Source organism: Triticum aestivum, chromosome 4A (genome assembly GCF_018294505.1).
Source record: "Triticum aestivum cultivar Chinese Spring chromosome 4A, IWGSC CS RefSeq v2.1, whole genome shotgun sequence".
Taxonomy (NCBI): domain Eukaryota; kingdom Viridiplantae; phylum Streptophyta; class Magnoliopsida; order Poales; family Poaceae; genus Triticum; species Triticum aestivum.
The window spans coordinates 230,267,268-230,339,356 of record NC_057803.1 but is presented as its reverse complement, the minus strand read 5'-3'; the positions used below and the strand labels follow the sequence as shown (position 1 = coordinate 230,339,356).

General features: G+C 48.2%; 1 pseudogene; it reads left to right on the top strand.

Annotated features, from left to right (window-relative positions):
* The first annotated feature begins 60,579 nt into the window (after positions 1-60,579).
* On the top strand, positions 60,580-60,718 carry LOC123088964 (uncharacterized; annotated as a pseudogene).
* Positions 60,719-72,089: the final 11,371 nt, after the last annotated feature.

Below are 72,089 nucleotides of genomic sequence, written 5' to 3'. Positions count from 1 at the left end.
AGTTGACTGGATCCTCGGAAGCAAACTCAATGGGCTCCTCGTTAGCGAACTCGTCTCCCGGCTCTACCCAAACAAGACAAACAAGCAACAAGGACACAATCAACCACGTGCAAGGCTCAAACAATATGATGCAAAGATGGTATGCTATGCGGGATGCAATATGTGATGCATATGCAAGATTTGACAAGGAATGAATGAACCTGGCCTCAACATAGAAATTCAAGTGTTCCACTGGAAAGGTGAGATGAAATCGCTTGAAAACGATATAAAGAACGCCGGAATCGGAGTTACGGTTTGGAAATGGCAAGCAATTCAAATATGACCACGTTCTGCGATTAACAGCAAGTAGCCAACTAAATGCAACAAGATGAACATGCTACAGCACCCAAACATGACAACAAATTACATGGCAGGGATCCATTCATGATGCTTAACAAAAGACTAGCACTGAGCTACGGCCAATTCACCCATTAAAAGGTTCAAACAAGCATGGCAAAAATGCATTTGGTAAACAGATTTCAGACTTAGTGAAATTAACACTTGTCTGGAATTTCAGATCAGATAGCACACTTTGGAGCATGAAAACAATATGCTACAGGACCTGAACATGGCAAAGTAAAGCATGGCATGGAGCTACTCAAAGAGCTTAACAAAAGTCCCTTAGTGACCTTGAGCCAAAAGGGAACATAAAATACATTTGCAAGCATGTGAACATGGCAAAAACATAATCAGTTCTCAGACTTAGTGAAAACTGGAGCATGCTGAAACAGATATCAAGTAGGCATGTTTACGAGCTCGATGCACTCACTACAGAACAAGTCATTATAATATAAGCATACACCCATCAAGAATACACAAAATACAAGCTATAAATGGCAAAAACAATAACATAGCATGCACGGATAAACTACAACATCCTCGGCAAAATTGCTAACAAGTAGACAATCTGCCCAGATTCATGAAATGACAAAAGTAGAGGTCGATTGTCTCAAGCTAGGGTGCTCCATAATTTCAAACAAAGACATGGATGGATAGAGCACTATAATATTAACAAAACATCCTTACTGATCATCCTCAAAAGAGGCACGGATCACTAGGAAACAACATGAACATATGGCATATTGAGATGAACAGTCCAAGGACTTAGTGGAAATGCTAAGTCCCTGAAATCAGCATTAACGAATGCACCACTTTGCAAGCTTGTGCTAGTCACCACACACATCACAAAAATACATGGGTTGCACCTCTGGATATATGGCAAAACATATAACAAAACTCATGAAGAACTCAGGGGCATATCATGCACACATTAATCATGGCAAAAATGACAAATATCTAATTGGAGCAGCAGATCTGACAATAATCTCAAATAGCACTCTTCTAACAGCATTTCGGGCATCAAGATGAACTCAAATGAAAATGATGCAATGAGATGAAATGATGTACTCTCTGAGATGAACATTTTGATATGCTATATGTCCAAAACGGAGCTACGGATGCGGAGATACACCATGATGAAAATAGCTAAATAAACGGAAGACTTAGAAGAAAAACAAGGGGTCAACCCTAGGGTTTCCAGATCTAGATCGGATCTCGCCGGAGCACGGACTTCGGGGTTCGCCGGAGCGGCTTGGATCTCGCCGGAGCTGTCAAGGAAGGCGCGGATGGAGGCGGCGGTGCGGTGCACGACTGCGGCAGGTGCCGCGGTGGCCGGCGAGCACCCGGCGGCGGCGGCGGGGCCGGAGCAACGGCGAAGCGGCGCGGTGACTAGTGCGCCGGCGACGAGACGGCGTGCAGCAAAGCGAGGCTGGAGCGAGCGGCTCCCTCACGCGAATGGCGCGGCCTCGCCGGGTGGAGGCGCGGGCAGTTCGGGCCCCGCGGGCCCGCGGCGGCGGAGGAGAGAGGAGCTCGCGGCGCTGACAGGTGGCGATGCAGGAGAGGTCGAGCGGGGCGGCGAAGCTGACTTGGCGCGCTGCTATTGGGCAGAGTGAGGTGGCGGCGGCACGGCGGACATGTCCGGCGCGGCGAGGATTTTTGTCCGGTGGCGCGAGGTAGGGGAAGGCTAGGGTTAGACCGCAAATTTCGGAGGGGATTACTTATTTATAGGTAGAGGGAGCTAGGAGAGTCCAAATGAGGTGCGGTTTTCGGCCACGCGATCGTGATCGAACGAACGAGATGATGGAGGAGGTTTAGGTGGGTTTTGGGCCAAAATGGAAGGGCGTTGGGCTGCAACACACACGAGGCCTTTTCGGTCCCTCGGTTAACCGTTGGAGTATCAAACGAAGTCCCAATGGTACGAAACTTGACAGGCGGTCTATCGGTAGTAAACCAAGGCCGCTTGGCAAGTCTCGGTCCAATCCGGAAATTTTTAATCCCCACACACGAAAGAAAGGTAGAAATGACCACCGGAGGAGAACGAAGCACCGGAATGCAAAACGGACAATGGGGAAAATGCTCGAATGCATGAGATGAACACGTATGCAAATGCAATGCACATGATGACATGATATGAGATGCAATACATAATAACAACACATGGACACAAAAACCCGAACCCGAGAAAATAAATTAACTTAACGCCGGAAACGGCAAGAGTTGGAGTACATATTGGGAAAATCATATCCGGGGTGTTACAAGCCGGATCACACATATTGGACTATTCATTTCGACGGATCCAGACAGTTAGAAGGCTCGGGGGCTGGTGTTGTCTTGACTTCCCCACGAATTGATAAATTTTCCTATGTTGTCCGGTTGATGTTCCTTTGTACTAACAATGCAGCTGAGTATGAGGCATTTCTCCAAGGTCTTCGGATGGCTAAGGAGATGAACTTAAGCCGGGTGAGGTGTTTCGGTGACTCAGATCTGGTAGCGCAGCAAGTTTCTGGCACTTGGGATTCTAAGGATCCACTCAACGCTGCTTATCGTCGAGAGGTTGATGCTATCGTAGGTCACTTCAAGGGTTATCAAGTTGAACATGTTGATCGCAGGAAAAATGAGGCGGATGATGCTTTAAGCCGGTTAGGGTCTCAGTGTAAGCCGGTGCCACCTAACACTTTCCTGGATATTCTGCATAACCCTTCTGTCAAATTGCCTACAAAAGAGGGTCTTGCTATTCCTGACCCAGAAGCACAATTGGTGGCGGCTCTTCATGCTATTGCTGACTGGACAGTTCCATATTTGGCTTATATGACCCGAGGCGAGTTACTTGAGGATGAAATTTGGCCAGGCAGATAACCCGGCGGTCTAAGTCAATGACTATTGTCAATGGAGAGTTGCATCATCGCAGTGTCACAGGGGCATTTCAACATTGTGTTTCTCCTGAAGAAGGCTGTGAAATTCTGCGAGAGATTCATGAAGGAGATTGTGGTTGTCATGCCGGTTCTAAGTCTCTCGTAGCCAAGGCTTTCTGTCATGGGTTTTATTGGCTGACGGCTCACACTGATACTAAGGATCTAGTCAATAAATGTGATGGTTGTCAGAAGTTTTCATGACGAGCTCATGTGCTGGCTCAAGAATTGAGGTTGATTCTGATTGCTTGGCCATTTGCAGTCTGGGGGATAGATATGGTTGGGCCTTTCAAGAGGTCCAAAGATAAAAAGACTCCCCTTTTGGTGGTGGTTGACAAGTTTACAAAATGGGTTGAAGCAGAGTCGGTTAGCGAGTGTGATGCGGCAACGGCGGTTCAATTTATCAAAAAGGTCATTTTATGTTTTGGCTTTCCCCATAGTATTATAACTGATAATGGCACTAATTTATCCAAGGGTGCTATGAAAGAATTTTTTTTCAACGTGAGTATATCCGGCTTGATGTATCATCAGTGGCTCACCCCCAGTCTAATGGTCAAGCTGAGAGAGCCAATCAAGAGATCCTAAGAGTCATCAAGCCCCGGCTTATGGTTCCTTTGCAGAGGACACCGGGTTGTTGGGTGGAGGAGTTACCAATAGTATTATGGAGTATCAATACTACCCCCAACAGATCTACGGGTTACATGCCTTTCTTCATGGTTTACGTTGCAGAGGCGGTTCTCCCTAGTGACATACGTCATGATTCGCCCCGTGTGGCGGCTTATGTTGAAGCTGACAATGAAAAAGCACGTCAAGATGCACTTCACTTGTTAGATGAGGAGCGCGACCTTGCGGCGGCTCGTTCAGCAATTTACCAACAAGATCTGTGCCATTATCACAGCCGTCGGGTTAAGACTAGAACCTTTCAAGAAGGTGACTTGGTGCTCCGGCTTATCCAGGATCAAATTGATATGCACAAACTGCCCCCACCTTGGGAAGGACCCTTTGTGGTCAGCAAGAATCTCAACAATGGATCATACTACCTTGTCGATGTTCAAGACCACAAGGACTCACGCACATCGGAGGAGGAGACCCGCCGACCGTGGAATATTGCTCATCTTCGGCCTTATTACACCTGAGCCACCGGCCCTTGTGATGTACATATCTTGACAATGTATATATTATGATGAATATAATAAAGCCGGCATCCCTGCTAAAGCAGGGCCTCTATTGTTTTCATTTTTGATAATAATGAGCCTTTATGGACACTTCATATGGTCACTTGTGGGCTTCCTGCTCAATGAGCATAGCTATACTACCCTTTGATCCGGCTTACAGGCTGGTTGTAAACATCACTTGGGGGCTTCCTGTTCAAACATAGGTGTATTCACCAAAGATAACATAGCATCACTACCCACTTGACTGGCTTGGAACACCAGGTGTATTCAACAAAGTTTCCCGGTTATCTTGTTCAAACATAGTTGTATTCACCAAAGAGGACATAACCTTTTTTGGCGTGGAATGCCAGGTGTATTCACCAAAACTTTCCAGGTTATCTTGTCCAAACATAGTTGTATTCACCAAAGAGGACATAACCCTTTTCAGGCTTAGTAGCCACATGTATTCACCTAAAACCCTGGGTTATCCTACCTTTTTAAGTCTGCCACTCCGCCCAGCTAATCCTAGAATGACCCGACATACTTTTGATAGTCAATCTTATACAAGACCCTGAACTTGTCAAAGTTAAAAAGACAATTGGTCATGTGAGGCCCGGCTTATAAGGTTTAACTCAGCGGCTGTGCGGCCCATGAAAGCACTCGAGATTTAGGCTTGGCGGCCTATGAAAGCCTTGTTTTTTCTGATTTATTATTTTTATTTCAATTTGAACATTTTTGGTTTCATCTTTGTACCATGTTGACATATGGTTTAAAACAATTCAGGCCATGTAGCCTCAATCTCTCTGGCTCATATTTGAGTGTCTTCGTAGTTTTGATAAACCCGGCATGGCTTTGGACTATAAGTCGCCAGTATATGATGATATTAAATACTGGGAGGTGTTGTTCTCTAAGTTTTGGGATATTACTCCTTGCTGCATACGGCGTTGTAAGCTGGCACTATATGATAAACAGGGCATTATGTGCTCAATTTTTTGGGTTGTCACCCTTACTGCACTGGTATGATGAGCCGGCAGTGTGATCAAATATCACATGTATGATATATTTGTTATATATGGTTATAGTTAAACCAGCCCTGGCTATGGACTTTTATAGCCACCAGCAGGTTTATGTTGGGCATTATGACCCGCCCGGCGGTAACCTGCCAGGGCAATTTTGTGATGTGTTTTTATGCACAACAAAGAAATACAATCTGCCCTACATAATGATATCATATGCATAAGTGGCATATCTTCAACTGGCGGATCAATAATGTTATGTAACACAAAACGTGCATGATGGCACGACATATTAGAGTTCAACTAAACTATTACATGGCTCAGCGAGCCCAAAATGGTTAATTGATTTTTAAAAGATCAAATATATGAACCGCCGAGTGAATCAATTTTCTTGACCTTGATGGCTTGAAGCTTCTAGATCATCCTTCGCCAGTTCTTCGTCCTCCCCCATCGTCTGGAAGTTTGGTGATGACCAATCAAGGCCACACAAGGCTTGGAATTCAGCTTCATCATCTATAAGTTCGGACGGATCAACTTCAGGGGCGAAAGTATGCTTACGGATTGGGGGAATCAGATCCATAACTTTATAAGCCGATGTGGGCATCTTCTGATTCTCCATATCACAATCCGGCTGATATTTTGAAAGATCCGTTTCATCAGCAATCAGACTGGCCAGAGGACGTATTTCCTTCACGCAGACAGCGAAGTCTTTCTTGTCAAAGGGAGTGCCATCTTCTTTCAAGCTAGGATACCCAGTAGCTAGCTCGGCTGGGTCTAGCTCTGCTTGCCATTCCTTAGTCCGGCTTAAGGCCGTCACGGCACCGGCTCTTGAAGATGACCTCTTTATCTCTTCAATCCTAGCAGGCAGAACAGAAAGTTTTTTCAAGACGTCACTCAACAGAGTGGGTCCTTGATTAGTTGGAGAAATTGTGGCCAGTGTGCGCTGGATTTCCAGTATATAGCTGTTCAACAAGCGTATATACGGCTTTGAGCTTCACAACATCTCTTGATCAAGATTGCTGCTCCTAGGACCTATGTAATAATTGCAGATTGATCAGAGACAATTTATGACATGAAAGAAAAGACTCAATTATGATGCTAGTAATGCTATTTACCAAAGATAGCAGAAATCATCTGGGATATGCGGTGTTTTAAGCCGGTAAGATCAGTGGTTATCTCTTGAAGAGAAGCTTCAGCTTTTTCAGCCTGCTGTATCAGAGCAGTCCTCTCCTCAGCCCAGGCGGTTCTTTCAGTATTAAAACTGGTCTTCAGTTTTTCTGTCTCAGCCAGACTAAAATTGAATTTTGAGTCGACCTTCCGGGTCACAGATTCTTGATGCTCCAGCCGGGTTTTCGCATTAGCCAATTGCGATTAAAGTTGAGCAGTGGCATCCTGTACATGCACAGATTTGCAATCATATTCATATTCAGGTTACAGGAATAAAAGTCCCAAGCCTTTTGCAAGCAACAACACTTGGCACTTGGGGGCTAATGCGTACAGAAAAATTCTTCATATAACGACAAATATGAATAAGTCCCAAGCACTTTGCAAGGAAGAGCACTTGGCACTTGGGGGCTAATGCATATTGCTCGCGTTTTCATTACTACTTTATGATGACCCGGTTGTGCTGCAAACGACCACATCTGGCTCATGGGGGCTACACAAGTAAGTTTTGATTTATAAACAATGATGAACAGTACCGGTTCATTCATGCTGATTAAACCGTCCCTTGGGGGCTACAGATGCAATGTTAATCGTTAAAGATCCGGTTTAACTCTGACGGTGAAAGCCGTCTTTTGAAGGATTCTATCAAAGATGCTTTTATACTCATAGCTATTCTAAGCCTACAACATATTGTATTCTATTATACACAGTAGACTTGGGGGCTGACAGGATATGCATAATTTATCAAGCTAGAGTTCTTACCTCATATTTCTGAGGCATCTATATCTTTCGGCATTTTGGGAACGGTGTCGGTGTACTAGAATAGGGGTATCCTAATACCCCGAACTTGTGCACGGGCAGCTGCAGCACCCCGCGGCAAGGCTTGCCGGGTGAACACCAAGATCCTCCGTGGTTCCCTTGGAGCCATTCAAGAACAAAGTATTTAAGCCCAGGAGACAAGGCCCCAGCAAGAGGAGCTTGCCGGGAAGGCCAACCGAGGCACTCCAAGGAACTTGCCTCGACGCGCCACGCGCTCCGGCAAGGCAACAAGGCCTCAGCAAGAGGAGCTTGCCGGGAAGACCAACCAAGGTACCTCGAGGCCCAGTGAGCGACAAGCCTCAGGACCCGACAAGATAACAACAGCGGCAAGGCGCTTGCCGCGGCAGGCGGCCACTCTGCGCCCACGCTCCAGCGCATCCACCAACGTGTCGCTCTGGGGGCCTCTCCAGGCGCGCGTGGCGGGAGGCTGTGCAGCCAGCGGTGCGCAATGGCATGCGAAGCTGACAAGATCGCCATCGTGGCGAACGGTGGCGCCCCTAACGGTCCTTTTCTGCACTGTTTGGGCGACTCAGATGGGCATTTAATGCCCTTGTCCCCTGCCGTCAGGGTTAGGTAGGGTGCACTGTACAAGTAACTGTACCAACCACCTCACTTTTTACATTTGTACCCTTCTCTGCGTTGCCACCTGTCGGTGACCCCTTTAGCGTATAAAAGGAGGCCCATGCGCAACGTAGTGGGGGTTCGGTTCGATTCATTCGTGAGCCAGAAAAACACTTAGCTCTGGTGAGCAAGAACATAATACAACCAGACAAGCAGCAGTAGGAGTGTTATCTCTCCGGAGAGCTCCGAAGGTGGGTAAACTGCTCGTGTGCTTCGCCTCGATCTGCTCTTCGTGCGATCTCCGCCCCCCGCCGAACCGAAAGGGGCCCGGTCCGCCGGCCCCATAGGTGTTCGTGGATCAGTTTCCCCCGACATCTTTGGCGCGCCAGGTAGGGGGCGTCGAGATTGTGTGAACCTGATCCGGCGTTCACACGAGCTAGATCTTCATTCCCTTCATCAACATGCCGCCGAAGAAGAAGACTTCGGCGGCAGCCGCTCCGTCCACGTCATTTCCGCCACCGTTGGAGCAAACGGGTGGTGGAATGGACGCCAGCGGAAGAATGGACGTCGACGAGGAAGCTCATGATGCTGCCAGGTCCAAGAACAAGGCTGCACAAACCTCGGCGACTGTACATGTTCCACGCCACTCTCAGGAGGCGCAAGACCAACAGCGTCATGGCACTTGCAGTGCCATACGCATGATAGGCCAAGACCAAGCTGGTGGATCTCGGGGCTCTCAAGACCAGCATGCACGCAAGCGTGCTGGCACGAGCGGGGCACGGTCGCCTGGACGGGATACTGCTCCTTCTAACATAGTCAGAAGTCCGAGCACGTCCCGCTCCTTGCGCCGTCCGCCACTGCCACCCACCACTCCAGCAGAAGCTTTGGTGCGAGCTCAACTGCTCCTAGATTACCCTCCAACGTCGGACAAGATCGACGAATGGAGGGCCACCATTCAAAGTCTCATCGGCTACGCCAACGGCGACACTCCACGGCGGCCAAGCGCGTCACCGCCGCGGCAGGGTTGCCGGGCGCGAGCCGGTGGTGACGAAACGGGTGGAGGTGCAACTACCATGCAATCACCACCCCGAAGGCCAAGATCACCGACTTGCCGGATCCACCTCGACAGCGACTCTACCGCATCTTCGGATCCACGAGCTCGTCGCGATCAGCGCCAAGTTCTTCATGATCGACAACCAGAAGACGCTCGAACTCGCATCGAGCATCCAAGAGAAGCGCGACGTCAATCCGACAAGCGCGCTGGGCCCTTTGTTGACATGCATGCGCCAGGGGAACCAGGCGATCTGCCGTACGTGGTAGGTTGCCCTGCGTTCACTCATGAGCTGCGGCAAGTCCAGTGCCCAGCACGAAGAACTTCAAGCCAGACGTACCAGAGAAGTACGATGGCAAGACGCATCCGTCGGAGTTCCTCAGCATTTACACCATTGCGGTGCAGGCTGTTGGGGGACGGGATGACAAGATCCTTGCCAACTACTTCCTGCTGGTGCTCAAGCCCAACGTCAGATCCTGGCTCATGCACTTGCCGGACAACTCCATATCCTCTTGGGCTGATCTGTGCCATCAGTTTGTCGGCGCCTTCACAGGCGGCCACAAGCCTCATGGCCAGGAGAGCGATCTTCATCTGCTCACCCAGAAGGAAGGAGAGCCCCTGCGCAAGTACATTCAGAGATTCAGCAGTGTGCAGCACAACATCCCAGACGTCCACCCTGCCGCGGTGATCAGCGCGTTCCATCAGAATGTGCGAAACCGCAGGATGTGGGAGGAAATGGCGATGTGCAAGATCAGGGACGTCAGTGAGTTATATGCACTGGCCGACAAGTGTGCACGTGCTGAAGAAGGGAGGAGACTCCCCGGAGAGAATGTAGGAGCGGGAGGATCTGACAGTGAAGATGCTGCCCCAGCAAGGAAAAACTGGCGGCGGAACAATAGGAAAAGGAAAGGCAAAGAGGTGCTAGTTGTTGAGCAGTCCGGTAACGGTGGTGGCACCAACAAAACCAAAGCTGGTGACTCCGGCAAGGAGGTTGCCGCGGAGGTGGCGGTCGCCGACAAGCAGGACGGCACCAACAAGCAGTATTGCAAGATCCATCGCACCAAGGGCCATGATCTCCAGAACTGCAAGAAAGTCGAGCAGCTTGTTGAGCAACAGAAAGCTGAATACGAGCGGCGCGACAAGGAGAAGGCCCAGGAAGGTGCTGGGGGATCCGGCAATAAACGTCCCGGCCGAGGAGGACGCCGCGGCAAGGCCAAGCAGCGGCAAGGAGACAGACCTCCTCGTGGCCGCGACAAGGATGAAGATGATGACGATGAAGACATGGATGATGAGGAGACTGATGAGCAGGAGTTCCAGAAAGCCACAGAGGTCCTGTGCGTTGACGGTGGTGCTTCTCTGCATACCTCGCACCGTCAGCTCAAGCAGTGGGTGCGGGAAGTTAATGCAGCAGAACTACCCGTCGAGTCACGCAAGCCTCTGAAATGGTCCAGCACGCCTATCATCTTTGATATTGAGGACCACCCTGATCGCATAACTGCGGTCGGGTGCTTGCTGATGTTGGTTTCACCAACAATCCGCAACCTCAAGGTCACTAAGATACTAGTTGACGGCGGGGCCGGCTTGAACCTAATCTCCTCCGCGATGCTCCAGAAACTCCAGATCCCTGATAGCGAGCTCGAAGAGACCGGTACATTTCAAGGAATCAACCCGGGAAGAAGCAAGCCGAAGGGGAAGATCGCGTTGCCGGTAACATTTGGCAGCGAGCTGAACTTCAGGACTGAGAGGGTCACATTTGATGTTGCTGACTTTCCATTACCTTACAATGGAATCCTTGGCCGTCCGGCACTCGCCAAGTTCATGGCAGCCTCTCACTATGCGTACAACATACTGAAAATGCCAAGCCCGATAAGTGTCATCTCTATCCCTGGCGACAAGAAGGATGCTCTTATCTGTGCCGACAAGATCTACCGGGAAGCAGCAGCCGCAGCAGAACGCAAGACACTTGCCGCTGAAGCTCCCGGGGGGAAGAAGAAGACCAAGTCCGGCAAGAGTTCTGATGCCCACTCCGGCAAGCGCACCTCTTCGGAGTGCTGCGCTACCGTCGAGGACGCACCATCGAGCTCCACTGGAAAGTGTAAGAAGGCAATGGCAGCTCCACCTGAGACCAAGAAGGTGTCCGCCAAGGAGGACGGCACTGGTGGTACCTTCACCATCAGTGCCACTCTTGACGCCAAATAGGAAAGCGCGCTCGTTGCTTTCCTGCGGGCGAATGTCGACGTGTTTGCGTGGCAACCGTCTGATATCCCCGGTGTTCCCAGGAAAGTAATTGAGCACCACCTTGCCGTCTGTCCTCATGCGCGGCCCGTCAAGCAGAGAGTCAGGAAATAGGCAGTGGAGCGCCAAGAATTCATCGCAGAAGAAATCAAGAAGTTGGAAGTAGCAGGCCTTGTCAGAGGGGTGCTCCATCCCACGTGGTTGGCCAATCCTGTTGTCGTGCGCAAGGCTAATGGGAAATGGAGGCTTTGTATTGACTTTACTGATGTTAATAAAGCTTGTCCTAAAGACCCATTTCCCTTGCCGCGCATTGACCAGATTGTTGACTCCACAGCCGGATGTGATTTGCTTTCGTTTCTTGATGCATACTCAGGATACCATCAGATCTTCATGGCAGAAGAGGATGAAGAGAAAACCGCATTTATCACCCCATGTGGCACGTACTGCTTCGTACGGATGCCTTTTGGTTTGAAGAATGCTGGTTCAACATTCGCAAGGGTAGTCCACCACGCTTTTGAGCCGCAGATGCACAGAAATGTGGAAGCCTACATGGATGACATAGTGGTCAAAAGTAAGAACAGGGCGACCCTGATTCAAGATTTAGATGAGACATTTGCAAATCTGCGCAGGATCAACCTCAAGCTTAACCCCGAGAAGTGCGTGCTTGGAGTGCCATCCGGCAAGCTTCTCGGGTTCTTCGTGTCTCAGCGGGGAATTGAAGCCAATCCCGACAAGATCAAGGCCATTGAGCAGATCGAAGCACCAAAGCGCGTCAAGGATGTATGAAGGCTTGCCGGTTGCGTGGCTGCTCTCAGCAGGTTTATCTCTAGATCTGCTGAGCGCGCCCTGCCATTTTTCAAAATTTTGAAAAAGGCAGGTCCAATGAAATGGACTCCAGAGGCGGAGGCTGCGCTGCAGGACTTGAAGAGATACATGTCCTCCACTCCAATACTTGTTGCACCTAAGCCGCAAGAGAAGTTGCTGCTGTATATAGCGGCAACCAATCAAGTGGTTAGTGCTGTGTTAGTGGCGGAGAGGGAGGCAGATGATGAGCCAGCAACCACGGCAGATGCATCAAGTGACGAGCAGGGGGCTTCGCTGACAAGCTCTGGTCCCGACAAAGATGGATCTGCGCAGGAGCATGATAAGATGCAGAAGAGAATGGTGCAGCGTCCAGTTTACTTTGTCAGTTCCCTGCTACAGGGGGCTAGATCAAGGTACTCTAGTGTGCAGAAGTTGCTTTTCGGCCTCCTCATGGCCTCGAGAAAGCTGCGCCATTACTTCCAAGCACTTGAGATCACAGTCGTCACTCGCTTTCCGCTGAAGAGGATACTGCAAAATCCGGAAGCGACAGGCAGGATTGTCGAGTGGGCGCTGGAACTGTCAAGCTTTGGCCTCAAGTTTGAGAGCACTTCAACTATCCAAAGCAGGGCATTGGCAGAGTTCATAGCAGAATGGACGCCGACACCAGATGAAGAAATTCCAGAGACGAGCATCCCCGTCAAAGAGGCAAGCAAAGAGTGGCTGATGTACTTTGATGGTGCCTTCTCGCTGCAAGGCGCCGGTGCGGGCGTGCTGCTTGTCGCGCCCACCGGAGAGCACCTCAAGTACGTAGTCCAGATGCACTTTCCCAAGGAGCAAGCAACCAACAATACTACAGAGTATGAAGGATTGCTTGCCGGTCTCAGAATCGCAGCAGACCTTGGGATCAAGAAGCTCATTGTCAGGGGTGACTCACAGCTTGTCGTCCACCAAGTGAACAAGAACTACCAGAGTCCACTGATGGAAGCATATGTTGATGAAGTGAGGAAGCTAGAAGAGCACTTTGACGGCCTGCAGATGGAGCATATCCCAAGAGCTCAGAATGTCATTGCTGATGGCCTGTCAAAGTGCGCCGCACTAAAGTTACCTGTGGAACCAGGGATCTTTGTGCTCAAGTTGACTCAACCATCCGTAATACCATCAACTGGACAAAGCAAGAAGAGGAAGTTGGTTTCTGGTGACTACTTTCCAGTAGAGCTCCTCGAAGCCGCCACCAAGAAAGTCCCCAAGATCAACACCAAGGATGCTGAGGGGCGGTCTGCTCCGGCAAGCCTTATGGTTTGTTCCGTTGAAGCAGACGCTCCCGACAAGTTTTGCTCCGGCAAACTTGCCGGGGAACATCAAGCTCCGGCAGGACCACAAGTCCTTGCTGCAGAAGCGGATGTTCCCGCAGCAGCAGATGTGCCTTTAGTCCTTGTTGTCGAGCCACAAGGTCCAGCATGGGCACAGCAGATTGTCCATTTCCTTCAGACAGGAGAACTTCCCGAAGAGCAAGAAGAAGCGGAAAAAGTAGCCCGGCAGTCAAGTATGTACCAGTTTGTCGATAGCATACTGTAGAGAAGAAGACTCAACGGTGTGAAATTGAAGTGTATTTGCCGGGAAGATGGACAAAAGCTGTTGGCAGAGATACATGGAGGCATATGTGGCCACCACATTGGCGCAAGAGCACTTGCCGGCAAAGCTTTCCGGCAAGGTTTCTTCTGGCCGACTGCCCTCCAGGATGCAACTGCACAAGTAACCAAGTGTGAAGCGTGCCAGTTCCACTCCAAACAGATACACCAGCCAGCTCAAGCTCTCCAGACGATCCCTTTATCCTGGCCATTTTCGGTCTGGGGGCTCGATATCCTCGGCCCTTTCCCCCGAGCTGTCGGGGGCTTTGAGTACTTGTATGTCGCAATCGACAAGTTCACAAAGTGGCCGGAAGTGCAGCCAGTGAGGAAGGTGACAGCACAGTCAACAGCCAAGTTCTTCAGGTCAATTGTTTGCCGTTTCGGGATCCCTAACAGGATCATCACCGACAACGGCACGCAATTCACGAGCCGCACCTTCATGCAGTACGTCCAAGACCTTGGCGGCAAGGTCTGCTTCGCTTCTGTTGCTCATCCAAGAAGCAACGGTCAAGCAGAGAGGACAAATGCTGAAGTGCTACGCGGGCTCAAGACAAGAACTTTCGACAGGCTGCGCAAGTGCGGAAGAAACTGGATCGAGGAGCTGCCGGTGGTTCTTTGGTCGATCACAACGACGCCAAATCGAGCCACTGGCCAGACACCTTTCGCTCTAGTCTATGGAGCAGAGGCAGTTCTCCCCACGGAACTCGTATACGGATCGCCTCGAGTGCTCGCTTATGATGAGCTTGAGCAAGAACAGCTGCGACAAGACGACGCACTGCTCCTTGAGGAAGATCGTCTTCAGGCTGCTGTACGAGCTGCTCGATACCAGCAAGCTTTGCACCGCTACCATACCCGCAAAGTTAAGGCCAGAAGCTTCGAGGAAGGCGACCTTGTTCTTCGGCGCGTTTAGTCCGCCAAGAATTCCAACAAGTTGACGCCGAAGTGGGAAGGCCCTTATCGGGTGAAACGAGTCACAAGGCCCGGCGCTGTCCGCCTTGAGACCGAAGATGGCATTCCGGTGAGCAACTCCTGGAACATAGAACATCTTCGTAAGTTTTTCCCGTAGGGCGCGGTTGCCGGAACCCGTTCCGGCAACCACCTTTTGTACAAGTCTTGCCGCTGTTGCATGTAATCCTTTGTACAAAGCCGGGCGCAGATCCCGTGCATAAGTAAAACCCCACGTGCTCCGCACAACTTGTCCATTTCATGCATTAGTTTCTTTTTTGCATGCGTTATCTGACACTTTGTGCAGCACCTACATCCGGTAAGCAATAACGAGCCGAAGGGCTCCATATCATTATTTTCTCTTCTTTCTTCTTTTTCAACAAAGGAAAAGAAGGTTCCCTCACACACAAGTTTGCCGGGGGGAAGGAGAAGATTGTGGTATGGACCAGGCGTCGTTCAAGCAAAGTTTTGCCTTGCCGAGAAGCAAACGACAGAAAAGCTAAGTTGCCAAAGTTTGAGCAGTCAGTTTTTAAATTTTTTGAGTTATCTTCCTCGAACGACCCTGCTTTGTATGGAAAACCTGTGCGTGGAGGAACCAACTCGTGGCTAGTTGCGCCCTTACTTTGTTTCGAGTCCGCTCAACAACTTAAGTGTGCTGCATCTAGTCGCGACAAGGTTTCTTGTCGGAAGCAGCGCCGCCAGCAGGCTGCTGAAGTTCCGCACTCAACGCTCGCGGCTCGGGTGCCTGCGCCGACAAGTTCCCTAAAAGCGTAGGGTAAAAACATACAAAGGAAGGAATCTAGTAAAGGAAATAACATAGCAATTGATAACAGAAATAAAGTTGTATTACAAGATAACTTGTCGCAGCTCTAACAGACTGTTTTCATAACATGATTAGCAGCGACAAGGGAAAAGAAGAAATGGGCGGCCTAGTCTACGCGTCCGCCCTCGACCCTCTTGATCTCGCTCACCTTGTCCACAATGGGTGCGACAAGGGCCTTGAGTGCGTCCCGATTGGCGTCTGGCGGCAAGGACTTGAGGACGTTGGTGAAGCTGAGGCCTAGATTGCGGAAGGCCACCTTCATCAACACCTTCTGGAGAACCCCGGTGCAGATTTTGCGCGACTCGTCGGCCAGCTGCTTTGGGATCCTCTCCCGGAGCCGCTGGAGTGCCGTCGCCACGCCCTTGAAGAACAGACTGAGCTTGGCGCTGGGTTGGAGATTCTCGTCGGAGGGATACCCAAAGTCCTCCATCCCCAGCTGCGCCAGCTCCTCATTGATGACTGCGGCAATATTCACCAGACCCTCGGTCTAGTGCTCCACAGTGTCTCTGAACGAGTTCTGGGTAACTGCAATGCTCTCCAGCAGCGCCTTGTCAGCTTTGACCTTCTCCGACAAGGTTTTCTCTCGCTCCTTGGCGGCATCCAGCATCTGCGTCAGCGTGGCCAGCTTTAGCTCCAGGTCTGCATTGGAATCCTTGGCGGCGCTGAGCTCCTTGCCCCTCTCAGCGAGAAGACCTTGCAGCTCACCGTGGGCGGCAGCATCCTTCTCACGCTCACGCTTGAGCGCGGCAAGCTCCTCGCCGCTCTTCCCAATGTTGGCCTCCAGCTGCGCCACTTTCTCGTCCAGCTCTTTCTTGGCGGCCTCTGCGATTGCGGCAGCATCCTTTGCCTCCTTGAGCACCCCGCCAAGTGCTTGCTCGCGCTCGGCGAGCTCCTCCTCGTAGCTGTCAAGGTTGGCCTTCCGCTGCACCAATTCTCCTTCTTGCGCGGACTGCTTCTCGGCGGCCAGCCTTTGTTCCTCCTCAGCTTCGGCCTTCTCAAGAAGGAAGGCCGTGCGCTCCTCGTCGAGTCGCTCCCGCTCCTGTGCCAGGGACTGGAGAGCTTCTTGATTTTGGCCCCGGAGCTCCTTCGCGTGCTTCTCCATGTCAACTCCCGCCTTCGCGACAAGCGCTTCCCGGGAAGCCAGCTTGGCTTGCCAGGCACGGTAGAGTGACAGCAGCTTCCGCAGCAGCTCCCCCTCCTCAGGCTCGCCACTTCTGCTACTGGGCGTGTTGACCAACGACAGGCCAGCAGAGGCGAGCACCTCCCCATAAAAAGTTTCCCCCTCGACCGACGCCCTGGAGCTCGACGCCCAGGGTAGCTTGATGAATATACCGTCGCCGGCCTTCAAGTAGGCGCCGGGCTGGGGCTCCTCGGAGCCCGGCTCCGCAGAAGCGGCAGAGGGATCGGCGGTCGGTGCAGCGCCTGGCGCTCCTGCGGCCTCAGGGTCATCAGTGCGATCGCCCGACCCCTCGCCAGCTTCTGCGGCGGCAGCCTTGGCGGCCTCCTCGCCGGCGGCCTCATCAGCACCGGTCCCTTCCTCGCCAGCGCCCTCTGTCTCCATTGGCTCAGCCGCAAATGGGTCTGAAGAACGAAGAAGGGAGAAAAATCAATCAAAAATCCAAGAGAAGAAAATCAGAAGAAGAAGAACCCAAGGGAAAGTTTTTGGACAAGTGAATTACCTGTGCCAAGATCTGCAGTTGCGGTCTCGGCCACCGCAGGATCGATGGTATTGCCCCTTGCCGGAGAGTTCTCCCTTGCCGGAGAGCGCTCCCTTACCGGGAACCCCTCCCTTGGCGGGGTAGTCGAAGCAGAGGGCACTTTGGGATCAGCTTCCAGGCGCTCCTGATGTGGCTGCTCTGCTCCTACACAAGTCAACAAGCAAGATATCAACAAAGGAAAAAAGCACTCATGCACGCCCGACAGCAGAAAGCTAACTATGAACTTACGCTGGGGGCTGCGCTGGGGGCTGCTTTGAGGAGTGATTGCCGGGTCCGTCAAGGTGGTCTCGGACCCACCCCCTACTGATATGGTGGGTTCATCTTCGATGACGATCACCGCGGCCTTGGCCCTCTTCGCCGCTCTCTGGGCCAGCGTCCTGAAAAGAAAGGAGTCCAGATTGAAGCAAGTCAGATACAAGATATAAACAGCAAGATTGAAGAACTACAAGAGCACCAAAGAAACTTACTCTTCTTCCTCCTCGTCGGAGCTGAGCGCGGAAAGATCAAAGTCCGGCTCCCCTCTGGTGCGGCGAGGGGGAGGAGTAGGATCCCTTGCCCGCTTGGCGGGGGCGGTGGCGGTGGCCCAGTTGCCGCTGCTGCGTGAGGCGCTCCCGCGGCAACATTGCTTGCCGCGGTAGAGCGCGTCGCACGGCTCGGCGGCTGTTGACCCGGCTGCCGCCCCGCTGCGTCCCCGGCCCTGCGAAGGCGCCTTCTTGGCGGGGCCCGGGGCTCCGCCTGCGGCAAGTTTTCTGAAGGCTCGGGCTCTTCCTCGCCGGCCTCGCTCGGCTCGGCTTCAGAACTGGCAGGCTCTTCCTCGCCAATGAACTCCGCGCGCTCGGCAAGGTTTGCCGCTTCTGCCGCCTCCGCCTCCTCTACGGTGAACCCGAACACGCCCGCGGTAGCTGCGGCCACAACCTCTTCCGCCCTTGTGGCGATGTGCTGCAGCTCCTCGTCGGTGGTGTCACGGGTGAGGCTCTTCTGCTCGTCAGCATGGACCGGCACTTCTTCCAAGTTGTCGAAGAACGCTTGCACGATGTGATCCGCAGGCTCTTGCCAAGTTGGAACGATTCCGTGTGAATCGCACAACGGCATCATGGCGCGGATCCGGTCAAGCGAAGAATTGTTGCACAATGGAACGACGCCTCTCGGCAGAGTGAATGGGTGCTGGGGGTCGTGTTTGAACAACTCCGGGAGCATTGCGTCCAGCTCCAAGACGGTGAAGTTGTAGTTGAGGCCCGGCCGCAGCGTCATGATGTCCGCCGAGTTCTTGAATTCCCAGGCAGGCCTCCCCCTCTCCTGCAGGGGGGCGATGCGGCGGCGGAGGAAATCTGCGCCTGGCAAGCCTGAGGCGAAGGATCCTAGTAATGGCGATCTTCAACCTCTCGTCTTCCGGGGCCACGTTGCTCCAGTCATTGCCGCGCACTATTGGAGCTTGGCGCATGGCGGTGAAGGGCTGCGGATTCTCCTCGACGATCCAGCACCACTCCACTCTCCACTCATCCCACTTGCTGCGGAGCTCACCCTCCAAGTACGCCTCCTTCTTGCCGACTCTCGAGATCCAGGCGATCCCTCCGGCAAGCGGCTCTCCTCTCTCTACCCGAGGTATGAAGAAGTGGCGGAAAAGGGCAACATTGGGGTGGACTCCGACAAAGTTTTCGCACAAGTGGGCGAAAACTTCCATGGTCAGAACAGCGTTGGGGGTGAAGTCAAGGAGGCGGAAGCCGTAGGTGTTCATGATATCGCAGAAGAACTCCGAGAAGGGCGGGCAGAGCTCGCAATAGAAGAACAGCGCGAAGAATGGGTACCCGTTTGGAGCCAGCTCCAAAGCAGCGGACGGGAGTACCCTCGTGCGTGGATGCGCACGCGTCTCCGTCACCCAGAAGAGGTAGAAGTACTCCCTCAGCTCCTGCACGCCGAGCTGGGGGGAGAAGATCGCCCGCTCCTTCCGCAGCGCCGCGAGCCGCTGCGCCTCGGCCGACTTCACGCCCTTTCCCTTGTCGGCTTTCGGAGCCATGGCGGAGGTGGTGGGGGAGGTCGACGGCGTTGGTGATGCTGGTGGCAATGGGGAGCGGAGCACTGCTCTCTTGGCTTCGAGAAAATGGAGTAGCAACAACCAGCGAGGGGGTAACGAACTGCCCCTGTTTCCTCTGCTTATAAAGAGGGACGGGGCGGACGTTTCGCCCTTCCGAATAGAGAACCACCCACGATCTCTCCCACGACGCCGCATTCAACGCGTGCCGTTAGGGAAGAGCGCGGTGGATACGGAGCGAGATTCGGCGTGGCCCAGTCCGCGTGTGCCCATGCCCTGTCTTGGTCCTGGCCCAACAGCGCTCGGCACCGTGTCTGGCCCAGGCCCGGGGGCTCCTGTCGGTGTACTAGAATAGGGGTATCCTAATACCCTGAACTTGTGCACGGGCAGCTGCAGCACCCCGCGGCAAGGCTTGCCGGGCGAACACCAAGATCCTCCGTGGTTCCCTTGGAGCCATTCAAGAACAAAGTATTTAAGCCCAGGAGACAAGGCCCCAGCAAGAGGAGCTTGCCGGGAAGGCCAACCGAGGCACTCCAAGGAACTTGCCACGACGCGCCACGCGCTCCGGCAAGGCAACAAGGCCTCGGCAAGAGGAGCTTGCCGGGAAGACCAACCAAGGTACCTCGAGGCCCGGTGAGCGACAAGCCTCCGGACCCGACAAGATAACAACAGCGGCAAGGCGCTTGCCGCGGCAGGCGGCCACTCTGCGCCCACGCTCCAGCGCATCCACCAACGTGTCACTCTGGGGGCCTCTCCAGGCGCGCGTGGCGGGAGGCTGTGCAGCCAGCGGTGTGCAGTGGCATGCGAAGCTGACAAGATCGCCATCGTGGCGAACGGTGGCGCCCCTAACGGTCCTTTTCTGCACTGTTTGGGCGACTCAGACGGGCATTTAATGCCCTTGTCCCCTGCCGTCAGGGTTAGGTAGGGTGCACTGTACAAGTAACTGTACCAACCACCTCACCTTTTACATTTGTACCCTTCTCTGCGTTGCCACCTGTCGGTGACCCCTTTAGCGTATAAAAGGAGGCCCATGCGCAACGTAGTGGGGGTTCAGTTCGATTCATTCGTGAGCCAGAAAAACACTTAGCTCTGGCGAGCAAGAACATAATACAACCAGACAAGCAGCAGTAGGAGTGTTATCTCTCCAGAGAGCTCCGAAGCTGGGTAAACTGCTCGTGTGCTTTGCCTCGATCTGCTCTTCGTGCGATCTCCGCCCCCCGCCGAACCGAAAGGGGCCCGGTCCGCCGGCCCCATAGGTGTTCATGGATCAATTTGCCCCGACAAACGGGGGTCCCCAGACTTGTCTACCTGTGGCCTGCGGCATGGCTCCACCAGCGGCCCTGTACGGCCCATCTTCACCAGCAAACACTCAAGACCCTTGCGAGGCGGATGAAGCAAGACCTCCTCAGGGGCGGCCTCACCAGGCTGGTTCGTGAGGGGCGGAGAGACCAAGGCAAGGGACACCTCGCAACGTTTGTGTGACGCAAGCCATAACGACTGGAGCCAGGCGGGCGCCAGCATGCAGTGTCCTTGTTTTCTCTTTGGTGCTAAGGGGCAAGCGCGGGCGAGGAGTCCCGAGGCATCAGGCAAAGGTTTCCATATCGGGGCAACAAGACCAAGACCAGCAGGACAGCAAGAAGGAGGTCACCGTGGAGCCCAAGACGGCGTCGCCACCAGAGCCTTTGGCAGGTGAAGACTACTTTTGTCAGGATAGCTTGTACTAGCTGCCCCCCTTCAAATTGGCCGTTGTGGGATCCCTTCCCGCCTAATATTTGGGAAGAGGACTAGGGTCTCTATATATAGGACTAGCCACCACAGTAGGGAGGCATTCCAATCTCATCTTGGACCGGTTTCATTCCACCAAAGCCACCACACTCACCAAGCACAAGAACACCTCTCCTTAGGAGGCTGTTCTTCCCTTGTAACTATTCATCCTCAGCACGTGAGGCAATCCACCACACCACACGAGAGTATGGTATTACACCACATGGGTGGCCCGAACCAGTATAAACTCTTGTGTCTCTTGTTCTTCGGGTTCGTCGAGCTAGGCCATGAGATCATGATGTGTGCAAGCTAGAGAGGGGGAGAGATCTTCATGTGCACTCCAGTGTTCAAACCTCAAGGGTTTTGCCGGAACCCGTAATCCGACATTTGGCATGCCAGGTAGGGGTGCGCTGAGGAGGGGCGTCTCTCTCTCCTCGAGCTCCCTACTGTGGATCCAGAGGAGAAGAAGGCCAAGGTCGAGGATGTGAAGCGCAAAGGGGTGGTCGTACTCGCTACAGAGCCTGATACCAAGCTTGGCCGAGACCTCCCTGAGTCGCCCAAGGGCAGCCATATGTTATGCGCCTACCACAATGTGCGCAGCCACAACACCAATGATTGTCAAGAGCTCAGGGCCATTCGAGATGGACGCTTCAGTCGACGCGCCAAGCGCAATGACCGGGGCTACGACCAAGGAGGTAGATGAGGTGGAGGACATTGGGATGACTGCGGCCCTCGCCAGGAGTGGCGCGACCAGCCTCGCGAGGACCACTCGCAGGACCAGCCTCGTGAGGGTGCCTAGAGGGACTAGCTTCACGAGGATCGTCCTCAGGGCAACCCTGGTCTCCCTCCGCTGCCGCCGCCACCACGGAGGAACGACGACCACTAGCAGGACGAAGGGGCTGGGGGCTTCCAGGAGCCGCCCGCCATCGCCTGCATCTTGTGTGGCACTCAGGCCCCAGCTTCCCACCGTATCTTCAAGCAGTTCTCTCGCAAGGTGAATGCAGCCCTCCCCAAGCTCGAGGATACGCGCCTGCTCAGATGGTCCAAGTACGCCATCACCTTTAGCTCGGCGGACCAGCTCAAATGCGCGGTAACCGCCGGCGTCCTCCCGATGCTCTGTTCTCCCGTCATTAGCAATGTCCAAGTCACTACGACCCTCATCGACGGCGGCGCAGGGCTTAGTGTCCTGTCCATCGATACGTTCGACAGCCTTCAAGTGCCATATGATCAGCTCCAGCCCACCAAGCCTTTCTCAGGAGTGACTGACGGATCCACCACCCCGATAGGGCAAGTTCGTCTCCCTGTCACCTTCCGCGCGCGCGACAACTACCGCACCGAGCTCATCGACTTCGACGTCGCCCACATCCGCTTGTCATACAATGCCATCCTCGGGTACCCAACGCTAGCCAAATTCATGGCAGTTAGCCACCATGGCTAGAATGTCCTCAAGATGCCGGGAAGCAGTGGAATCATCACAGTCCCCTACGAAGAAAGAGACACGGTGTGCTCCCTCGAGCGCGCCTTCCAAGCTGCAGTAGTCGAAGGCCCTGGCAGCGCATATGTGTAGTACCCTCTTGAGTCCAACCCTAAGAAGAAGAAGAAGCTACTCCGCACTGGGCCTCAGGGGAGCGGCGCCTCCAGCGGTGCCACCTCAGGATCAGTGCCCGCGCCTGGCGCACCTCCCTCCCTCGCATAGGGAGGCGCGCCCAGTGCCCTCCTCGGGTAGGGCTCAGGGGCTCTCTTCTGGAGGGCCTCAGACCTGACCAGCATCATGAGGGAGGCGCTCGGGCACCATGTGGAGGCGTGCTTCGCGGCACATTTCCCTCAGGAGGACACCGGACGAGGAACGCCCGGCCCTCAGGAGTTCATCACCAAGACCACCTAGGAGCTTCGGGAAGCAAGAGCAATACGCGGCGATCGCTGCCCACTTGTTGCTACTCCCCATCCAGGCAAGGGTGGTGAGTTGCGTGTCTGCATCTACCTCCCAGGGCTCAACAGGGTCACATCTCAGGAGCGCTTCTGGCCTTCGCGTGCTGGACGGTGTGAGGGTCCACCTCATAGCTATGTTCGCATGTCATTCGGCCTGCCGAGCATGGAGGCCGCCTTCCATGGCAACATGCGGAGCATCCTAGCAGGTCAGGAGGCCAGGCATCACGCAATCCTGGTAGAGATGGAGACGGTCCTCGGGAGGCCACCTGAGCCTCTAGAGCCTCGCGAGGCTCTGGGTCTCGACGGCTCGCGAGGAGCGACTTCTTCACCATGTGTCTTCATCTACCCCAACACTCCTTCGACAACCAAACCAGGTGACATTTTCCAAGTTTGTTTAGCTGGGAGCACCCAATGGGCTGCATCATTCCCAGGCTGCATGGGTCTCCCCCTGCGGCATGTATCCACTTGCATCTTTAGTTCACCCTGCTGGGGGCGCCCCTCGGGCTGCATGATCCCCAAGCCGCTCGGGTCTGACCCAGTGGCATGAATCGTTCTTGCATTTACCTAAGCCAGTATGCTTTTCTTGCATAATCTATCTATGGTTATCACATGCTTGATTATCACCCACCACGGGAACCACTCACACCGACACAGCACTTGCGCTCGGGTCCGTCCCTGCAACATTGACAAATCTGAGTGGTCAAGCCCTGGCTCGCGGCACACCCGCGCACGTCACCTCACCAGACCCTCAGTGCTTTCACCTCCATGCGAAGCAACCAGTGGCGAACCAGCAATCACCATGGCAATTTGTGCCCTTCCTCGCGCTAACTTGCAGGAGCCTCCTGAGGACTACAGTGAGCGGTACCACAGGCTCTCTCTCTTCTCATGTGAGATTCTATTGCGCGTTAAAAGGGGGGCTCCTGAGCATCGTGACTCAGGAGCTCTTACTGGCTCTCCAGCCCTCACCCCCTGGCCTTGACCACGGCATCACGACCTGGCATACCAGCGGCGCTGAGCTCGCTCGAGGGCCGGGACTTGAGGACGTAGAGCACACATAAGAACATGGAGAAGAGGGGGAGGAACGCACGGGCCTAACCTAGCTACCCAATAGCGACCGACGCACAAGTCTGGTGCAACACGAGGAACCAGCTCCGAAATGCCAAGATAAGTCTCGCGCCTGGATCAACCTAGCGCTACGGTATAAGACCCTCGCCTTTCGCTGCCCTGTTGCGGCAATGTCACCTCCCTTTCCCATCCTCAAGTAGCTGCTTGCGCGCTAAAGGTGTCCTCTTGAGCATCGCGCCTCTGGAGCTCTTACTGGACCTCCGGCCGCTCACCTCCTGGCCTTGACCATGGCATCGTGACTTGGCATACCAGCGACGGCTGCAGCCTGCCTGGGGACCGGGACCTGTCTGCGTAGAGCGCCAAGCTGCCGCGGGATTGGAAAGGGGAGACCGAGCCTTAGCAGGACATGCATTCACAAATTTTCATGAAAAGGATAATATCAACAAAAGACATCACATACCCTTTACATGCCCCCACGGGGTCCATTTCAATTCCTCGCAGGGAACAAGAAAGAAGGGAGTTCCTAGGAGCTCTATCTACACGCGCCGATCATCGCCGAGGCCATTATCAACAGCGGGCCTCCAAAGGCCAGCACGAACCCATCCAGATCAGTGATGGCGGCGACCGGACGCTGCAGACCTGCTACGGGCCTGGCGGGAGCTCGGGGGCACATAGCTATCGTCGCTTGTCTCCGGAGTCTCGACGAGCTCGGGAGAGTCGCTGGACCACCAGGAGTCACTACTGTCGCTGGGGGAGCTGCTGGCGAGCCCAGCGCCAGGTCCAGCGTTGACCGCAGCGCCGTCCTAACGACCCCCCTCAAGGCAGCACTCCAAGCGGCGGCCTTCATTGTTGAAGACCTTGAAGAACATCATGGAGGCGCCATCATACCTGAAGTGGATGGTGAGGGTGCCTTCCGCGCGGCAGACTCGGGCGACCTCTCCCTAGCCGTGAGTCATGAAGATCTTCCCAAAGGAGACGGCTTCAACCTCCGCTCAAGTCGGCGTGCTGCAGCAAAAGTTCAAGGGGACCCCTCGGCGGCATTTCCGTGACGAGGAACTGCGGGAAGCAGATCCAAGTGCATGGAGGCATCACCGCCCACAACATGAATTCACACGAGGAATCCACGACATGGACCCCCTGGGCGACGGTGTGCGTCACCACGGCGCGGTGACCACGGCCCTGGCACGGGCGGCGGTGCTCGTCACTCCTCCCTCTGGAGCCCTTAGCTTGGGCGTACAAGGGCAACGGATAGCCTGGAGGCGGCCGCTCATACCATGGCCGCGACACTTCCAGCCTCACGACGATGAGACAGCCTCTTCTTCGGCGGAAGTGGCTCGGGCTCATTAAGGGGAGTCTTGCCCTTCTCCGCGGCTGAGAGCCTTCGTATCGATGCCATGGTCGATGCAGCAAGCAGTGAAGTGAGGAAGAAGAAGGAGTAGGATAAGCAAAGGAAGAGATGGGTGACAGGGGCTCCGGCCCCATCTTCCCATTTATAGACAAGGGGAGGCCAACCACCGGCCTCCATGATCTAAGGTAATAATGACCATTTTTCTGCATGCAGCAAGGACTCGTCAAGTCGGGCAGTTGCCGAGGCAGCATTGGGAAGCAGAGACGCCCACATCCAATCAATCGCCACGTACCAACCGTGGCCGCAGGCTGTTGGGGACCGCAGCACTCCACACTTGCCCTTTGGCTTCGCCTCGAAGCCAAGCCCGAGCATGCCTTGGGCCCGGGGGCTACTATCGGCGTTTTGGGAACAGGGGTCCTCAGACTTGCCTGCCTACGGCCCGCGGCGTGGCTCCACTAGCGGTCCTGTACGGCCCACCTTCACCAGCAAACACTCAAGACCCTCGCGAGGGGCCAAGCCTCACGAGGCGGACGACGCAAGACCTCCTCAGGGGCGGCCTCACTAGGCTGGCTCGCGAGGGGCGGAGAGTTCAAGGCAAGGGACACCTCGCGACGTTTGTGTGACGCAAGCCATGACGACTAGAGCCAGGCAGGCGCCAGGCGGGCGCCAGCGCGCGCAATGTCCTTGTTTCCTCTTTGGTGCTAAGGGGCAAGCACGGGCGAGGAGTCCCGAGTCATCAAGCAAAGGTTTCCATATCGGTGCAACAAGACCAAGACCAGCAGGACAGCAGGACAGAGGGCACCATGGAGCCCAAGATGGCGTCACCACCAGAGCCTTTGGCAGGCGAAGACTACTTTTGTGAGGATAGCTTATACTAGTTGTCCCCCTTCAAATTGGCTGTTGTGGGATCCCTTCCCGCCTAATATTTGGGAAGAGGACCCGGGCCTCTCTATATAGGACTAGCCACCACAGTAGGGAGGCATTCTGATCTCATCTTGGACCGGCTTCATTCCACCAAAGCCACCACACTCACCAAGCACAAGAACACCTCTCCTCAGGAGGCTGTTCTTCCCTTGTACTATTCATCCTCAGCCTGAGAGGCAATCCACCACACCACACTGGAGTAGGGTATTACCCCACATCGGTGGCCCAAACCAGTATAATCTCTCGTGTCTCTTGTTCTTTGGGTTCGTCGAGCTAGGCCGTGAGATCATGATGTGTGCAAGCAAGAGAGGGGGAGAGATCTTCATGCGCACCCCAGTTTTCGAACCTCAAGGGTTTTGCCGGAACCCGAAATCCGACACTTTCACCATGTCAATTTCAAGATCGCGACTGGTATGCAGTTGGTTGAGATCACCAGAGAGTACTTCACTGACGCTTAGTTGAGAATAATTGGCAATGTCAAATCTCACTTTCTACCTTTCGGTAAACTCCTCTTTGGTCGAGTGCTTGGCCAAGACAGTAGGTTTTCCCGGCTCTTGAAAGCCGGAGTCGGTGATCATAACATCCTCAGTATGTGTTTATGACAATTTAAGTGGGCTTGATGATTCAGTGTTCAAAGGATTGACATTTGTGTGATCACTGGAGAGGTCAGGAATTTCTGGTGGAACATCATGGACGGGCTCTTTTGGTTGTGGTACGGAGGCTTCAGACGCTGGAATTTGCTGCTCCGGCTCATGGACTTTGGGGTCTTCAGCCGGCTTGGTCACCTTGGCCTTCTTGCTAGGCTTTGCCTTTCCACTTCAAAGGGTTGTGGGAGGTTAGTACAAATATAAGGATACAAAGTGGTAGAAAACAAAATTTGTTACCCAGGGGAAGTCTTGAAGGTCAGCAGCTGGGTCTGTGATGAGTCGCCGGAAGAGGAGTGAGATATCCCCTGATAATTTAAATCGGAAGAATTAAGTGGCTGAAGAATAAGACCCGCCAGAGGATAAAAAGAGTTTAAATTTGGGGGAACCTCGCTTTGATGTTTCCGCGGAGCTAGAGTATTTGGTAAACCAGAGGATAACTCTCCACCTCCGCTGGTCCGAGTCTGACGCTGGTTCTTGTGTTGTTGTTGCTTCAAAAGAAAGTGAGGATCCAAATGAGCTAAGGTGTGTGAAAAGCTTACTTTCTGGGTTACTCATCAAATTTTTTGTCCTGGCAAAGGCTCTGAGTCGGATGAAAGAATAGTTACCTCTTCTTCAACCGCTTGACTGGCCCCCGTGTCATCCTGATGATAATCAGTGTCAATAAGATAATTGAAAAAAGAGCCAAGTGAGTCAAGGGCTACCTCCGACTCAGTGTTGTCATCCAGTTCAAACATCTCGGAGGCACTTAGTTTCTTCTTATTCTTCTTGGCGGCTTTCGTTTTGTCCCTGGCTTTCTTGGCAGCTTCATGGTCATACTCCTTCCAAAAAGCGGATTTAGCCTTTGAAAGTCATCAAGGTTGACTTAATAGAGTATTTGAATGATAAGGTAAAATAAATAATTTGGAGACTCAGGAATGGTGGCAGGTTAAGTGTGCAAAAGGGTTTAGTCCCACTTTGTTGTAGCTTTCCAAGTTCTCATTAAGAAGGGTCTTTGTCATCTCATTGATTGCGTCATCAGTTAAACCCGTGGAGCTGTAGAGAAGTGTATCTTTGCCATCACCCGTATAAGTACACATTAAGCAGGAATGGTGGCTCAAGGGTATGATTCTCCAATAAAACCAGCACCGAACCATGTCAATACATGTCGGTGTAAAAAAGTAGGGTCCTTTTTGTACCCCTTTACTTGTGCGCGGGCAGTCGCAGCCTCTTGCCTGCGGCCACACTTGGCGGAGTGGAGGAAGCAAACACACAAGACTACCAGAGCAGCGCCAAGCCGAAGGCACGAGAAGCATAGGGGCGAGGTGAAAATCCCCCGGAAAGGCCCTTGCCGGGGTGGCCTTCATGGCCCTGGCAAGAGTCTTGCCAGGGCAACTTGCCCCGCACCAACAAGGCCGCCACCCTCGAGTCTAAGAGTCCTGACACCATCAACCACATCGGAACCAAGGCTCGGGAGGCGCCTCCATGGTGGCATGCAGACCTTTGTGAAGACAAAGGGCCTATGAGGCCTAGATAGGAACCGAGAAACAAGACAACAGCAAGGCACCTTGCCGAGGATGCCCACGAGGCGCCGGCAAGGCTCTTGCCAAAGATACCCGCGAGGCCCCGGCAAGATTCTTGCCTAGGGCGCTCACAAGGCCCCGGCAAGAGCCCTGCTGGGAAGATCAGCAAGACTGCGGCAAGGCCTTGCCGCCATGTCGCCACCCCAACTCAGCGGCCGACCCACAAACCAAACAGGTACCCGCGTGGCAGTACGTGGCTCCTAAGCCAACTAGTCAAGCACTTACGTGGTGGCATGCAGATCTTCATGAAGACTCAGCCACCACACCAGCTCAGCAGCCTACTAGCCTACATGGCGCTGCATGCCTCGTTGGCCTAGACACGTGTCGGAGCAAGGCGAAGCGGCGACGGACAGGATGGGTTTCGCTGCCATCCCCGATAAAGCAGGAGCACACCTAAGTTGCACATTTAATGCATTTTGTCCCGTGATGTCAGGTGATAAACTTGACTACTGTAAAACTTTCCACCTCCTGTGTGCCACTATGGCAGTCCCTTTGACTATAAAAGGACGCCCGCGGTGCACTGTGAGAGGATTTAGACTTTTTGGACCCTGCATGCTTTGTAGCTAGTCCAAGAACACCAGATAAACACAAACTAGTAGGAGTAGGGTAATACACATCACTTGCGGACCGAACCTGGATAAACTCCCCTGTGCTGATCTTCTAAACACGCTCTTTCCACAACCCCGCGCCCCCTGACCGTAGAAGGGATTTCCCGTGATCCCATATGTCACATCCCTAGTTCTGGTATGTCCTAGGCTTGCTTTGTGCATCATGTTTAATTTTCAAATAAAATTGAAATGGGGATGTTTCAAAACCTAGCACCAAAGCAAATTCAAATAGGTTCAACTTTAAAATGGATTTTCAATGAACCCAAAATGCTCTTCAAAAATGTTCATGCTCTTTGGATAATGTTGGGAACAACAACCAGAGGTGATGCACATTTTTGCTACACATTTTGGATGTTTGAATCAATGCATAAATATTTGATTTGGAGCTGTTTAAATTATATAAATATTTTAATGGCTCCAAAAATGTTGGGAATTGGTGAGGGCCTCTGGAATATTATATCTAGATGCCACAAATATTTTCAGCATTTATGGAAATGTTTTAACATTTCTTTTAGATACAAAACAAATGTCAGAAATAGAAAAAGAAAACAAGAGATAAGAAAACATTTACCTGGCGCTTACCTGGTGGCCCAACAGGACCGGCCCAGCTAGGCCCAACCCACCACCGCACCTCGCTGTCGTCTTCCTCCCCGGACAGAAGGACGAGCGCGTGCTCGCCGCGCGCTGGCCACGCGCCTCGCCAGCTCCTGCTTGCCGCTCCCCGTCGACGCCCTGGCCTTCTATGGAGACGCCATGCAAGCCTCGACCCCCTCTCACTCCCTCTCGCTCCTCCCCATCCTCTGTCTCGCTCTCCCCCCTCTGCCCCGAGCGCTGCCGTCACCGCCGACAAACACCACCGCGGCCACTGCCTTTCCCTCGCCTCTCCGACATGCCCCAGAGCTCCGCCTCGCCGCCTGCTACGTCCTCAACGAGTCAGGCGACCCGGGAAGCTCTGCATCGACGCTACCGTCTTCGTTTCCATCGCCGGCCGCCGGAGATTCGCCTCGCCGCCCCGCTCGCTTCGACACCTCCCCGGCCCCACCGTCTGCACCGGAAGAATCGCCGTGAGCCACTGAATCGCTCCCCTCCACCTTTTTCTTCACGCACGCCCCGTAGCCGCTGCCCCGCGAGCACCCGAAGCCGCCGTCCGCCATGGCCGGCGAGCTCCGTGCCCCTAAGCCCCTCCGCTCCTTCTAGCTGCTCTGGCGGGCTCCTGTTGCCCTTTAGGTGCTGTCTAGCACCTCCATTTGCTCACCCTCGAGCTGCAGCCCTGCGCCCATGGAACCCGAGCCCTGCCGCCGCTTGACCTCATCGCCGAGCCCAACTCCGGCAACCCCAGGGCCTCCCTCCACCTCCGTTGGATGCGGCTGAGTGCCAGCTTTCCAACGGGACTGCCCGCGGCCCAAGCAGCCTCCTGTAGGTGAAACCCGAGCCACTCCGGTGCACACCCGCAGCGGATTTGGTCGCCGGCGTTCACACGCCGGTGGTGATGACGTGGCACCGTCATTAGGGACTAATTACCAACTTAATTACCCCCTGACCCACTGACACATGGGCCCCACATCCTTAGTTAACCACAGTTTAAATTCATGTTAGTTTTAACTAATCACAGTGGCCCCACAAGCCAGAGTTGACCTCGTTGATGTGGCAGTTGACCGAACCCACCTGTCTGTGGCACTACGTGTCTCAGGGTCACTGACCAGTGGGTCCCACTGGTCAGGTTTGACCTGGACCGCACCCTGTTGACTTGCTGATGTCACACTGACGTCATGCTGACATAGTAAATGCTTTTCTGGTTTTTCTTATTCGGAAATGATTTAGAAATTCCAGAAAATAGTTAAAACTTCTAAAATTCATAGTAATTCAACCATAACTCCAAATCAAATAAATTATATATGAAAAATTATCAGAAAAATGCAAGGAATCCATTTATGCCAGTTCCATGCATGAAAAACCAACTTATACTTGCTGTATAAGTGAAAATGTAATAATGGCATGTTATATATTTAATTTGGGGTTTGCATATGAACCCTTGGTTCATATGGACTTCAACCAAATTGATGCTAGATGCATTAGGGCAAATCATAGCATCTTTGAAATGTCATCTTCATGCATCATATTGTTGCATATGGTTGTTTATTGATTACCGGCACCGTTCCCTCTCGATAGGTTCTACTCCGGAAGGTGTCCCGAGTACCTGTCTGAGGAGCAGTGCTTCTTCGTGGATCTATCAGGCAAGCAACCCCCCCCCTTTGAGCAATTCGATAAATCCCACCCTCTCGCTCCTGCTCCTTTTACTGCATTAGGACAACAACGATTCAAACTGCTACTTTATGTCGCGGTAGCTGAACCCATTCCTCTGCATGACCTGTCATTGCCACAGTAAATAGTTGAAACCCACTAGCATGAGTAGGAGTTGCTTGAGCCTTGATGTGCCTGCTCATCCATGCTTGTTTTTCTTTATGCCAGCTATGCTTAGAGTTGTGTCAGGTCTGATTCATCGGGAATGAATCGGAGTGGTGAACATGTCCTACCGATAAACGCTAAGTGTGTGAACACGTTTTGGTAAAGGTAGCGATGAGAGGCCATGTAGGAGTACATGGTGGGTTGTCTCATTGGAACCGTCCCTAAGCACTGAGTTCTGTGTATGTTATCCAAGTCCAGTTACTACCACACATTGGGTTCCGGTCATCCGGCCCCTCTCGGCTTATTAATCCACTTGATCTCTGTCCAGGAGTTGCAACTAGTTTCTGGCGTTTGTAGGTAGTGCTACTTGTCTACCAGGTGGTGTTCGACGGGACGGGCTTGGGACAGACTAAGCACCATGGCATGGTGTACCAAGTGGCACCCGGATGGTGGGCTTGGGAACCCTGCACACATCGTTTGGGGCTGTGAGCGACACCCCAGCCGGATCTCCTTGCGGATGGAAGCCAAATAGGCGATAAACCTGGACGAGAGACTTGTGTGGTTAGTCAGGTCGTGGCCGACTCCCTCGCCCGTCTTCCGCTTGAAGGTTGCCGAGGTACATGACATGTACAGGGCTATAAGTGGCGAGAGCGTGTGTGAAGAAGTACTCCCCTGCAGGGTCAACATTATATATTCGAATAGCCGTTTTCCTCGGATATGGGAACTTGGAGGACTTATGTAGTACATAGACAACTTGAATTGGATACTCTAAAATCCGCAAGATAAGCGTGAGTGCTATGGATGGCCTTCTCGTAGGGAGACAGAAACGGATCCATAGTGGAGTATTGATATGGTGAATATGTGGACTCGTGTGCGTCTTCTCACCTCAAAGAAGTTTCTGATACTCGTAGTATAGGTTAGCCACTGAGTCAAAGCTGGCTTGCTACTGTTAAAACTCCACCACCCCCCCCCCCCTTTTGTTGATAATGTTGCATATGTAGATAGTTCTGATGTAAGACTTGCTGAGTACCTTTGTAGTCACGTTTGCTTATTTATGTTTTGCAGTTGGTTACACTAGTGACTTCGACGAGTAGCTTGTATCCCAGCTACGATCTTGTACCCTTGGGAGGGTCGTGTTTAGTCAGGCTTCTTAGTCTTTTCCTTTGTAGTTGTCTGTACACAGACATGTAATGCTTCCGTTGCTTGTATGCTCTGAATGATGGGTCATGAGACCCCTGTTTGTATTGAATGCTATGTGGCTCTTCTGGGCCTTTATCTATATGAGTTTGAGTTATGTTGTGATGCCATGATGTACAGCACATACTTGCATGTTATGCGTACGTGTAACATGTATTGCTATGTGTGGGATCCGGCAATCTAGTTGTTTATCCTTGGCAGTCTCTCTTATGGGGAAATGTAGTCTAGTGCTTCCTTGAGCCATAGTAGTCCGCTACAGCCCAGTTCACCGGAGTCCTGCTAGCCCAGCACTACTGCTCCGGAACACTTGACTGGCCGGCATGTGATTCACTTCGTTCCTATGTCTGTCCCTTCGGGGAAATGTCACGGGGTGACATCCGAAGTCCTGTTAGCCCAGTGCTATAGCTCGGATTCATACGCTGTTGACCCACATGCTCGAGGTTGATTCATGTATGCCTGTCCCTGTAAGTTAGTGCTACTTTGGGTTCACGACTAGTCATGTCAGCCCGGGTTCTCTGTCATATGGGTGCTAGCGACACTATCATATACGTGAGCCAAAGGGCGCAAACGGTCCCGGGCCAGGTAAGGTGGCACCCGTGGGAATACCGTGCGTGAGGCCGCAAAGTGATATGAAGTGTTACATGCTACATCGGTGTGACTTAGGATCGGGGTCCCGACACCATAGGTGTCATTCGCACCGACATCTTTGGCGCGCCAGGTAGGGTGCGCAAGCTGTGAAAATCTGATTTGGAAGCTAGCGCATCGACTTCATCATCACCATGGCCCCCATGAAGAAGGGGATCACAGCAATCGGGTCATCTGGAGCCAGCCCGTTCGCGCCAGCACGAGCAGGCGAACAGGTGGCCACGAATGGTGTCGAAGACGTGGCCCGCGAGCATCCATGACATTCTGGCAATCAGAGCCAGGCAAGCAGCATTGTTCGGATCCGAAATGACGAGCCGCGCGCCGCTGGGTCCGGGAGCAGGGCCGTGCTGCCCACGGGCGATGCGGCAACCTCTACGGCGCCCCAGCTAGCACCCGCGCCGCGGCCTTCCCAAGCGCCGTGAAATGAGCAACACTGCGACATCGGAGCTCCCAGGCACCACCACAGGAAGAGCCATGTGCACCACTCTCCGAACGCACCAGGCCGGCGTACGTGCCCGGATACCGGTGAAAGTAGTGTGCGACCGTGAGACCATGACAGAGCTCCTTCTAACCTGGTTAGAAATCAGAGCGCGTCGTGGTCCACACGGCTTTCGCCACCGCCCACACCAGCAGAAGGGTTGGCGCGCATGCAACTGCTCCTCGACTTCCCCCTTGCTGCGGAGAAGCTCGACGAGTGGAGAGCCACCATCCGAAGCCTCATCAGCTTCGCCAATAATGACGAGCCGCTCCCAGCGGGACCCTCATGTCGGTGTTCTATCGAGCCAGTGCATGCCGGTGGTGGGAGGACTGGAGATGCTGTGACCACGGTGCACTCTCCTCCCCCACGGCCGCGACAGCAGCCACCGGCTCGTCGGGCCGACGCCTGTGACAACATTTCCACAGCATCGTCCGACCCATGAACCCGCTATGACAAACATCGAGTTCTTCGAGAGCGAGCTCAAGAAGACGCTCGGACTACCATTGAGCAACGGCGGGAGGAGCGCCATCAATTGGATCGGCGTGCAAGGCCTGCTATGGACCACCCAGCGCCGGGGGCTCTGGCGACTTGCCTTACAAGGTGGGTTGTCCGGCCTTTACCGGAGAACTGCGACAGTTCCAGTGGCCCTCCCACCACACTCTCAAGCCTGATGTTGGGGAAAAGCACAACGGAAAGACTCACCCATCGGAGTTCCTCAGCATCTACACCATTGCGATGCAAGCCGCCAAGGCTCGCGATGACAAGGTGCTCGCCAACAACTTTCCGTTGGCGCTTAAGCCCAACATGATGTCGTGGTTGATGCACCTGCCAGTGGATTTCATCTCTTCCTGGTCGAATTTGTGCCACGAGTTTGCTGGCGCCTTTACCGGAGGCCACCAAGCTCTTGGCCAGGCAAGTGACTTGCATGTCATCCCCCAGAAGGATGGTGAGTCCCTGTGTAAGTACATACAATGATTCAGCCGTGTGTAGTACACCATCCCAGATATTCATCCTGCCATTGTCATCAGTGCGTTCCATCAGAATGTACGCAACCGTAAGATGCCTGAAGAGCTGGCAATGAGCAAGGTCAAGGATGTAGCCGAAATTTATGTTTTGGCAGATAGATGTGCTCGGGCTGAAGAAGGAAGGAAGTACCCTGGCGAGGACGCCGGTGTGGAAACCGACTCCACGGACGAAGACGGTGCCACCCCGACGAAGAAGGGCCGGCGCCACAACAGGAAGCGTAAGGACAAGACTATGCTTGCCGTTGAGGGATCCGGCGACCCCGGCACCGCCAAGAAGGCCAAGGCTGACGACCCCAGCAAGGAGGTTGCCGGGTGCACCGCTTGCCGGGCCTTGGCGGCCACCGACAAGCCAGGAGGCTCCGACAAGCAGTACTGCAAGATCCACCTCACCAAGGGCCATGACCTCCAGAACCGCCGACAGGTTGAGCTGCTTGCAGAAAAATAGAAGGCTGAATATGGAAGGCGGGACAAGGAGAAGGGTCGAGATGGTCCTGAGGGGTCCGGCAAGAAGCGTAGCGGCCAAGGAGGTCGCCGCGGCAAGGATAATCAACAAGAGAGGCCCTCTCGGGGCCGCGATAAGAAGCATAAAGAGTAGCCCGTCGGTCCAACATGTACCAGTTTGTGGATAATACCCTATAAAGAAGGAGGCCAAACAACGTGAAGCTGAAGTGCATTCCTCAACAGGACGGACTGGAGCTGTTGGCAGAGATACATGGAGGCGTATGTGGCTCCCACATAGGGTCGAGAGCCCTTGCCGACAAGGCATTCTGACAAGGTTTCTTTTGGCGCACAGCCCTCCAGGATGCAGCTGCACTAGTAACAAAGTATGAAGCGTGCGAGTTCCATTCAAGGAAGCTTCATCAACCAGCCTAAGCCCTTCAAACAATCCCTCTCTCCTGGCAATTTTTGGTCTAGGGGCTTGACATACTGGGCCCCTTCCCCCGCGTTGTCAGGGGCTTTGAGTACTTGTATGTCGCAATCCACAAGTTCACAAAGTGGCCCAAAGTGGAAGTAGTGAGGAAGGTGACAGCACAGTCATCCGTCAAGTTCTTCAAGGGGCTAGTTTTCCATTTTGGTGTGCCAAACAGGGTCATCACCGACAACGGCACACAGTTCACAAGGCTCACCTTCATGCAGTACATCCAGTACCTCGGTAGCAAGGTCTGTTTCGCTTCAGTGGCGCACCCATGGTGCAATGGCCAGGCAGAGTGGGGAAATGCTAAAGTGCTGTGGGGCCTGAGGACAAAGACTTTTGACAGGCTACACAAGTGTGGAAGACGCTGGATTGATGAGTTGCCGGTAGTCCTTTGGTCGACCAGAAACGACGCCAAATCGAACCACCGACCAGACACCCTTTGCCCTAGTATACGGGGTAGAAGCAGTTCTCCCCATAGAACTCACGTACGGCTCACCTCGAGTGCTCGCTTATGATGAGCTCGAGCAAGAGCAGTTGTGGCAGGATGACGTGATGCTCCTTGAGGAAGATCGTCTTCGGGTGGCTGTGCGAGCTGCATGCTACCAGCAAGCCTTGCGCCGCTACCATAGCCGCAAGGTTCATGCCCGAAGTTTTGAGGAAGGCGACCTTGTTCTTTGGCGCGTTCAGTCGGCCAAGAATTCCAACAAGTTGACGCCAAAGTGGGAAGGCCCTTATCGGGTAACGCAAGTCACTAGGCCTGGCGCAGTCCACCTGGAGACCGAAGCTGGTATTCCAGTGAGCAAATCCTGGAACATCGAACATCTTTGTAAGTTTTACCCATGAAGCGCGGTTGCCGGGCCTCTCGGCAAACCACCTTTTGCACAAGCCTTGCTGGCAGGGCATGTAACCCTTTGTACAGAGCCAGGCGCAGACCCACAGCACAAATAAATGAAACGCTGGCGCCCTAAGTTTTAGCATGCATGCTTAGGTTGAGTCTCTCTCTTTGTTAGGGTTGATAATGCTCAGTGGCAACTAACCCCTAGAATAGAGGTCGAGTGTGTGTCTTTCTGTCCTTTCCAGTCTTTTCTTTGGTTCGCAGGCTGCACATGCATTTCTGCCAAACCATTTAAGAGCAGGGAGACGGACCGACATCCTTGACCCCGGCAAGCCATTACCGGGGGGCTGCAGATTCAAGTATCCGACCACGGCAAGCTAAGGTTGCCGCGGGCTGCAGATTCAGATAAGTCTTTTATCTCCCGTTAGGCATTTCTGTATGGGACTTGGATGTATGAGACTTCGTTTGTTCCCGGACCACCATTCTCCCCCTTTCCTATGCCCAAGAACTCTTCTTTGGGCCAGAACTTGGTTGTAGTTACTGTGAGAAAGAAACAAACGAAGGACCTAATCCTACTTCGCCATGCCTCCACCAAGAGCGTGAGTATGGTCGAGCTATGAAGTGGGAGGACAACAAGGTCTGCTGCCGGGCAATAGTGCTTATCTTAAGATAACAAGGACTCGTCCCTTGGTGTGAGCCTTGCCCACGCACAAAAGAACACAACAAGCCCCCTTTTTCATTAATACATTGCGAACAAGTACAACTCATACGGAATGTAAACATGAGCAAGGGGATTACAAGGTTTAAATCTGAAAATGCCCGCAAGCTTAAGAAAAAAGAAGATAAGTGCCCCATAATCTCCGTTCTTGCCCCTTTCCTCCCAGGTGCCGTAGGTGAAGGGAAAAAGGAAGGGACAGGGAATGCACCGATGGAGAGCTTGACGAGGAAGACCCTCGGCAAGACGCATGGCCGAGGGAGGGGGCGATGCGGTCAGTCGGAGTTGGAGTCGGCGTCCTCCAGCCTGACGCCCTTGTCGCCGTTGTCACTGTCCTCCTCGTCACTCCCACTCGAGGAGGAGGTTTCGTCATCAATGGAGCTCTCCACTCAGCACCTTAGGTGAGTTCCCAAGTGCCCAAAAACCTTGACGGAAAGAAAGCCATTCTCCATCAACTTGAAGTGGAGGACGAGCCCCTCCGATAGGCTATGGGCACGGGCGAAGGCTTTCCACCCGCGGCAGAGATACATGACATGAGGGGAGGGGAAGTCGACATCGACCCGCATGCCGCCATTCCCGCAGCCCCTCATATCCAGCCTCAAGGCTTGTGGCAGGTCGATCTCCATATCCCGAGCGAATGGAGTGGGGAGACGAAGACGACCATGCACTGGCTTGTGCAGCCTGATGAAGAATTCAGGAGGCTGGTCTCCGACACGGCCCTCCATTGGAGGAAGAGCCGCTGGCGGAGGCGCGGCCGGTGTGCCGCCCCGTGCTCCTCTCCCTTGAGTGCCACGACGGCCTCAGCCTCGCTCCTTCCCTCTTCCTCTTGTGGCCGGCTCCACCGTCATGAGCTCTTGGGGAGGGGAAGCACGCTGTCGAGGAGAGACTCTCGTCGCCGCAATCGGAGCACCGACGCGCCCTCTCGCCATAGCGATGGGAAGGAAGGAGTCAAGATGGAAGGAGATGGATGTTGGAGGATTAAAGGGTGTCTTATAAAGGGACAGGGCTGGGGCTCAGCCGCCCCACTTAACCAATCCAACTGCCAGGGACGCAGGGAATCGGGACCGACCCGCTCCTTCAATCAGCAGCGACCCGATTTCCCGCCTCGCCATTAAGGGTTGTGCCCTCCGCGTCCGCTGCCTACCCTCCTTGGCGCATGGGGGACATGTGGCGAGCAGGCCAGAATCGAGAAGACAAGTGAGGCAATCGGTTTCCACCCTATGATCTCGGGGTGCGGGTGCCTTGAAGGCCACGACCCGAGTCCACTTAGTAAATGAGTCGTGCCCCTGTGTTTTCCTCTTTTATGGGGAAGGCGCGGGCCGCCTCTTTACCATTTACCAGGATGTGACGCAGGCATGTAACAACCGCCCCATGCACGACCCCCATGTTATGCATTCAATGCGGGTCGTGGGGAAGCGCAACTGGCGAGGGAGTTACTACGGTAAAACTCTGCCACACACGCGCCCATGCACCGTTCTGGGCCTGGCCCAATAACACTCGGCGCTCATATGTGACCCAGGCCCGGGGGCTCCTATCGGTGTCCAAAAGTAGGGGTCCTTTTTGTATCCCTTTACTTGTGCCTGGGTAGTCGCAGCCACGCTTGGCAGAGCGGAGGAAGCAAAGACACAAGACTACCAAAGCAGTGCCAAGCCAAAGGCACGAGAAGCAGAGGGACGAGGTGAAACTCCCCCGGTAAGGCCCTTGCCGGGGTGGCCTTCATGGCCCCGGCAAGAGTCTTGCCGGTGCAACTTGCCCCTCACCAACAAGGCCGCCACCCTCGAGTCTAAGAGTCCCGACGCCATCAACCACATCGGAACCAACGATCGGGAGGTGCATCCATGGTGGCATGCAGACCTTTGTGAAGACAAAGGGCTTACAAGGCCTAGATAGGAACTAAGAAACAAGACAACATCAAGGATCCTTGCCGAGGATGCCCACAAGGCCCCGACAAGGCTCTTGCCAAAGATACCCGTGAGGCCCCGGCAAGACTCTTACTGAGGGCACTCACAAGGCCCCGGCAAGACCCTTGCCAGGAAGATTAGCAAGACCGCGGCAAGGCCTTGCCGCCTCGTCGCCACCCCAGCTCAAGGCCGACAAACCAACCAAGAAGGTACCCGCATGGCAGTACATGGCTCCTAAGACAACTAGTCAAGCACCTACGTGGTGGCATGCAGATCTTCGTGAAGACCCTGCCACCACACCAGCTCAGCAGCCTGCCATCCTACATGGCGCTGCATGCCTCATTGGCCTGGACATGTGTCGGAGCAAGGCGAAGCGGCGACGGACGTGACGGGCTTCGCTGCCATTCCCGATAAAGCAAGAGGACACCTAAGTAGCGCATTCAATGCGTTTTGTCCCGTGATGTCAGGTGATAAACTTGACTACTGTACAACTTTCCACCTCCTGTGTGCCACTGTGGCAGCCCCTTTGACTACAAAAGGAGGCCCGCGGCGCACTGTGAGAGGATTCAGACTTTTTGGACCCTGCATGCTTTGTAGCTAGTCCAAGAACACCAGATAAACATAAACCAGTAGGAGTAGGGTATTATGCATCACTTGCAGCCTGAACCTGGATAAACTCCCCCGTGTTGATCTTCTAAACCCGCTCTATCCACAGCCCCGCGCCCGCCTACCGTAGAAGGGATTCCCCGTGATCCCGTAGGTGTCATTCGCACCGACAATATTGGTTAACCCATTTCCTAGTAGGGCCTTGACCTTTGAAATGGTAAGTGCAAGATTTGACCGTTTAGCAGTAGTAATCCGCTCGGGAAGATGATGCTTGGGGTTGAGCCACTCGACACGATAACCCGGCAGTTTATTTTGATCAGCTGGAGAAGTATCTTTACAATAGAACCATGTTTGGTTCCAATCCTTGGGGTGACTCGGCAGGCGAGCATAAGGGAAGATAGCATCTCTTCTCCGTTGAATCGAGACCCTGCCAAGTTCTAAGCTGGGTCCATCTGTAAACTCATTCTGTCGGTTCAAATAAAAATATTCCCTGAAGAGTTCAACATTGGGTTCTTCTTGAAGGTATACTTCACAGAAAACTTGAAAATTGCAGATGTTTGACACGGAATTGGGTCCGGTGTCTTGAGGATGAAGTTGAAAGAAGTGCAGAACGTCTCGGAAAAATTTGGATCCAGGTGGTGACAAGCCCCGATTCATGTGATTAGTCAAAACAATGACCTCACAATCTTGTGGTTGAGGGCTTTCTTCACCTGGTGTGGGAGCACGCCAGTGCAAGATGTTTTTTGCTGGTAAAAAGCCCACTTTGACAAAGTCCTTGAGTGTGTTTTCGGTGATAGTGGAAGGAACCCAATTACACGAGGTAATTGTCTTCGGCATCGTAAGGGAAGAAGCCTAAAAGAAAGAAAAATTGCCAGTTTAAGTTGATTGGTTAAGCCGGAGATGAACGCTGCAGCATATATTCACATTAGCGTCTTAAATGGGGCCTAATGACATATGACTACTTATAAATGGTGATATAAGCCGCCATAACAGTAATGGTATTTAAGATCTATCAAGAGTGAATTCTGCTAAGTGTTGGATAAACATGTTTTACAGATGGTGCAGTTAATTTTTGATCTGCCGCTGCTCGAAAAAGAAAGTAAAATTAAAACCTAATATCACAGCAGCGGAGGAACTAGTATACTGGCAAGATTTCTATATCTAGGAAGCATATTCAGTGATTAAGAGAAGGTACAGAAACCGATTCTGCATATTTTAAAAGTTATTTTTGGATCGAAGAAAGGATCAAATAGAGGTATGATGAAGAACGACGACGAACTCCTAAGAACTTCAGAAAACCCTAATGGAGATCTACAATGGAGAAAGGAGAGGTGCTTACTGGATCCACTGAGCAATGGAGAGGCGCCACAGTTTCTCTGGTCTCTTTCAGGTCGATGCAGCGGCCGGGGTCGAGGAAGACGACGAGGCCGGCGGCGGCGGTGTTCAGATGCGCAGATGCGTTGTGAGAAAGAGAAAGGTTGAAGACGAGAAGGCGGAGGGGGAGAGTGAAAAGGGACCCCTGGTCCTATTTATAAGGCTAGAAGGATAAGTGGCATGCACGGGAATCGAGGAGACCAAAAAATGGATATGTGACGACGCAAATGCCTCGATTTTCGGGGGTTCGTTAAAAGATAAGATTTATTAAGATTTGCGCCTTGTGCAACATTAATGACAGGTGACGTCATGGCGGGTTACCACAATCCCAGGAGATGACATCATAGCAGGTTACAAGATCTCACGAAGAGTAAATGAAAAAGGATTTTTTTCTAAGTGTTCAAGATTGACATGAACAAGTTCAAATCAACCTGGGGCCAAATGTTGGGGATATGACTATTGGGTATGACCCACCCAGGAGGGGCCGGGTTATACTGATGGCGGTTCATCAAGACAAGGCCCGTGAAGATGTTGAGGATGGCGGTTCAGCTAGCAGGCTTACTAAGGACCCAAAGCCCAAAGGCGGCTTAAGGCCCATCGCTATAAACCGCCATATATGTATGACTTGTATTGTAAGGCAAGTCTAGTTAGTCACCGAGCCGGACACGTTCTGTATGAGCCGGCCGGGACTCCGTGAGCCGTGGGGCGTCAACCTGTGTATATAATGGGACGACCCGGCAGTGGCTTAGGGCAAGAAAGAAGAGAGAGATCGAAAACTAGGTCAAGCGTATTCGCTCCCTGGTAATTGAAACCCAAGAAATACCATCTCAACTGGAATAGGTTTCTACCTTCATAGCAAGGGGCCGAACCAGTATAAATTCCTGTGTCCTTGGTCCCATTTAACCCCTTTAAGCTGACATAGTTGCAATGGCTCCACGACTAAGTCATTTCACTAGGACATCTGGTGTGACAATTCCACGACATGACCCCCCCCAGGTGCAACCAAGGCCCAACATGTTCCTTCTGGTCCATAAAAAATCTCCGTAAAGTTTCGTGGCATTTGGACTCCGTTTGATATTGATTTTCCGCGATGTAAAAAACTTGGAAAAAACAGGAACTGGCACTTGGCATTATGTCAATAGGTTAGTACCAAAAATGACATAAAATGATTATAAAACATCCAAGATTGATAATAAAACAGCATGGAACAATAAAAAATTATAGATACGTTGGAGACGTATCACGAGTACAAGAATAAGATGAGAGACTACGCATAACTGTCGCAAACTAGTAATGATCAATAAGTGATCCTGAACTACTTACGAGTCAAACATAACCCCACCGTGTCCTTGCTACCTCTTGAGCATGCGTTGGTTTTCCCTTGAAGAGGAAAGGGTGATTACACACAAGTCTCCTAGTACCTGCACAAACAATCAAGAACCTTGCAACCAGCACGATAAATGGGTTGTCAATCCCTTCACGGCCACTTGCAAAAGTGAGATCTGATAAAGATAATAAGATAAATATTTTTGGTATTTTTGTTGTATAGATTGAAAAGTAAAGATTGCAAAATAAAATAAATAGCAAACTAGAATTGTAGATCGGAAACTTATACGATATAAAATAGACCCGGGGGCCATAGGTTTCACTAGTGGCTTCTCTAATGATAGCATGTATTACGGTGAGTGAACAAATTACTGTCGAGCAATTGATAGAAAAGCGCATAATTATGAGAATATCTAGACAATGATTATGAACATAGGCATCACATCTATGTTAAGTAGACCGAAACGATTATGCATCTACTACTATTACTCCACACATCGACCGCTATCTGGCATGCATCTAGAGTATTAAGTTCATAAGAACAAAGTAATGCTTTAGGCAAGATGACATGATGTAGAGGGATGAACTCAAGCAATATGATATAAACCCCATCTTTTTATCCTCGATGGCAACAATACAATACGTGCCTTGCTGCCCCTACTGTGACTGGGAAAGGACACCGCAAGATTGAACCCAAAGCTAAGCACTTCTCCCATTGTAAGAAAGTTCAATCTAGTAGGCCAAACTAAACCGATAATTCGAAGATACTTGCAAAGATTATCAAATCATGCATATAAGAATTCAGAGAAGAACCAAATACTGTTCATAGATAAACTTGATCATAAATCCACAATTCATCGGATCTCGGCAAACACACCACAAAAGAATATTACATCGAATAGATCTCCAAGAACATCGAGGAGAACTTTGTATTGAGAACCAAAGAGAGAGAAGAAGCCATCTACCTAATAACTATGGGCCCGGAGGTCTGTGGTAAACTACTCACACATCATCGGAGAGGCTATGGTGTTGATGTAGAAGCCCTCCATGATTGATTCCCCCTCCGGCAGATCACCGGAAAAGGTCCCCAGATGGGCTCTCACAGGTACAGAAGGTTGCGGCGGTGGAAAAGTGGTTTCATGGATCTCATGGATGTTTTTAGGGTATAAGAGTATATATAGGCGAAAGAAGTACGTCGGTGGAGCTATGAGGGGCCCACGTGGGTGGGGGCGCGCCCTCCTACCTCGTGGCCGCCTCGTTCCGTCTCTGAATTTCACTCCAAGTCTCCTGGATGGAGTTTGTTCCAAGAAAGATCCTCGCGAAGGTTTCATTCCGCTTGGATTCCATTTGATATTCCTTTTCTCCGAAACACTGAAATAGGCAAAAAAACAGAAACTGGCACTGGGCCTCCGGTTATTAGGTTAGTCCCAAAAATAATATAAAAGTGCATATTAAAGCCCATTAAGCAACCAAAACAGATAATATAATAGCATGGAACAATGAAAAATTATAGATATGTTGGAGACGTATCAACATCCCCAAGCTTAATTCATGCTCGTCCTCGAGTAGATAAATGATAAAAACAGAATTTTTGATGTGGAATGATTCCTAACATAATTTTCAATGTAATTTTCTTTATTGTGGCATGAATATTTAGATCCGAAAGATTCAAGATTTTTTTTTAATATTAACATAAAAATAATAATAATACTTCAAGCATCCTAACCAAGCAATTAGGTCTTCTCAAAATAACATAGCCAAAGAAAGCTCATCCCTACAAAATCATATAGTTTGGCCATGCTTCATTTTCGTCACACAAAATGCTCCCATCATGCACAACCCCGATGACAAGCCAAGAAATTGTTTCATACTTTAATATTCTCAAACCTTTTCAATTTTCACGCAATACATGAGCACGAGCCATGGACATAGCACTATAGGTGGAATAGAATATGATGATGGAGGTTGAGTGGAGAAGACAAAAAAGGGAGAAAGTCTCACATCGACGCGGCTAATGAATGGGCTATGGAGATGCCCATCAATTGATGTCAATGCGAGGAGTAGGGATTTCCGTACAACAGATGCACTAGAGCTATAAATGTATGAAAGCTCAACAAAAGAAACTAAGTGGGTGTGCATCCAACTTGCTTGCTCACGAAGACCTAGGGCATTTTGAGGAAGCCCATTTTTGGAATATACAAGCCAAGTTCTATAATGAAAATTCCCACTAGTGTATGAAAGTGACAAAATAAGAGACTCTCTATCATGAAGATCATGGTGCTACTTTGAAGCACAAGTGTGGAAAAAGGATAGTACCATTGTCCCTTCTCTCTTTTTCTCTCATTTTTTGGGCCTTCTTTTTCTATTTGGCCTTTCTCTCCCTCTTTTTTTATTTCCTCGCATGGGACAATGCTCTAATAATGATGATCATCACACTTCTATTTATTTACAACTCAAAAATTACAACTCGATACTATAACAAAATATGAATCTATATGAATGCCTCCGGTGGTGTATCGGGATGTGCAATGATTCAAGAGTGCCATGTATAAAAATTATGAGCAGTGGCTTTTCCACAAATATGATTTCCACAACATGATCATGCAAGGCAATATGACAATGATGAAGCGTGTCATAATAAATGGAACGGTGGAAAGTTGCATGGCAATGTATCTCGGAATGGCTATGGAAATGCATAATAGGTAGGTATGGTGGCTGTTTTGAGGAAGATATAACGAGGCTGATGTGTGATAGAGCGTATCATATCACGGGGTTTGGATGCACCGATGAACTTTGCATTAACTCTCGAGGTGAGAAAGGGAAATGCACGGTACCGAAGAGGCTAGCAATGATGGAAGGATGAGAGTGCGTATAATCCATGGACTCAACATTAGTCATAAAGAACTCACATACTTATTGCAAAAATCTACAAGTCATCAAAAACCGAGCACTGCGCGCATGCTCCTAGGGGATTAGATTGGTAGGAAACCACCATCGCTCGTCCCCAACCGCCACTCATAAGGAGGACAATCAAAGAAACACCTCATGCTTCAAATTTGTTACACAGCGGTTACCATACGTACATGCTACGGGACTTGCAAACCTCAACACAAGTATTTCTCAAATTCACAAATACTCAACTAGCATGACTCTAATATCACTATCTTCATATCTCAAAACAATCATCAAGTATCAAACTTCTCATAGTATTCAATGCACTCTATATGAAAGTTTCTACTATACCCATCTTGGATGCCTATCATATTAGGACTAATTTCATAACAAAAGCAAATTACCATGTTGTTCTAATGGACTCTCAAAATAATATAAGTGAAGCATGATAGATCAATAATTTCTATAAAATAAAACCACCACCGTGCTCTAAAAAGATATAAGTGAAGCACTAGAGCAAAATTATTCTAATAAATTCCGATTCATGTGTGTCTCTCCCAAAAGGTGTGTACAGCAAGGATGATTGTGGTAAATTAAAAAGCAAAGACTCAAATCATACAAGACTCTCCAAGCAAAACACATATCATGTGGTGAATAAAAATATAACCTTAAGTAAAGTTACCGATAGATGAAGACGAAAGAGGGGATGCCTTCCGGGGCATCCCCAAGCTTAGGATTTTGGTTGCCTTGAATTTTACCTTTGGGTGCCTTGGGAATCCCCAAGCTTAGGCTCTTGCCACTCCTTGTTCCAAAATCCATCAAATCTTTACCCAAAATCTTGAAAACTTCACAACACAAAACTCAACAGAAAATCTTATGAGCTCTGTTAGTATAAGAAAACAAACCACCACTTTAAGGTACTGTAATGAACTCATTCTTTATTTATAATGTTGTTAAACCTAATGTATTCCAACTTCTCTATGGTTCATACCCCCAATACTAGCCATAGATTCATCAAAATAATCAAACAACACACGAAAAACAGAATCTGTCAAAAACAGAACCGTGTGTAGCAATTTGGAGGTTTCGAATACTTTTGTAACTCCAAAACTTCTGAAAAATTAGGTCGACCTAAATAATTTGTATGTTGATCTACTGCAGTTAGAATTGGTATTTTATTGCTCTTTGGTAAAAAAATGAAAATTATTCTCGTGAGCGCATACTTTCTGTTTTTTCAGCAGGATCAAACAACAATCACCCAAGAAGATCCTAAAGGCTTTACTTGGGACAAACACTAATTAAAACATAAAAAACACAATCTTAACAGAGGATAGATGATTTATTTATTACTAAACAGGAATAAAAAGCAAGGAACAAAAATAAAATTGGGTTGCCTCCCAACAAGCGCTATCGTTTAACGCCCCTAGCTAGGCATAAAAGCAAGAATAGATCTAGGTGTTGCCATCTTTGGTATTTATCTTTTTAATAGGGTTACTCTCGGATCCAGGAGGTTCCTTACGTTTCCCTTCATACTCGGAGATCTTTAGATCTAGAGCATCGAACTGCTTATTGCAAAGAGTGATCAACATACTCATGCGGTGAAGGTTCCCACTAACATTTTTAAGAGGTTCAAGAGATTTTTGCAAAATTTTAGTTACTTCGCATATTTTCTCAAAAACTTGGGTTCCTTCTTGAGTATGATGGAGTCCCTATTGTGGGGGTAGTACTCCTACTATTCCCTCTATAATCTCATATGCAATACTGGGATCAACATCAATAAAACTCCCTTTAGCGGCAAAATCCAAGAGTTGTCTATGGGACATGGTTAGCCCAACATAAAAATTGCGAAGTAAAATCTTGAAATCTCCCTCTATAGTGCAATTACGATAGGACTCTACCATCCTGTACCAAGCATCTTTTAATTTTTCTCCTTGTCTTTGTTTGAAGTGAAGAACTTCAAAATCGGGAGACAAATGAAGAGATGAAGGACCCGCCATGAAGACGAAACAACTATCTAACACACAAGCACACAAGAAGCGAGCGAAAAAGGGGCGAATGGAAAAAGGGGCGAATAAAACGGCAAAGTTGAAGTGGGGGAGAGGAAAACGAGAGGCAATGGCAAATAATGTAATGCGAGGGAGAAGAGTTTGTGATGGGTACTTGGTATGCCTTGACTTGAACGTAGATCTCCCCAGCAACGGCGCCAGAAATCCTTCTTGCTACCTCTTGAGAATGCGTTGGTTTTCCCTTGAAGAGGAAAGGGTGATGCAGCAAAGTAGCGTAAGTATTTCCCTCGGTTTTTGAGAACCAACACATCAATCTAGTAGGAGATTACACGCAAATCACCTAGTACCTGCACAAACAATTAAGAATCTTGCAACCAACATGATAAAGGGGTTGTCAATCCCTTCACGGCCACTTGCAAAAGTGAGATCTGATAAAGATAATAATATAAATATTTTTGGTATTTTTGTTGTATAGATTGAAAAGTAAAGATTGCAAAATAAAATAAATAGTAAAATAGAATTGTAGATCGGAAACTTATATGATATAAAATAGACCCGGGGGCCATAGGTTTCACTAGTGGCTTCTCTCATGATAGCATGTATTACGGAGGGTGAACAAATTACTGCCGAGCAATTGATAGAAAAGCGCATAATTATGAGAATATCTAGGCAATGATTATAAACATAGGCATCACGTCCGTGTTAAGTAGACCGAAACGATTCTGCATCTACTACTATTACTCCACACATCGACCACTATCCAGCATGTATCTAGAGTATTAAGTTCACAAGAACAGAGTAATGCTTTAGGCAAGATGACATGATGTAGAGGGATAAACTCAAGCAATATGATATAAACCCCATCTTTTTATCCTCGATGGCAACAATACAATACGTGCCTTGCTGCCCCTACTGTCACTTGGAAAGGACATCGCAAGATTGAACCCAAAGCTAAGCACTTCTCCCATTGCAATAAAGATCAATCTAGTAGGCCAAACTAAACCAATAATTCGAATAGACTTGCAAAGATTATCAAGTAATGCATATAAGAATTCAGAGAAGAACCAAATACTGTTCATAGATAAACTTGATCATAAATCCACAATTCATCGGATCTCGACAAACACACCGCAAACGAATATTTCATCGAATAGATCTCCAAGAACATCGAGGAGAACTTTGTATTGAGAACCCACGAGAGAGAAGAAGCCATCGAGCTAATAACTATGGGCCCGAAGGTCTGTGGTAAACTACTCACACATCATAGAAGAGGCTATCGCGTTGATGTAGATGCCCTCCGTGATCGATCCCCCTCCGGCAGATCGCCGCAAAAGGTCCCCAGATGGGATCTCACGGGTACAGAAGGTTGCGGCGGTGTAAAAGTGGTTTTGTGGCTCTCCTGGATGTTTTTAGGGTATAAGAGTATATATAGGCAAAAGAAGTACGTCGGTGGAGCTACGAGGGGCCCACGAGGTTGGGGGACGCCTAGCCCCCCTGAGCGCACCCTCCTACCTCGTGACTGCCTCGTTGCGTCTCTGACTTCCACTCCAAGTCTCCTGGATGGCATTTGTTCCAAGAAAGATCCTCGCGAAGGTTTCGTTCCGTTTGGATTCCGTTTGATATTCCTTTTCTGCGAAACACCGAAATAGGCAAAAACAGAAACTGGCACTGGGCCTCCGGATAATAGGTTAGTCCCGAAAATAATAGAAAAGTGCATATTAAAGCCCATTAAACATCCAAAACAGATAATATAATAGCATGGAACAACCAAAAATTATAGATACGTTGGAGACGTATCAGTTCTCTTCTCGAACTCACTCGAAAAGAGACCGTCACGGATACGCACAAGGTTGGTGTATTTTATTTCGGATCTGGTGTCAAGTTCTCTACAACCGGATATTATAAATTTCCAATTTGCCACATAACCACGGGGTGTCCCACCTTAGTCCATCACAAACTCTCACAATCCGCGAAGGTAAAATGTCCATCTAGGGACAACCCAAGTGTTCTCGGAATCCTGGTGCACAAGTTCTTTGAAGAAAGGAAAACTATCCCAAGGAGATCTCCCGGTGAGTCAGATCCATGTCCAGAGCCACGTGCTCTCTATCTACAGACTCATCCGTCTATGCTAATTGGACAGTATCCAAATACCTCGAGTTGCCCCGAGGCAACACTACCGACCGCTGGGTAGGTGGACCAACACTCATGTCGAGCACCAGCCCGGGGTTGTTGATTGAGAATCCTCGGGTACCGGTATGTCCCTATGCAAGTTTTAGCTGTTATTAGGCAAATGGTAAAACCAATATTGGATCTCCTCAGGAAAGCTTTACTTTAGGCGAAGAATCAAGGGGAGCATAAACCCCGACCGTGTTAGGAATGCAAAATCAAGGAACATAACACCGGTATGACAGAAACTAAGGCGGCAAGAGTGGAACAAAACACCAAACAAAAGGCCAAGCCTTCCACCCTTTACCAAGTATATAGATGCATTAATTAAATAAGAGATATGGTGATATGCCATGATATCCATATCCCAACATGGAACAACCTGCAATTGCACCTGCAACTAGCAACACTATAAGAGGGGCTGAGCAAAGCGGTAACATGGCCAAAACAATGGTTTGCTGGGATGGTGGAAACAGTTAGAGGCTTACCATGGCAATTTTGGAGGCTTGATAAACAAGTGGTAGGTAGCACGACGTAGTTATAGCATCGAGACAACTAGCAAAGGAAAGATAGTAGTGATATCCAGGGTAATGGTCATCTTGCTTGAAATCCCGCTCAGAAGAAGACCGAATCCATGAAGTAGACAAACGGACGTAGTCGAACGAATCATCACAATCGCAACATTACCGAAACTACCGAGCAGAAGCAACACCAGAAAGAAGCAAACAACAGGGTAAACAAACAAGCATAACATGGCATGATGCACAAACAAGTATGAATGTCCCGTTTAATGAGGCATGGCATGACAAAGTGCAACAAACAATACTTCAAATTAAGTGGAGCTCATATGCAACGAGTTGCATATTGACGAAACACCACATTCAAGTATTTATTTCGCTCTGGTTATGAACCCAACAAGTTTAAATGTACTTAACATGGCAATAGGTGAAGCATAATAAAACTACCTATCTAGGCAATTTAAATGAGGCCGGAAATAGCAAACAACAATTCTGGACAATCCCCATGTGCATATTTCCAATTTGGTACTGTTCGGTCTAAACCTTATTTTTAAGTTGCTCAACATGTAAAATAAATGCACCATGTTAATATATACATTTGTCTAGACAAGTTACATATATAGTTTATTTAATTTAGAGTTATGGTTAATTAGTTATTAAATAAATCATTTTAGCATGTCATTTAGCAAATTAAATGCAAACATCATTGTAAACATTTTTAACATGGATGAAAGTTGCTAATTATTAACCTACATGAAATTCTAAGCATTTTACGTATAGAAGTTGTTTAATTCTGATGCATGGTTTGTGAGATATTAAATGCATAAAGTCTAAGGTTTTTTTCTAAAACTGGCATCTCTGAATAATTAGACAAATTCGCAGAGCACAGAAAAAACATAGGCGGGATGAATCTGATGGGTGTTGGGCTGGGGCTCTCACCATGGGCCAAGGCCCAGTCAGTGGTAGGCAAGGCTGATAGGCCGATGCAGCAGAGCAGCCGGGCCGGGGCAGAGGAGGTGCGCGGTCAATGAAGCAGGGGATCGAGCGGGACTTGGCACTGGTTGTCATTGTTCCCGCATGCAGAAGCATGGGAGGTCGGTGATGAGGGCTCGGCAGATCCGGGTGGAGGCAACGCTGGACGGCAGAGGCAACGTGAGCTCCTATTTCAGGGAGACGAGAGAGGGATTTCATGGACAGAGATAGTAAGGCAGGAGAAGAAGGAAGGAGAAGAGAAAGGAAGGTAGGGGCAGGGGTGGTCCTACGGGTGGTTGCCGGCGACAGCTTCCGGAGGAGGGTGAAGCAACGACGACGAGGTCACCTTGGCCACAGGGATCGGGAGCTCCTTTCCCATCCGTGCGTGGAAGACGAGTATGAGTGTGGGTCATAGGAGCATCGGTCGATGGTCGGCTCGGCTGCAGTAGGTGGACGAGGGGATCCAGGGGAGGCGCTAGTTGGCAGGGAGAGATCGAGAGGTGGAGGGCTACGGGTTGGAGGACAAGATGATTTTTGGATCGGGGGCGCAGACATCTAGATTGAGGAGGAGCAGTGGAGCACTCGTGGTTGGTGGGATGGAGATTGAGTGTATCCCAATGTGGGAGATGATAGCGGCGGCTGCAAGGATGATTGGATGGAAGGGACAACTAGGGCTAGGGTTTCTTCTACTTTATATATAACAAGTAGGGATTGGGTAGGGGCTATCGGATCCCTCCGGTCGTAATCGAACGGTCGAGAATAAAATGCTATGGGAGTCCAAAAGAGAAACCGAAGATGTTTTAGGGATGTTTGGGGATGATCCAGACCCATCGGTCATGAACGTGCGGTTCGGGTTCGGGAAAGGTTTTCGGATTAGGTTGCAAAAGATCATGGGTTGTGCAGAGAGGGTAGGCGGTCGTGTGTGAGGGGTTTGACGAAAGGCCATGGAGACAAGAGGGGTTTGACGGGATCAGAAAAGAGAGAGAAGAGAGTGGCCCGGTTGATCTGAGAGAAGGTCAACAGAGAAAAGAAAGAAGCGGCAACTATGAGTGGATGCAATGCGAATGACGGGATGCTGAATGCAACAAACAAATGAAACACACGGCAATAATGAAATAACTGGAAGGCGTCTGGAGCGTCGGTCTCGCGCATTCACAACTTTCCATGCTAGATATATCATAGGCGGTTCCCAAACATAAAATAAAGTTTATTCCTTTTCCACCATACTTTCACACTCCACGGCTAGCCACATCCATATGTACCATCCATGACAACACTTTCCAAGGAATTTAATATTTGACAATATAAAGTAAATTTCTTTTTCATTTCGGGACTGGGCATCCCTATTACTGCTGTACTCTCATGCAGTGACAAGTGAATAAACACTCAACTTGAGAATAACACATCTATCATGGAAAATATTGGCCACCCCCTGCCGCTTCATGAGCGGTACGAGCACACAAAAAGGAATTTCATTTTGAAAATTATAGATGGCACATACAAATTTACTTAGAACGACACGGATATACCGCATATATGTAGCTATGGTGGACTCATATGGCAAAACTGGTTTTAAGGATTTTGGATGCACAAGTATTTCTACGTAGTACAAATGAAGGCTAGCAAGTAGTATCCAACCAAGAAACAAAAATTCACATAAACGAGCATTAATCATAACTAACAGCGAATAATGCACCACAAGTAGGATGTAATTTCATTGCATAACTATTGACTTTTGTGCTTGCATAGGGAATCACAAACCTTAACACCGATATTCTTAATAAAGTATAATTACTCCCCAACTTGACTCATGTATTACTATCATCATATCTCAAAACTGTTACAAGGAATCAAGTTTATTTTGTCCATTGATCGTCGTGAATTTTTTTATTATATCCCTCTTGAATATCTATCAATTTGGGACTAATTTCATATGTTGCAATTGTTTTTGGTAAGCTCAAACAAATTTAAGTGAAGAACATGAGCATAACAGTTTTCATCTCTCAAAATAATATAAGTGAAGCATGAGAGAATTTCTTCAAAAATTTGCTAACTCTCAAATAAATCTATGTGAAGCATGAGAGTATTTCTCAAAACATATTAAAGTACACCATGCTCAGAAGATATAAGTGAAGTACTAGAGCAATTCCATAGCTCAAAAAATTTAAGTGAAGCAAATAGAGCGATTCTAACAAATCATAGCATAATTTTGAATTTCTCAAATAGGTTTGTCTAGCAAGGATAGATGAGACAAACTAAAAATCAAAACAAGCAAAGACTCGTATAATACAAGATTCTCCAAGCAAAACTCGTGATATGTGACGAATAAAAAATATAGCTCCAAGTAAAATTACCGACGGTCGTTAGAAGAAAGAGGTGATGCCTTTCGGGGCATCCCGAAGCTTATTTTATTGGTTCTCCTTGAATGTTAACTTGGGGTGCCATGGGCATCCCCAAGCTTAGGCTCTTTTCACTCCTTATTCCTTCATCCATCGTGATCTCACCCAAAACTTGAAAACTTCAATCACACAAAACTTAACAAAACCTTCGTGAGTTCCATTAGTATAATAAAGCAAATTACTACTCTAAGTAGTGTTGCAAACCCATTCATATTTTATTATTGCATTATACCTATTGTATTCCAACTTTACCATGGCTTATACCCCCCGATACAATCCATAGAATCATCAAAATAAGCACACAATGCAACAAAAAACATAATTTGCCAAAAATAGAATAGTCTATACTAATCTGGACTTTGTCCATACTTATGTAACATCAAAAAATCTGAAAAATTAAAAATGATGTAGAAAAATTGTATATCAATCTTGTGTAAACAAATTCAGAAACTTTCGTCACTTCTGTGATTTTTGATAATTGTTTTAGTGGACGCAAAAGTTTTTGTTTTCCAACAAGATCAAATCAACTATCACCAAACATAATCCCAAAGGCTTTACTTGGCACAAACACTAATTAAAACATAAAAACAAAATCATAATAGTAGAATAATTGTGCAAACACGCAAAAATAGAAAGAAAAAGGCAAAAATAAATCTTATTCATTGGCTAGCCTCCCAACAAGCGCTAACGTTTTATTCCCCTAGCTAGGCATAATGCATAGATTCAAGTATTGTCATCTTTACTTTTCGTCCCATAGGATGCCCTCATGATAGATTCATATGGTGGCTTAATTCTTATTCTAGGGAAGTGTTCCATACCCTTTCTTAGTTGAAACTGAAATTTAATATTCCCTTATTTCATATCAATCACGGCACCTATAGTTCGTAACGGTCTAGCAAGTATAATGGGACAAGACGGATTACAATCAATATCAAGAACAATAAAATCTATGGGCACACAATTTCTATTTGCAAGAATAAGAACATCATTGATTCTTCCCAAAGGCTTTTTAATAGTAGAATCCGCCAAGTGCAAATTAAGAGAACATTCTTCAATATTGGTGAGACCAAGCACATCAGAAAGAGATTGCAGAATTATGGAAACACTAGAACCCAAATCACATAAAGCAAATCACTCATAATTTTTAATCTTGACTTTAATAGTAGGTTCCCATTCATCACGTAATTTTCTAGGAATTGAAATCTCTAATTCCAACTTTTCTTCTAAAGCTTTCATCATGGCATCCACAATATGTTTAGTAAAAGCTTTATTTTGTTCATAAGCATGAGGTGAATTTATCATGGGTTGCAACAAAGAAATACATTCAATAAAAGATCAATTATGATGATTAAAGTCTTTGTAATCCAAAAGAGTGGGCACATCACTATTTAAAGTTTTGACCTCTCCAAACCCACTTTTATCAATTTTTCCAACAAGATTTTCACCCTCCGAATCATCAGGACGCCTTCTAGCTAAAATTGACTCTTCTTCGGTCGTCTTATCATCAATTTTAATCTTAATAAACAATGAATAAATAGAAGAAATAACAAGCATTTCAAGATCTTCATCATTTTCATGAGAGCAATCGGTAGAAAACACTCTTTCTAAAAATTCTCTTTTAGCTCTAAGCATAGCAGTTCTTTTCTTACTTTCATCTATGGAAACATATAAAGCTTTAATTGATTCATTGATATCGAGGTTAGGTGGAAAAATTTTAATCTTGAGATTTTTTACATCCTGGGAAATTCTATCAATGCTTCTAGACATATCATTAATCTTATTCAAATTTTCTTCTATTGTAGTGTTGAAAACTTTTTGAGAATTGATAAATTCTTTAATATTACTCTCAAGATCAGAGGGGTTCCTATTATTATTGTAAGAAGAATTACCATAGGAATTGCCATAATTATTAGAGGAATTTCCAGGAAAAGGCCTAGTATTAAAATTACCTTTGTAAGAATTATTATTAAAATTGTTTCGCGAGATAAAATTCACATCTACGGGATCACTATTTTGCTCAATCAAGGTAGACAAAGGCACATCATTAAGATCAATAGGAGCACTTTTAATAGCAACTAATTTCATAAGAGCATCAACTTTTTCACTCAAAGTACTAATTTCTTCAACAAAATTAACTTTCTTACTAGAGGTGCTCTTTCGGTATGCCATTGTGAATAATTTTTCATAATATTATCAAGCAATTTAGTAGCTTTGCCCAAAGTAATCTCCATAAAAGTACCACCCACGGCGGAACCTAAAAGATTTCTAGAGACAAAATTCAATCCCGCATAAAAAATTTGTATAACCATCCAAAGATTTAAACCATGAGTAGGAAAATTTCTTAGCATCCATTTCATTCTTTCCCAAGATTGCGCAACATGTTCATGCTTAGGTTCCTTAAAATTTATGATCTGGATTCTAAGGGAAATAATTTTCATGGACAGAAAATACTTAGTAATAAAAGCATCTTTGCACTTATCCCAATAATTGATACTATTGTGAGGCAAAGAAGAAAACCAAAATTTTGCATGATCCCTCAAAGAGAAAGGAAACAATTTCAACTTCACGATATCATTGTCCACATCTTTTTAGCAGTACCAGAAAATTTCTCTTTCATGGCAAGATTCAACAAAGCGACAGTAATATCATAAGACTCCGCACTAGTGGCAGGAGGAGCAATCAAAGTGCTAATAAAATCATTATTATTGGTATTGGAAAAATTACACAATTTGGTATTTTCTTGAGACATCATGACTACGCAAACAAGATTGCAAGCAAAAAGATAGATCTAATGAGAAAAAGCCAAACGAAAAAGAATGTGGATAAAAAGGAATTTTTGTGTGAAGTGGGGGAGATGAAAATGAGAGGCAAATGGAAAATAATGTAAATTGCAAGGAGATGAGATTTGTGATTAGGAACCTGATAGATGTTGATGATGTCTCCTCGGCAACGGTGCCAGAAATTCCTTTTGATGCGGCATGAAACTACATCGGTATTTCCCCAAAGAGGAAGGGATGATGCAGTACAATTACGGTAGGTATTTTCCCCAGTTGTGAAACCAAGGTATCAATCCAGTAGGAGAACCAAGAAAGATTATGTAAATGGTACCTGCACACAAGGAACAAATACTTCCAACCCGACGCGTAAGAGGGGTTGTCAATCCCTCCACGGTGAAAAGATAAATTGTTTTTGTATTAGATTGGATAACTAGATCTTGATAAAACGCAAAATAAAATAAGTAAAGAAAAAGTGCAGAAAGGTATTTTGGGTTTTTGGAAACATAGATCTGAAAACAAATATGAAAAAAATAGATTGGAAAGAAAATATGATAAAAGATGGACTCGGGGGCTGTAGATTTCACTAGTGGATTCATGGTGGGTAAACAAATTACTATCGGGCAATTGATACAAGAACAAATAATTATGATGATATCCAAGGCAATGATCATGAATATAGGCACCACGTCCGAGATTAGTAGACCGACTCCCGCCTGCATCTACTACTATTAGTCCACACATCGACCGCTATCTAGCATGCATCTCGTGTATCAAGTTCATGGAGAAATGGAGTAATGCAATAAGAACGATGAGATGATGTAGACAAGATCTATTCATGTAGGAATAAACCCCGTATTTTTATCTTTAATAGCAACGATACATGTGTGCATCACTACCCCTTCTGTCATTGGGTGAGGACACCGTAAGATCGAACATCACAGAGCATCTCTTCCCATTGCAAGTAAAATCAATCTAGTTGGCCTAATTAACCAAAGATTCAGAGAAGAAATACGAGGCTATAAATAATCATGCATATAAGAGATCAAAGAATACTCAAATAATATTCATGGATATAGATGTCATCATAAACTCGAACTTCATCGGATCCCAACAAACACACTGCAAAAAGTCATTACATAAAATAGATCTCCAAGAGACCATTGTATTGAGAATCAAAAAGAGAAAAGAAGACATCTAGCTACTGCCTACAGACCCGTAGGTCTATGGTGAACTACTCCATCATTGAAGAGGCACCACTGAGCATGACGAAAACCTTCATGATCGTGTTCCCCTCCGGCGGAGTGCCGGAATAGGGCTCTAGATTGGATGTCGTGGTTCTAGAACACGTGACTGCTGGAATTGTATTTTGTCGACTCCCCTAGGGTTTCTGGAATATTTAGGTATTTATAGAGTTGAGAGGTGGTGGAGGAGACCCTCATGGGCCCCACAACCCATCAGGGTGCGCTAGAGGCCTCTGGCGCGCCCTGGTGTCTTGTGGGCCCCACAGGCCTCCCCGTAGGTGCTTCCTTGGCTCCCAAGTTGTCTTATGGTCCAAAAAAATCTACAAAAAGTTTCACTGCGTTTGGACTCCGTTTGGCAGGGATATTCTGCGAAGTAAAAAACAAACAAAAAACAGCAACTGGCACTGGGCACTATGTCAATAGTTTAGTCCCAAAAAATGATATGAAGTTGCTATAAAATGATTGTAAAACATCCAGGATGGACAATATAACTTCATGGAACAAGCAAAAATTATAGATACGTTGGAGACGTATCACATATTTGGTAATTTATAGTAACTTTGAATGCAATTTTGGTGACGTGCCGCCAGAAGCAATAGTCCCTTTATTATTAGGTAGAGATTTAGTCCTTTTCGTACACATCTACCACTATGCTTTCGCTATGTTCTAAGCGGGACGACCCATAGTTCGCTTATCTCATCATCGGTTTTGGGAACCTTCTAGAAGGTTCCCTTAGTTTTTTGGCTGGTTTCTTTTGGATTTTTTAGATTGTTTATTTCCTTCCTTTTCTTTTTCTTTTTCTCTATGTTTCATTTTTTATTTTTTATTTCTCATTTATTTTAATTCTTTCCTTTTCATTATTTGATTCTGAATTTCATGAACATTTTTGAAATTTCATGAACTTTTTGAAAATCCTGAACAATTTTTTCATTTCTAAACTTTTTCCCTTTTTATTCAAACACACAAAGTTTTTTCAAATTCATGAGTTTTTTCATATTCGTGAACATTTTCTCAAATCTATGAACACATCTTTAAAAATTCACAAACCTTTTTAAAATTCATAAATTCTTCATATAGAATAACATTTTAAACCCTTGAACATTTAAAAAATACATGATTTTTCTATAATTTTGGTAACCTTTTCCAAAATCATGACATTTGTAAAAATCCGTCAACATTATTCAATTTCATGAACATTTTTCAAACCTATACAGTTTTTTCAAGATCACAACCGATTTTAAAATCATGTTTTTTTCTTAAAAATCTTGATTTTTTTAAACTTCTAAAGTTTCTAAAATTCCATGAACTTTTTTCATTTCATTGAACATTGTTTCACAAGTCAATGGTCAAATATTTAGCGGTCAGCGATCGGCTAGGGCACGTGCTATTTAGCGCTCATAGCGCTAGATGTGGCCAAACAGGAACCCTCAAGCCGTAAACCTTATGGAGTTGACGTGTCAATTGGGGTATGCAAGGTCTGCTCTACTTCCAGATCCATTCCAGCTATCTGCTCCCGAGTGAGATCTGCGGCACCATCACGAGCTCCAATACCGACACGGGCTTCACCGTCATCGTGGCCAACATCACACCCATCGTTGGTGTTGTGGTTGTTCTATGTATCACCATCTCCCGCAGCAAACGGATCAATCGCGTCTCTAGCTGGCGGATTGGGCATGAATACCTCAGCTACAAAAGCGAGGCTCCCACAATTCTCTTCATCATCAAAAGAAGATGCAAATAAATCATGGAGAGATTCCGAAGGCTGGAACATAGCTACCTGTTGCGTAGCTTCCCAACATGTAGACTGATAATGAGGACGGGACTTTGCCGGAGTGCTTCTTTGGGCGACGTTGTGTGGCAAGAACTCCATCATCGCTACACGGAACCGACTCTTGGAGGATCACCGTGCCGGAGTCGTTGGCGGGGTAGTGCATACAACCGTGAGCATGCAACGCGTTAGAGTTCAACGGGGCATTAGGATACCACGCCGAATCTACGGCAATGAAAATAATCAAACCAAAAAGAATGACACTCCCCGGGATCATCTCAACGCTGGAAAACTAAAGAAGAAGAAGAAGAAGAAACCACCTACGACATGGATTGCAAGAAGCGCAACCCCGCAGTGGGTGCCCACTATCGTGGTGTGAAGTCTGACAATAAGAGAGGGGAGGTAACAAGGCTTGATTCAGTGAAGTGCAGGAGGGTGACACAATGCATATATTACTTCACGCCCCTCTGCATGGAGGTAAAAGCCCTAATCGTGTTCTCTGGAGAGACTGTTCTTTGCATATATTTTGTTCTTACATATGGTTCCAAACCGGTAACTAGGGGCCAAGGGGTGCTTATATAGAGCTCACTGTTAGATGATAGGCTGTTCAGGTGTGTAACGTGACATAGATGTCACGTATATTTTATGCATGTGTATCTTGTGTAAATGGCGCAGGTTGTTAGTATAAGTTGAGCCTTATCTTGTATAGACTGGAGTAGGGGCAAAGCTTAGCAACAACCTGCGCATGCTGTAATCTTTTGAGTATTTAACATGAACGCGTCCCTGCCGGGAAGGCAATACGCTTCCACCATCGTAGCTTTTACATGGTAACCAGAGCCATCCTCGAGCACATACATGGCGTCTTCAAGTTCCTTCCCATCCTCGTCATTCGCACACGCCGCCACCGAGAAGCTCACGAAGGGCAACCAGGCTCTATGGTGGGCGACGGTGCTCTCGACCATCCGAGGAGCGCAGATGGCCAAGTACCTCGATGTCGAGCAACCGCCACCGCCCATGCAGATTGATGTGGCCTCGTCTGAGGGCAAGACGATGGTGAAAGCGCTAAACCCTGATTTCCAAACCTGGTGTGCTCAAGACCAACAAGTCTTCTCCTATCTCCTTACGACACTTCCTCGTGAGATAGCCATCCAGGTTGATTCATGCCACACCTCTGCTGAGCCCTGGGACATGGTGGAAGGGATGCTTGCATCTCACACCCATTCCCAGACCACCAACGTCCGGATCACCCTCGCCAACTTGCAGAAGGGAAACTCCTCCATCACCGACTACGTCGGGAAGATCAAGTCTCTCTGTGATGAACTGGTCGTTGTAGGGAAGAGGGTGGATGACAACGACATCGTCTCCCACATCCTGGCAGGGCTAGATGAAGACTTCGACCCGGTGGTGTCCGCCATGTGTTCGCGAGTGGAACCTGTGACCGTGGCCGAGCTGTTCTCACAGCTGTTGGGCTTCGAAACGAGGCTCAAACTTCGGGGCGGAGGGTCACAATCCTCCGCTAACGCTGCTACTCGAGGCCGTAGAAACAACACTACCGGTGCTGATCGCGGTAGCCGCCAAGGCGGCAATGGTGGTGATCACGGCGGGCGCGACGGTGGCTACTCCAAGCCAGGAGGTCATGGTGGCGGATACAACGGCAACAACGGCGGTGGCGGGGGCAACTACAACAACCATGCCTCTGCCCCTAGGGTCCAGTGCCAGATCTGCGGCAAGATGGGCCATCCAGCCTGGAAGTGCTGGAAGCGCTATGACGAGTCCTACCAAGGCATGGAGGAGAAGTCGGCCAACCTCGCTGCACCGCAGTACGGGGTGGACACCAACTAGTACTTGGACAGTGGTGCCACCGATCACATCACAGGAGATTTGGAGAAGCTGACCGTACATGACCGCTACATTGGGAACGAGCAGATTCATACTGCCAGTGGATCGGGTATGGTTATCAAACACATCGGTCATTCGGCTATTCACATTCCTGATCGTGATCTTCTTCTAAACAATATTCTTCATGTACCTCAAGCCAACAAAAGTCTAATTTCTGCAAGCCGCCTTGCTGTTGACAACAATTCCTTTGTTGAAATTCATACTTATTCTTTTCTTGTCAAGGAACGGGGAACGAAGAAGGTGCTCCTTCGAGGCAGGGGTAGACCAGGACTCTATAGGGTTAGGCACACGGGATCCGACACCAAGAAGCACATGCTCAGTGCCACCAAGCTATCTCCGGATAGGTGGCACTGACGTCTAGGCCATCCATCTCCTCTTATTGTTAGAAAAATCATTAGCAAGAATAATCTCTCGTGTGCAAACTCTTTCAATAAAGATTCTGTATGTGATGCATGCCAAAAAGGCAAAAGTCACCAGTTGCCTTATCTTAAGTCAATAAGTGAATCAAAGTTTCCTTTAGAACTTGTGTTCTATGATGTTTGGGGTCCTGCTGTTGAAATAGTAGGAAGAAAGAAATACCATGTGAGTTTCATTGACGATTTCAGTAAATTCACATGGATATATTTGATCAAACACAAGTCTGAAGTTTGCTAAAAGTTTCATGACTTTCAACATCTAGTAGAACGTCAATTTGATCGTAAAATCCTTGCCTTACAAACAGATTGGGGAGGGAAGTACAAAAAATTGAACTCCATCTTCAACATGATAGGGATATCTCACCATGTCTCATGCCCTCACGCTCACAAACAAAATGGGTCAGCTGAGAGAAAACATCGACACATTGTCGAAGTAGGTCTATGATACGTCTCCAACGTATCTATAATTTTTGATTGTTCCATGTTATTATATTATCCATCTACGATGTTTTATATGCATTTATATGATATTTTATATGATTTTTGGGACTAACCTATTAACCTAGAGCCTAGTGCCAGTTTCTGTTTTTTTTCCTTGTTTTTGAGTTTTACAGAAAAGGAATACCAAATGGAGTCCAATTGACGTGCCAACTTTTGATGATTTTTTATGGACCAAAAGAAGCCCCCGAAGTAAAAGAGTTGGGCCAGAAGAGTCCTAGGCCGTCCACGAGGGTGGGGCGCGCCACCCTATCTCGTGGACGACTCGGGCACCTCCTTGACTTGTTCCCAACGCCAAAAATTCCTATAAATACAGAAACCTCCAGAAAATAACCTAGATCGGGAGTTCCACCGCCGCAAGCCTCTGTAGCCACCGAAAACAAATCTAGACCTGTTTCGGCACCCTGCTAGAGGGGGGAATCCCTCTCCGGTGGCCATCTTCATCATCTCGGCGCTCTCCATGACGGGGAGGGAGTAGTTCACCCTCGGGGCTGAGGGTATGTACCAGTAGCTATGTGTCTAATCTCTCTCTCTCTGTCTCGTGTTCTTGATATGGCATGATCTTGATGTACCGCGAGCTTTTCTATTATAGTTGGATCTTATGATGTTTCTCCCCCTCTACTCTCTTGTAATGGATTGAATTTTCCCTTTGAAGTTATCTTATCAGATTGAGTCTTTAAGGATTTGAGAACATTTGATGTATGTCTTGCATGTGCTTATCTATGGTGACAACGGGGTATTCACGTGATCCACTTGATGTATGTTTTGGTGATCAATTTGCGAGTTCCGTGACCTCGTGAACTTATGCATAGGGGTTGGCACACGTTTTCGTCTTGACTCTCCGGTAGAAACTTTGGGGCACTTTTTGAAGTTCTTTGTGTTGGTTGAATTGATGAATATGAGATTGTGTGATGCATATTGTATAATCATACCCACGGATACTTGAGGTGACATTGGAGTATCTAAGTGACATTAGGGTTTTGGTTGGTTTGTGTCTTAAGGTGTTATTCTAGTACGAACTCTAGGATAGATCAAACAGAAATAATAGCTTCATGTTATTTTACTACGGACTCTTGAATAGATCGATTAGAAAGGATAACTTTGAGGTGGTTTCATGCCCTACAATAATCTCTTTGTTTGTTCTCCGCTATTAGTGACTTTGGAGTGACTCTTTGTTGCATGTTGAGGGATAGTTATATCATCCAATTATCTTATTATTGTTGAGAGAACTTGCACTAGTGAAAGTATGAACCCTAGGCCTTGTTTCAACGCATTGCAATACCGTTTTCGCTCACTTTTATCATTAGTTACCTTGATGTTTTTATATTTTCAGATTACAAAAACCTTTATCTACCATCCATATTGCACTTGTATCACCATCTCTTCGCCGAACTAGTGCACCTATGCAATTTACCATTGTATTGGGTGTGTTGGGGACACAAGAGACTCTTTGCTATTTGGTTGCAGGGTTGTTTGAGAGAGACCATCTTCATCCTACGCCTCCCACAGTTTGATAAACCTTAGGTCATCCACTTGAGGGAAATTTGCTACTGTCCTACAAACCTCTGCACTTGGAGGCCCAGCAATGTCTATAAGAAGAAGGTTGTGTAGTAGACATCAGTCTATCCCTTCTTGCTCAAGCCTCCACGCCCTTAAATTTTGGGATGAGGCCTTCATTGCTGCCACCTATTTGATAAACCAAATTCCTAGCAAGGTTATCAAGTTTGAGACACCCTTTGAAAAACTATTTCATGAAAAACCCAACTACTCTATCCTTCGAGTTTTTGGGTGTGCCTGCTGGCCCAACCTTCAACCCTATAATAATCACAAGCTTCAATTCCGGTCAAACAATGTGCCTTTCTTGGGTATAGCAATCTACATAAAGGGTTTAAATGTCTTGATATATCTACTAGCCGTGTCTACATATCCAGAGACGTCATCTTTGATGAAAACATTTTTTTCCCTTCGCCGGTCTCCATCCAAACGCCGGTGCTCGGCTTCGTGCTGAAATTTTATTACTTTCTCCGGAGTTATTAAATCCTTCTGATCATGGGGGTGCATGTTCTGCTGATGATCATGTGTTTAATAATCCTAATCTGCCACTAATGGAGGCTGCGTTGAGCAAAACAGTGAAAAAAACAACACTTCTGATCGTCATTTTATGCAGCGTATAAGGCCAAACTGGACCGACACAATACACGAGGCGGATTCTCCAGGCGCTTCTGATCCCGAGAGATCCGGCGGTGGCGTAGAGCCTAACACTGGAGCGCTTCCTACACCGCCAGGCGCAGGGTCACCAGGCATCCCGTCAACGTGTGGCACGCGACATGGGTCGCCTGTGCGGGGCGGTGACATCGATACAGGCGGGCCCTCCACCAACAGCTGGCAGCGATCGGGTGGGTCTGGGTCGCCGACGTGGGATCCTGCGCCACTGTCTCCTGGCGCTGATTCGCCTGCACCAGATTTAGTGGCCCCGGACCGGACGCGGGATCCGACGCCGGACCGAGCGACAGCCGAGGCAGATCTTCTGGCGGTATGAGGTGGCGGATCTTCTGCGGCAACTGTCGGATCCTCTGTGGCTACAGTTTCTGAACGCCCCAATACACGTGCTAAACGACGTATCTTCAAACCCTTGGTTCCTGAGGATGGAACTGTCAGGTATGATAAAAAATATAAGGTTGTAAACTTTGATGCCACTCAAGAACCTCGTGATCCAGTAGAGGCTTTGCAAGATAAAAATTGGAAAAATGCTATGGAAGTAGAATATGATGCACTCATGAAAAATAAAACCTGGCATCTAGTTCCACCTAGACTAGGTGGAAATATTATAGATTGTAAATGGGTGTATAAAAATCAAAAGAAAATCTGATGGGACAATAGATAGGTACAAGGCTAGACTAGTGGCTAAAGGCTTTAAGCAACGCTATGGCATTGATTATGAGGACACGTTTAGTCCAGTTGTTAAAGCTGCTACTATCAGACTGGTTTTATCTACTGATGTATCCATGGGATTGAGTCTTTGTCAATTGGATGTACAGAATGCGTTTCTACATGGTGTTCTCGAGGAAGAGGTTTATATGAGACAACCACCTGGGTTTGTGGATAATACTAAACCACAACATTTGTGTAGGTTGGACAAAGCACTATATGGGTTAAAACAGGCACCTAGGGCCTGGTATTCAAGGTTAAATTCAAAGCTACAACAACTTGACTTTCGGCCCTCCAAGGGAGACACCTCCTTGTTTTATTTCAAGAGAGGAAATGTGACCATTTTTATGCTCATTATGCAGATGACATAATTGTTGCTAGTTCTTCTCAAGAGGCCACCTCAGCTGTGCTTAAAAACTTGAAAAATGACTTTGCTTTAAAATATCTTGGAGAGTTGCACTATTTCCTAGGCATTGAAGTAAAGAAAATACATGATGGTATTCTGCTAACTCAAGAAAAGTATGCAACAGAGATACTTAAACGTGTAGGCATGAAGGACTGTAAACCCTCTAGTACACCTCTGTCTACTACTGAACACATGTCATTGCATGGAGGAGAATTACTTAGTCCAGAGGAAGGGACAAAATACAGAAGTGTAGTTGGGGCACTACAATACTTAACTTTGACAAGACCTGATATAGCTTTCTCTATCAACAAGGTCTGTCAATTTTTGCATTCTCCTACATGTTTGCATTGAACAACTGTTAAAAGGATATTAAGGTATATCCAAGGAAGTGCTGGAATTTGTCTGAAAATTTACAGGTCAACTTCAACAACAGTAAGTGCCTTCTCTGATGCAGATTGGGCAGGATGCCCTGATGACAGAAGGTTTACTTGTGGGTTTGTTGTTTTCTTTGGTTCTAGTCGTGTGTCTTGGAATGCAAAGAAACAAGCTACAGTCTCACGTTCCAGCACTGAAGCAGAATATACGTCTTTGGCAAATGCAACAGCTGAGGTAATGTGGGTAGAAACTCTATTAGATGAATTGAGAATTGCAAGACCACGTGTTTATTCTTTATGGTGTGATAATTTGGGGGCAACTTATCTCTCTGCAAATCCAGTATTTCATGCAAGAACAAAGCATATAGAAATTGATTTTCACTTTGTTCGTGAAAGAGTTGCAAAGAAACTCTTGGACATCAGGTTTATCCCAACAGGAGATCAAGTTGCTGATGGCTTCACGAAGCCTTTACAAGCTCGACAACTTCAAGCCTTCAGGAACAATCTCAACCTTGACATGTTTAGATTGAGGCAGGATGTTAGATGATAGGTTTTTCAGGTGTGTAATGTGGCGTAGATGTCATGTATATTGTATGCATGTGTATCTTGTGTAAATGGCGCAGGTTGTTAGTATAAGTTGAGCCTTATCTTGTATAGCTTGGAGTAGGGGCAAAGCTTAGCAACAACCTGCACATGATGTAATCTTCTGAGTATTTAACTTGAACACATCCCTACCAAGAAGGCAATACCCTTCCACCATCGTAGCTTCGACACTCACTACCCATGGACTTCTTGTACGTTACTGCTTAATTAAAGAGGGAATTCCACTACTAGTGGTAACAAACGGTCTAAAAGCAGAAAAATATGATATGCCATATTTCATCACTTGGAGTTATACGAAAAATGTATGTTTTTGGTTTGGTCAGCCTATTTTATGGAATGGGACCATCAACATGGAAGCAAACTTTGGCATACCAACTGCGTGGGACGAACCATAGTTAATACGATTTGGTGTAAGATATGGAAATTATCTTATCTGGCAAAGGTTAAAAAAATTATTATGCGTATTGTCGTGGTTTTGTCATGGCAAGATGTCCTAGTGTGAGGACTTAGTCGTGAGGCCAACACATCTAAGTGGTAGATTGAATAGGGTTGAGCGGGACGAGATACGCGAGATTTTACCTAGGTTCGGCACCTCACGGTGGAGGTAAAAGCCTACATCCTGCTTGATTGATATTGATGATGATCTTAGTTACAAGGGCGGTGTTTCACTACCTCTATCTCGAGAGCATGTACTTTGATCTTGATTAAAACTTGTCTATCTAAGTCATGTCTATTTTGACTTGTAAAACCTGACCCTCTTGTGGTGCCCTACCCCTCCTTATATAAGTCGAAGGGGCGGGTTACATGTAGAGTCCTAGTAGGATTAGGACTTAGCCTATTTCTGGCTTCTTCTCGTGGGCTTCTTAACCCCGGGCTTCTCTTCGTGGGCTTCTTATCTCCAGGCAGCTCATTTTCGTGGCTAAGTATTGGCCGGGTAGGATATGTCTGTCGGGTTAGGATCTGTCTGCCAGGTTACAACTGTCTGTTGGGCGACTTAAGTCCGGATGGCTTACGTTGGGCGGCTTACATCCGAGCAGCTTACCTTCAGGGTTTATCTTCAGGTGTCTCATCTTCCGGGACTCATCTCTGGGACTCATCATGGCAGGTTAACATGGATGCTTAAGCCAAAAAAGGACTTAACATTAGGACAATTTAAGCCCAGAGATGACTTAACGCCAGGGCGACTTAAGCCTAGAGATGACTTTAAGCCTCAGGGCGGCTTACCCTTATGAGCCAGGTCTTGGTCGTGGGGAATATCCCTAATATTAGCCCCCAGGTTAGCTTTGAATTTATTCATGCTAAACTCTTGAAATAAGAATATGTAAAGAGACCGGCTCACTCAAAAAAGACCAGTTGACTAGCTCCTGGAAAGTCTGAATCTCTGTTATATCAATAAACTGACGTTGGCTCCTTGTAGAAAAAATAAACCTTATGATATTTTTGAGCTATGCCTTGTCTTGATAAAAAGAAAATCCGTCTGATGTTGTGCCAACTTTCAACACTTCAGTCTTCGATGAAAAATCAGTATGATGTTAAGTTAACTTGTCTGAATAGCCCGGAGACCTGGTTCACTTATAACTAAAAATTTGAAGGTATACCTTCCTTATATCCATATCACTTGTAGCCCCCAAGTCTTAAGAGTGGAATGCAGTGATAGCCTAAGACTTGCTTCAATATAAATGATGCGACCTTGGAGAAATCCGGGTTGTTCGTCCGAGTCACCAATCATAAGTTGAATGTTCGACATATGAAGCCCCAAGTACTGGGTTGTCTTGCCTGCAGCAACCTAGGACTTGTAACTGCCTTATGCTCATAAAAATTCAACCAGTGTAGCCCCCAAGGGTTAGGTCGTTATGCAATAATGAGCAGGGACTTTTGCAGATCTGATTATATGGACTTGAGGAGCAATGTGTAGCCCCCAAAGGCCAGGTCATCAGTATGTGATGGGATGGGACTTATAAAATGATAGAAGGGCCGGCTCATCTCCTTGATATAACCAGGTTTGTTGACAATGTGATGATTTGAAAAGCAACTTGCATTAGCCCCCAAGTGCCATGGTGCATGCTTGCAGTGACATGGGACTTGCATACTTGATGTAATCTTGATTTGAGTAATATATACCCCAAGTACCGGGTCGTGTGCCTGCAGCGACTCGGGACTATTCCTTCCATTGTAAAATAAAATCATATCCACCGTCTGAATGATGTTGCTGAATGCTTTGCATATCAATATTGAAACATGCTCCTTGTTGTAAGCTGGTATTTTTGAATGAGGATATAATAGCCATTTCTCTGTAGCGGCATTGAAAATCATAATCATCCAATACTGGTTATGATAACCATAATGAGAATCCAGCCATGTTGGCCATTACAGATTTGAATAATATAACCCGGTTTGAAAACCTCAATCATTTAATACTGGTTATGATAACCATAATGAAAATCCAGCAGTGTTGGCTATTAAAGATTGGAATACGTAACCTGGTTTGAAAATCGGTTCCTATAATATAAACCAGTATATCCATGCATATATGATGCATGTTATGATGATGCAATGGTGATGCAATGTATGATGATGTATGTGTATGATAACAGAGTATAAAAATGTCGGCTTTCAAGGATCGACATAAGATCGACTTTTAAGGCTCGAATCTTGCTTCAATGAAGCTGGCATGATTGTCGTTCCTCCCATAAGCCGGCTCCCATGTGATATATATCAACGTTTTAATGTTGACTTGTTAAGGGTCATATAGATTGATTGTCAAGAATACGGCAAATCACATGGTGGAGTAGCAACAAGCAAACGAGGTGAGTTTATCCTCACTCTGTGTAGGCTGGCTCTCACATGACAAAAATCGCCATTTTAACCTTGACAAGTTTAGGGTCATAAAAGATTGACTGTCAAGATTATGGCAGGTCACCTGTTGGAGTAGCAAGTTGCAAACAGGCAGGTTTAACCCACATAATGATGTTTATTTGCCAATCAAGAGTGTACTAAAGCTAAACTCAGTGAGTTGGAAGCCCCCAAGTGACCTTATGATCAATTAATAAAGACTCATACCCAGTAAATATGGGATGAAACATAGAGGCCCCAAATTGTGGGGATGTCGGCTCTATTACATTGATCATAATATGATAAGACAATAAGGCAGGATACCCATGTTTGAATCGTGCATCATGGCAACAAGTTCTCTTTGGCAACGTTTAACTTTTCTAAGAACTCGAACTAGCGAGAGATGGATTCCTCTTGAACCGGATGTTGAGTCGGATATTGAGAGCTCAAAACTTTGTGAGAGACAGATTTCCCTTGAGATGGATTCTGAACAGGAATTTTTGTGACAATCTGGAATCTTTCCTTTGAACCGGACCTTTCTAATTGCCTGGCACTTTTTGAGACAGAAATTTTCTGATGACCTTTTAAATTTTCACCAATGTGGCAGCTGTCTCCGGGACCAGGTTGTCTTCCTTGAAATAACCTGGGGTTCTTGAATTTGTGATAACCGGCCAATTCTGCTAAGTCATGTCTGTGTAGCCCCTGAGTCTTAAGACGACTCGAGGAGTCGGCTTGAGATTCTTCATACTTGTCTGTGGCATAAATCACCATATAGTTGACAACGGAACGCTGGAATTTGTCGAAGTTGGAGGCGAGGTGGTGAGTTGATGATCTTTGTTATGTGCATCGTATGTCCTCCCATTGCTTGTTATTCCTTCTTAGTCCGGCTCATATGGCTCTTCCAGGCCGTTTTCTTCTCTTGTTTATTTTGATGGTTTTTGAATCGCCGGCTCAAGCAGTGGCCTGGACAATTTATCTGTGGCCCACTCTCTTGTTTCCTCAATATGCTGAAGCCGACCGGACCGCGAGGTGGTAGCTTGTGCATGTCCATTAGGCATCTTGTGTAAGCGGGCGTGGCCCTGATGTGCTGATGTAGACTGGTCCGCAAGGGTAGCGACTTGCAACCATGTTCATCGAGCAGTATGACAATCGGATGCTGGCGCGTGATAACGTTATCGCGAGCTCTGCATCCGTGGCATGATGATTGTCCTTGCAGTGAATAATTGTCCTGCATAAAATATTGCAAGACCAGAGTAATTGCTCTTTAAAGAAATTAACACATGCTATAAAAATAGACTGGACGGATATCACCTGACTCGTCCGAACGACAGATGATCTGTATATAGCGTCCGTGAATATCCCCTAGTAATGTCAACGGTGATTTAGCCACTCTCTCCATTTCTTGCAAAAGGGGATCAACCACCACAAGAGGAAACGCGGCGGCTCGAAACAAGGTCGCAGCGGCGGTGGCCAGCGGATGTGGCGGGTTGAAGCGTGACCACAGCGGAGTTGGAAATGGATGGCTCGGAACGTACCAGCGGGGCATTCATTCCCACATCCCACGTCTTCCTCTAGGTCGTATTTGACTAATCTCTTTTTTCTTTTTTAAACACCTAGCCACTTGACTTTTCTTTTCTCGGCCAACCCCAGTTTCTTCGCTCTCTGACGATTGCCATGCAATCCATCTCCAATTCTATAAGGCCTTTGTACTCAGCTGCCAAAACATGCAGGCCAGTCAGGGCGGCTCGTGATTCAGCTTCCTCTATGCTTCTCGAGTGTGAGGAGTTTCTACCAATCCACAAGAAACACTTGACCCATATAATTCCTCGCCACTGCTCTTGCTCAACACTGGCCAGTATTTGGTAGAAAAGTAGCATCGGATGTAATTTTAACAGAACCTTGACCCGGGCGCACCTAGTGCGTGGCTGAATTATATTTGTTTATGGGCAGGGCAGAGATCCCACTTCCCTTTCTAACTCTGAGGCTGTCGTTTGGTTCCCCCTTCTCCTCATACCGCAGCAGACATAGTACCAGCTCTGGGATTATCTCCTTGCCTTTGCCATGGATGCAGTTTATCCCGTAGGTGCCAACATGTGGGGACCCCAACTTATAAGTTGTGATCATCGAATGCACGTGTACAGTGATCCCAGAGATCAATACTCACTGAACACACAGAAGCTGAATAGCAAGAGTCTTGCATCCATACATACCATCTTACATAAACTATGAACATTAGGGTCAAGTCTTGAGTACAACATCGCAGCGAAAATCTTTGTCGATGACTTGGACCCATGCCATCTGACTTAACCCTATAGGCATTCTGACTGGCAGGCGTCCTAGCTCGCTTGTTCGTCACCAAGGTACTCATCATTATATATGTTCTTTCATGCCTGGCCAATAAAATAACCAGTGGCAAGCCAATGAGTACTTTGAATGTACTCGCAAGCAACCCATGTTGTGGAACAAGGTACAACAATGCATCATATGGATAATATATATTTTGCAGAAAGCTAGTTTTGAGTGCTATGACACGTTCAACAATTTGTAAAGAATGCATCATAAGAATTTAAGTAACCATGTCGACAGGTTACAGATATCAACATAAACAGAGTTTGGATCAACTCCATCTTAATCAACATGTCAGGTCTTTTGACTTGACCCAAGTAGTTCTTTCCACTCATCCATACACACACACACATCAGGTTTCACAAACATTTGGACATAGCCCAAGAGTAGTTACCCAACTATCCTTGACCATGGACATGGCTATTCGAATAGTTTGACACTCTACAGAGGTTGCACACTTTACCCACAAGATCCGGGAAGCTTTCGTGTCATCGATGATCTTGTAGTACCTCAAGTACTCGGGGGAAGCACCCGATCACTACCTTT